The 72,089-nt window shown below is 44.1% G+C and overlaps 1 long non-coding RNA gene across 2 annotated transcripts; it reads right to left on the minus strand.

The window, feature by feature from the left end:
• Positions 1 to 11,432: 11,432 nt before the first annotated feature.
• Positions 11,433 to 34,194, minus strand: LOC121042111 (uncharacterized). 2 transcript variants are annotated; one of them, XR_005795979.1, is made up of 3 exons: positions 34,065 to 34,194; positions 14,670 to 14,855; positions 11,433 to 11,523 (listed from the first exon to the last, which is right to left on the minus strand). It is a non-coding gene; the product is annotated as an uncharacterized LOC121042111 (long non-coding RNA). The 2 variants fall into 2 exon arrangements; XR_005795978.1 differs by lacking the exons at positions 11,433 to 11,523; positions 14,670 to 14,855 and adding an exon at positions 27,663 to 27,815.
• Positions 34,195 to 72,089: the final 37,895 nt, after the last annotated feature.

Below are 72,089 nucleotides of genomic sequence, written 5' to 3' on the forward strand. Positions count from 1 at the left end.
ACAAAGGGCAGCCCAATGTTGTATTAACAGCAGGGACTCCAGAGCCAGATGCTTATGGCTCAATCCAGGCTCCACCACTTGTGAGGTATGTGACCTTGGGCAATTGACTTAACCTTTTTGCTTTAATTTCCTCATCTGAAAAACAGAGGTAATAGAATACCTTTCTCACATAGTTATAGCCAGGGTTAAATGAGATAATATATGTAAAGCACCTAAAACAGTGCCAGGCATATGGTAAGCACTACTATTTAAATATTTCCTAATGCTTAATTTTAATCCAGTTTTGAAACTTTTTATTTTGAAACAAGAGTTCACTTATACCCTTTGCTCTGTTTCCACTAGTATCAACAATACAATGATCAAAACAAGGACATTATGGCTAGTTTCTAGTTAAATACCAGTTAATGTTTAATACAAAACTATTAAATAATTTACAGATCTTATTTGAATTTCACCAGTTTTCCCACTCACCTCCTATTTTCTGGGCAAATCCAGGATCTGGCATTGCAGTTAGTTGACACATCCTCTCAATCTCCTCCAATGTATAGTTCCTCAGGCTTCACATCACCCTGACGAATATTGGCCAATTGTTTTTCACAGCGTCCTTCAATTTGGATTAGTCTGACGACTCCTCAAGATTTAGGCTGAGGTTGTGTATACTTGGCAAAAATACCACAGAAGTAATGTTGGGTCTTTCTCAGCGCATCGTATCAGGAGGTACCGAATGTTGATATGTCTCACAACTGGTGATTTTATTTTTGATCACTAGGAAAAGGTGGTATCCAGATTTATCCACTATAAAGCTATACTTTACCGTTCATAATTAGTTAGTGTCTTATGGGGCGATACTTGGCGATTGTGCAGATATCCTGTTTCTCATAAACTTTTACCCGCTGATTTTAGCAATCACAGATGATTCTTGACAGTAATAACTATTACTGTAGTGTTTGCCTAATGGTAATTTTTAAAATTTTATTCAATTACTTATTTATATCAGTTGTATTCGTATTATTTTATTTTATTATCATTATTGTTTGATATTATTATATTACATTATTATATTTGATTGATATTATTTGATATTTGATTTGGTCCTAGTTTTGGCCATTAGGAGTTCTTTCAAGTTGACTCTGTGTTCTTTAGATATGCAGTCACAGTTTTTTGAAGTGCTTCCATCCTTTATGGTACCATAAGATGTTCTAAGCTCATCTTGCATTTTTCCTGCCCTAGCCTTGGAATCAATCATTTCTCCAAGGAGTCTTGCCTTTTTCTTATTGGAGAATGGTATTTAGAAACCAAGATCTGGATGCTAGGTGTGCTTGTTGTTATTGAGGTGTCATTGCTTCTAGATCTTCTCAGCGGACAGAATTAGGAAATATACACATATATAGTCACATAAAGATATACAAATTTCTTTTAATTTAGTTTTAATTAGTTAAGAAAAACATACATTTTGTTCTCTTCTGAGATATTTTCCAAAGAGACACAGACCATGATCTTGTAATTCTCCATATTTATTTACTGCTTCAGTAGGTACCATAATATGAGAGTGCTGTCTAATGACTCAACAGAATGAATGCTCTTGACTTGAGAAAAAGAAAATGAAAAGGCTTTGCTCCCTCTAGTGGTCAAACTGAGTAACTGGTTTTTATGACCTTGGGACATAAAGAGATAAGAGTTCAATATATAAATGAGATAATGGAGGGATGAGCAATTTGTTAAAGATACTGACCAAAAGGGGAACACATGTGGTCAGATAGAGTTAGTATGTGAATCTCCTGTGGCATGAATGAACATAAAGGGAATAATTTACAGCTAATGGTTGGCTGGGTTGTTTGAAATCATAACATAACCAACATTTCACAAAAGCCATTCACCGTAGATCATCTCACTGGATCCTCACAACAATTATGTGAGGCAGGTAAAGCAGATTTTCATTACCCTCACTTTTCAAATAAGGAACCAGTGTCAAAGAGGTTAAATGGCATGCTTAAAATGATATAACTTGCTTGGAACAGAGCTGGAACTTGGTTTAAACTTGCATAGTAAGGAAGAGTTGGTCTGTTTTTTTCATGGCTAGCCCTCTTCTATTTCTGCTAAGGATTGTAAAATATGTTAAACACTTTGCTGCAAGTGAAAAAAAATACAAAACATGAACCTAAAAATCCAGTTCCATAATTTAGAAAGGGAAGAAAGGAAGGAAGGTAGGAAGGAAGGAAAGAAAAAACATCTTCCACATTTCGACTCTTGCAAACATTTTTAGCAGTTCGTAAAAGTGAGAAAAAGACAATCCTGACTATCAGTGAAGTTCTTTATCAAGTTAACACCTAGTTAAAACAGGTAATGGAAGCTTTATAAATACAAAATCCAGACTCTCAATAAACTTCCTACCACCAGATGTGGACTGAGATACGCACCAGTCTGGGAAGCTGGCCACCATAAACCCTCTGAGAGCCATTGAGGAGTCATATAACCATCTCACTCCACGTGATCACTGGTCTTTGTAGTGTTACCCTTGCTTTGGCTGAAGAGAGATATCATCATAAATCCACCCCTAACTAAAAGGATGCCTTTCCTCGTTTTCATCTATACAGATTTGAAAATAGGGAAGAGATTGATCAATACACTCATCTTTCTGTAATCATCTGAGAGGCCAAAATGGCCTTGAGGATGATATATTGCACACAAGGTGAATCCCTAAAAGCTTCTGGTCTCTGAAGGTTATTATGGAAACAAAGATGAGAAGTAATACAGCCATGCTATCTATTTAAAGTGAGGGACTTCATCTTGTCTCTCCTGGTACTTCCTCTCCCTTCTCTATTCCTAAAATGCTGACTGGACAATATGAAAGGAAGGGAAAGGTACCGACTTCAAACCTTCAGGAAGTCCATTTGGACAGTTGATTCTAGAAAGGTAAAATCTACCAAATAATCCACAAATAGAAGTTGGTGTTAGGTTAGCTTCCAAAATGATGCCAGACTCAAGACTTGGGATGTGTCGTTTTTATCCAAGTAAAAATGCAGGAATGACACAAAAACACTCCCCTCCCTGTCCACCGGGACTAACAGAATTCCAAGCAAAGCTGCATTATTATTGGACCTAAGAGAGCTGGCTGTTTGCATGAAGTTCAATACAACTGTTTATATCACTGATGTACTGTGAAATGTAATTGCTAAATCTGGTTTGGAAAATCAAAATGGGCAAAATGTGCCGTGAAATAGAATTTCCAAGTCTAGTTGGGAAAATAAACAAGAAAAAAAAAAAACCTGTGAAAACATAGGCATCAGATACTCTTTGAGGTCAAGCCTATAAAGGGAACTCACAGGTTCTATAGAATTCTCACTGTCTTTTTCCCCTTGTCCTTAGCTAGCCAGTGAAGAGACAAAGAGCAGGCTCATGTCAACATCTGGCTAGTGTCTAGGCGTGAGCCATAACGCTCTCCTCCCACACACAGGTGCTGCCATATGACGTCTGGCCGCCACATGGCACAGCCTGAGGAAGGGCATGCTGGGAAGAAAGTGGGTATGCCCTGTTTTCTGGTCCATCACGCCCATGGGCACCACCCCGGAGTAACACATGAAATGGAGGAATCCTCATCTCCAGCTAGTTCTACGGAGCAGGGAACAAAAAACACAGAGACCATGACAGTCATCCCTGCCTGCCTGTCCCAAGGAGGGTGTCTTCAGTACATGGTCATCTGGAGCTTGCCGACCAGTCACGGAGAAGTTGTCTTCTGGGACCAGACCATCTAAAATCCAACATAAATGGGATAAGGCAAGCCCCCTACAGGGGTGTAAACATGTTGAAGTGCCACACGGCAGTTCAGACCTTTACTGTGTGGACCGTGCTCACTCCTGCAGCCTTCTTGCCGGCATATGCAGTTATTACTGTGCTGAGACTCTGCTCAGGTGTTTCCCTCCAGGAAGTGTCTGAATTCTCCCCTTATCGGGAGGGCGTCCTCCTTCTTCTCTGTTCCCAGAACTCAGGCAACTGCTGAGCTGTGGCAGCATAGCAAGCTCATCATAGTGACTCCATCCCCCTCATGGGCCAAACCCCTGAAGTCCAGGCCATTCATCCTTGCAGCACCACCCCCCAAGGGGCTTACCAAACCCCAAACAGGGACTTGGTAAGAACAAAATCTGTGCTGACTGCGTGAAAGGATTAATGAGGAAGCAAGAGAATCGTCATGTTTACCAGGACACACCGGGGGCTGAAGTGCAACTGAAGGAATTTCGAGTCCAGCTCCATGGCCCCTCAAGTGCGGCCAGCGGAACGTGAGCCCCTTTGGTGCGTGCTGCTCCCCTTCCCCTGGCAAGAGTAGATATTTAAAGGGGCATTCTCTGACTAAACCCAAATAAGCTCGGGAAACGCTGCACGCTGCATGTCCTTCCTAAAGAAATATATGTTATAGGAGTGTTACATGTTACAAAGGCCCTAGGAAGACCTATGGTTAAGAATCTTTTCACAAGTTGGTTTCATCTGGTGTTGAGCAAACTAATTCTTTTAGATGCCAGGTCTGGCAATTATGCACTGTTTTATGAGCCAACCCTGATGCGCCGATGAAAATTTCAAAGAGAGGAACTTCCATTACAGCGGTGCCTCTCAAAGTGTGGTCCCCAGACCCACAGCAGCAGCAGCTGGGAATGTGCCAGGAATGCAAAGTTCAGGCCTCACCCTAGACCTACTGATTCAGACACTGGGGGCAAGGGTGTAGCACATTGTGTTGTAACAAACCCTCCAGGTGATTCTTGGGGATCCCCCTTATTCATTCAGAAAGGAGGGGCTTGTCCGAGGGGTGAGTCAGGGGAAGGAATGGCTCAGCCTTCTCTGATTCTGGCGTCAGATCTGCTATTTGCAACATGGGTGCATTACGGTCTTCTACCTTGGTAGGCTGTAAGCTCAGTGGGCCAGAAATCTCCTGTGGGGAAGGCCTGTGGTTTTTCAATGCTGCTGGTGACTAGGTGGGTAAACGATCCAGAGATGGAGTTTGAGCAGGGCTTTTGCCCGCAAATCAAAAGCCTCACCTTCCAAAAAAAGGTAACTCTTAACAGAAGATAGCATTTTGATCATTGTTTGCCTGTCTTTTATGTCTTAATTGGCTCTGAGCTTGGGTGGGGAAGAAGGGAAGATTTTGCAGGCCCACCATGTAGCACAGCCCAGAAGTGAGTGTGGATTGTGCTCCTAGGGTAACAGTCTCGGTTATTCTTTAGTCCCATAACACCCCAATGTTGTTGGCTGTGTAGAGTGCTATGTTGAGAAGGATTCTGTGACCAGGACTGGACTCAGTGGGAGGAGTGCTAAGGTTAGTTAATGAAGTCCACATTCATTAGAACATTAATGAATTGGGAACACTGTGCCTGGGCACTCTTTCCCCTCTTCACCAAGCAACCTTCTTTTTTTTTTTTTTTTTTTAATTTTTTTTTAACGTTTATTTATTTTTGAGACAGAGAGAGACAGAGCATGAACGGGGGAGGAGCAGAGAGAGAGGGAGACACAGAATGGGAACCAGGCTCCGGGCTCCCAGAGCCCGACGCGGGGCTCGAACTCATGGACCGTGAGATCGTGACCTGAGCTGAAGTCGGACGCTTAACCGACTGAGCCACCCAGGCGCCCCCACCAAGCAACCTTCTAACACAGAACTTGTTCTTCAAAGTGGACTAGCCTATCAGGAAGGAGTGCCCTGAGCCAAGAGCCAGTTACAGGTAATTCCCTAGATGGTTCTCCCATAGAAAAGCAATACATTGGCCTTTGGCTTTATTTCTAAGTCTCTTGTGTGTTTAGTGATGGGTCCAACCAGAGCCCAAGCACCGCCAGCTGAGACTCCAGGTGCCGGCAAGCTGAACTGGGCTCTGGCCACTGAACCTTGCTTGGGTGTCTTTCATCACAACGGGTGACTGGGCAGGATGGACCTTTTCTCAATTCACGCCTTCCATTTCAAAAGGCAAAGTATTTGGGCAAAGGGGAATGGCGAGGTGGAATTATCTAGGAATTTGATCCTTGTGGTCACTTCACAGATTAAAATGTTCCATCCATCCCTGTTCTTAAGAGCAGGAATTTGGTACCCGTATTATCTAGATCATTACATTACTCCTCTTGGCATTTGAAAAAAAATTGTTTTGTGTGTCTTTGAGAAAGAGATTTAAAGTGTTTACCTTGCTTTGATGCCTGCTTCCTCTCTCAGTTTCTATTTCTACAACCAAGGAAGTCCTTGCATGTAGTTTTGTAATGTGAAGCCCACACAAAAAGCTTTTTTTTTTTTTTTTTTTTTTTTGTGAAACTACTTTTCTAAAATTACTTAAGAGCTGCCAATTCTGAAAAGCAGGCTTTATTGAATTAATTTTGAACAACAACCCCAACTAGTTAAGGGAGAAGAAAATTGAGAGGCATGAGCACTGTCAAAGTTTTCACATCTAATCTCCTACATATCCCTGCAGCCAGAGTTAATCAAGAGACTATTCCTGCCTAGAAGAGTAAATGTTTAGGACGAAATGAGCAAAACTCTTGTGACATTGACAAAGCTTTTAGAAAAAGGTCAGAACATGCCAAAGTCTTCTCAGAACTGGCAGTAAAAATGTAGACCTTTCCTGTCATTTTCCACATCTTGCTATGAGGCGTGGGCAGTCATGTATTTAAAAAAGGTGCTCAAAATGACACCTTCCAGATTTCTAGTGACTTCCAGTGTACCATCACATTTACAGAGCAGGGATTGTGGAGCCAAACTGCCTCCATCTGTGTGTGGGTGCCACTGTTTACTAGCCGTGTGATGCCGGGCAAATCATTTCTCCTTTTGGAGCCTCGGTGAGCTCTTATGTAAAATGGGAGCACAGAGTATCAGTTCACAGCCTTGCAGAGAGAGGAATGAGCTTACTCATGTCAAGGACGTTACATTATAAGCATTTTCCTACATCATTAAAATTCTTCAAGTGAGCATTCCTTGTTGGTCATATAATATTCCATTGAATGGAAGACCTCTATTTTATTTAACCAGACTCTTTGATCTTTCAAGCCTGCTTCTCTGTGTCCAGAAAGAAATTGTTGCAGATTTATGCCAGCTGCCCCAAACACGATGTCAGGCTTTTACACATGCCTGCCCTGGGGGCCTCCGTTCTCAGAAAGACAGAACTGCTGTGTGACTAGAGACAGCAAGACTGCCTGCCCTGCATGTGTGTGGACTGCCTGCTGGAACCCCGCAGCCTCACCTGCCAGGGGAAGGAGGGAGTCTGGCACTTGAGTTGAATGAACGCACCCTTCTCAGGGCAACACAGCTGCTGGGAGAAGGTAGAGACCCCGGGAAAGAGAGGGTGCAGCAAAGGTGAGGAAGGCAAATGGCGGAGGGAGACGGGGAAACGCTGTGCCAGGGCAGCATCCCAGCAGGACTTCTTGGCTTTTGCCCCCAGTGCTCCCAGCACATCCCTGCCTACTTTCTGCTCCTATACATTTCCTTGGGCATGGCTGGCACAGAGCCATCCACATGAAACAGCAGAACAAAAACAAACTCTTCAGCAGATGCTGCAGCCCTAAGAAGCTCTTATATTCAAGACCCCAGACCTTGGCCTCAACTCAGCAAATGCGGGAGCCTGTGTACAGACGTGCAGGAGGACCAGAGCCCAATGCAAACAAAATGCTCCAGAAAGCATTTGCTTCAGATGGACTTTCTGGGCTCTCATAGGATGTGGCAGGCCAGCACAGAATGCAGCTGTCTGGCTCTCTTTAGGATAAAGATGACCAACGCTATGTGATAGAGGAACTGGAATGTTAATTTAAAAAAATTTTGTTTACCTACTTCTGGCACTGATAGACCTGTGAGTGTACTCACATTTTTTGGTCCTTTTTTTTTTTTTTAAATGTTTTATCTTTCTGGAAAAGAAATCTTTTTAGAATCTCACATGCCCACATTTTGACATAAATCAGAAAGCAGCAACTGTTGGGTTTTGCTGACAGGTCTTCATCTTGATTTGATTTCTCTCTGACTGGGGTGGGCAGAACGTTAGACGGAGTCATCATTTCTAATCTTGAATTTGTCACTTATTTGACGTGTGATTCTGAATGAATTATGTGTGCGATTATGAATAAATGGTTTAATTCTTCTGGATCTCAGTTTCCTCAAATGTAACATGAAGCAGTTGAATGATCCAACTGAGAAACCCAAGGCTGATATTTAAAATACTTACCAGCCAGAAGTGCTTGGGTCCCTCCAATCAGTACATACGTTGACCACAGTCCTGTGGTAGAGATCTGGGAGCTCCCTGCCCTGCCTAACATGAACCCTTTCGTTCTGTGCTCAGAGGGAGCTGGGGGGTGAATCTTAGGGAATAGGCCCCATGGCTCAGGCATCCTGCTGAGAGCTCAAGACAGCAACTATTTACTAATAATTATGTCCACAGTAGTATGAGTCACAACAGCCAAAAATGGAAACAAACCAAGTGTCCATCAAATGAAGAATGGCGAAAGAAAACGTGGCATATCCATATGAGGCGACATTATGCAACCATATAAGGGAATGACATTGTGATAAATTCTATAATATGGGAGAGCCTTAAAACTTTATGGTAAGTTTAAAAAGCTAGACACAAAAAAGACACATACTGTATGACTTTGTTTATATGAAACGTCCAGAACAGGAAAATCCATAGAGATTTGGATTACATAATACATAGAATGTACTTTCTAGTACATTCACCATTACCAGGGGCTGGGGAGGGGGCAGGGTGGGTGGGAGACAGTGGTGAAGAACTGCTAATGAGCATGAGATTTCTTTCTGGGATGACAAAAATGTTTTGAATTAGCCAGTGGCAGTGGTAGCACCAGTCTGTGAATGATCACTGAATCATACACATAACAAAGGGTCAATATCATGTTATGTGAATTACATCTCAATAAAAGTGTTCTTTAAAAAGGTATTATGAGATGCTATGCATGCATATATTTTAAACTTTAGTGACACACACAAGTACCCAAGATAACACAAAATGGCAAAATCAGCACCAGAAAAAAAATAAAGAATTTGACTTGACTAGTAAGTATTAAGAGATTAAAATAAGAGTTAAATCTCCCTTCTACCCCAGAAATCCAGGCCCAGATGGTTTTACAGGTAAGTTCTACCAAACTCTCAAGAAACAGTTAATTTTAATCTTAAATAAACTGTATCAGAAAACAGAAACAACAAAAAATTTGTCCTGTTTTTTCTATGAGATCAGTGTATTTTAATTAAAACTCAGATAAAAACAATATGAGCAGGAAATTATAGGCCCATTTCACTTATGAACATAAATGTGAAAATCAAAATAAAAGTTTTAGCTTACCAAATCAGATACTGAATTATTTTTTTAAATGCATCATGATTAAGTAGTTTATGAAAATGGTTTGACACCAAAAATTTTATCAATGTAATTTTCCCCGTTAATAGACTGAACAACAGAAAACACATGATATCTTAAGCTACCAGAAAAAGCAGTGATTCAAGTGTTATTTTTAAAACAATTGCTTAAATCCTAGAGTAGAAAAAGAGCCTTCTTGATTTAATAAAGGTTATCTATGCAAACATACAGCATGTGTTACACTGAATGAAGGAACTTCAGATGCTTTTCTCAGTTTGGGGGCAGAGAGGGGGGCTATTCCTGAAGAAACCCACTGTCCCCTGAGAACCACGGAGACCAGAGATCCCTGTGTCAAAGAAGTCACAGTTTTCCTGCCGTCCTTCCCCACTCTCTCATGCTTTGATCTTACAGGGGCGAAAAACCATGAATTCCCAAGACTGGGAGGGGGCCAAGACCGGGATCAGAGCTCAGGAACTCAAACTCCTAATCTTGGCCTCCACCTTGTTCCAAGCCCAGGCTGTGAACATGCAGAAGCCCAAACTGTGGATGATGTGTAAAGTCTAATTTTTCACTGGATGGAAAATATGAATTATTGAGCTGAGACTACTTTTATTACCTGAAAGAGACCACAAAAACTCCAGAGACTTGTCCTACATTTCATCCAGGAGCAGAGAAGAACTAGTCCCACACAATAAACTTAAAAAAATTAAAGGGCACAAATAGAAAGGCTTTGTCATTACAATCCACGTGCAGTGAGTATCAGAGATAATCATTACATTATTTGTCACCAGTCCTGGGGAGTTGATATTGTTATGAGAATAACATCAAACCCACAGAGGGGAAAACTCTTGCTTGTAGAGGTCAAGGGATTTGAACAGATTCACAGAGCTGCAATGTGGCAGAGCCTGGATTATGTCCTGCATTTCTGACTCTACACAGCATTTGTGAACACAGCATTTGAAGTATAGACTTGAGATAGTGTAAGATCTCCTGACCTACATCAGGATCTTCTCCACACAGAAGTTTCTACGTGAAATACCTGTTTCCTGGTGATCCTCCTGGGTTGGATCTCTTTTTAAATGACCCTAAACAAAACATTCCCATCCCAGTGTGCACCTCTTTCCCCCATCATTCTGTGCCTTATGATGATGGCACAAGACCTGCCACCAGCAGGAAGACAGGTCTCTCCCCATCAGCCTTCTGCTCCCACTTCACCCTGTAGCCACAGACACTAAGCCTCTTGTCTGGAGATCCATCAGCCCTGTGCAGACCCAGTGTAAAGATGCCCCAAACTCCAGAGGATACAAAGTGTAATTTCCAAGAACCACATTGAGGTCCTCTCTGGGCAAGGGATACAAAGGAGCTAGAGCCCTCCCACCCCTCCAAGTCCCTGTAGCAAGATGGGAGCAGCTCTAAGACACCTCCCTTTTATAAGTCCATGCTCCATCTCTGCTCTCTCCACTTGTTTATACTCTTGTTTTAATCTTGTATCCAGTCAACTTGCTGAACTATCTTATTGATTCTAATAGTTTTATTCTGTTGATTATATTGATTTTTCCAGAAATTTTTAAAAAAATGTTTATTCATTTATTTTTGGGAGAGAGAGAGAGAGCACGCGGATGCTCTCACAGTGCACATGAGCAAATGGGGGAGGGGCAGAGAGAGAGAGAGGGTAAGAGGGAAGCCCAAGCAGGCTTCACGCTGTCAGCACAAAGCCTGACATGGGGACTCGATCTCACAAACTGTGAGACCATGGTCTGAGCCAAAATCAAGAGTCGGAAGCTTAACCGACTGAGCCACCCAGGCACCTCAGTTTTTCCAGGAATTTCTATTGTTGTGTAAGCTACCAATAATTTTGACTGGTTCTCAACCTTAAAGGAACATCCAGGCAGTCTTTCTGCACCCAGGGCCCGCCTCACAGGCTGTACATAACCTCCGCAGTCACATAGGGCTCCAGACTTGGTTTAATGGTTTGTCATCGCCATCGTGAAATCAAAATAATTTTGGAACAAGGGGGTCCCCTGTCTAGAGGACAATGGGTGATGGTTATATAACAAAATCTACAACAGTCAAGAGTTAGCAAAGTATAATTTCTACTCAACGGCCTTGTCTTACCTGGCTATCAAAGTGTTCTTTTGTTGACATGACAGCGCTGTGTTGTCACTCTTCTTTCTATTAAAAGTTCTGTATAAAGAAGCTGTTTTATCTGTTAAAAAAAAAAAAAGTAATCAACTTAAGGATGTTTTAAGTGACTTGTGACTGAGCCTAATGCAGAGTGGAGCCATGAGAAATCGGTTGTCCTAATAGGTCAGCAATCAAGTCATTCCAATTTGGATTATTAGAAGAAAACAACCAAATAAAATAGCGAATATAAAAATCATTTTAGGAAACTATTGGCCAGATTCCCTTCTCGAGCCTGAAGACCTTGCTAACATTCGCCAAGGAATTCATTATTTTTCCTTTTTCTGGGAAGCAAATGGGCTCAACCAAGTATGGCTGCTGTCTCAGTCCTCAGAGCCACCACACTAAGGTCTGAGTGCTTTTTCCCTGACCAAGTTTATAAGATTCAATGAAAAGTCACTTCCAGTGCAAGAATTATGCTTGCTTCCTGCCTGGAGAGGCACCGACCCCTTAACTCAATGAGGTAATACAGTATGAAACCCAGGGGAAGGACTGAAAGTGTCAGAACACCCACCACTACCACCACCCATGGTGAACTGATTTCCAGGCCCAGCCTTGAGGCTTGGCTGTGGTGATGGGCCAGTCCCTCTTGGCCCCCACCTTGTCCTAAGGAACTGAGACAGCTGGGGGGTCCACAACTTGCTGCTTGATCAAGAAGTTGACCCCTCCAGTTTCTGGTGGAGGGCTAGAAGCTGGAGCATTGTCTCCAGTGAGTGCTGAGGGAAAACAGAAAACAAACAAAAACTCTGACCAGCTGACAAGACCAATTTAAGGTCTCTCCCAAAGAGGAGAGTGGTCTTTACACCTGGCATTTCTAGAATAAAAACCTTATCCCATTGAGTGGGCTTGAGAAAGGGCACATGCTTAGCCCAGAAACAAATACTCAGGGGACATGAAGGTATCGGGAGATCACACATGTCTGTGGCTTGCCAAGGGCAGGACCAGGGCAAGGGGTTGCCGTGGCAACAAATCAGCTTCTGTTGATTATAGGGAAAACTGTCTATCTGGAACCCACCTTAAGTCCGGCCATTCACATGGTACAACTTCAGAGGGCCTTGGGAGGCCTTTAAACCTTTTTTATTGAAACACAACAAATATTCAGAAAAATATTCCCATAATTGAACAGCTCTATGAAATTTTACACACTCCCCACACTTATGTAGTGACCACAGAGATTGCTACCAGCTCCCCAGAGAGCTCTTCCAGTCAATACCCCCTTTCCAAGGGTGACCATTATGCCAACTTCGAAGGGCATCCACTGTTTCACCTGTTTTGTACTTTATGTAAATGGAATCAGAAATCTGGGTCCTTTTTTGGGCCCAGCTTCTTTGGCTCATCATTGCATTTGTGCGATCCAGCCATGGTTGTGAATGATTCATTCTCATATGTGAATAAAGTATTATTTATATAACAAGTCTACTTGTTTGATGGGCATTTGGGTAGTTTCCGATTTGGGACTATTATAAAGAATGCTGAACATTCTGGTACATGCATTTTGCTGAGCATGTACATACTTATTCCTCTTCAGCAGGAATGGAATTACTGGCCCGGAGAGCATAGATTGTAGTAAATACTGCCACCAGCTTCCAAAATATTTGTATCAATTCACATTCCCTTCAATAGTGCAAGAGAGTAGCAAGGCTTTGTCACCCCTGAAATGTGTTCCCTGTTGGTCCCCTCAGAGACATCTGAGGTGTCGTCATTGGAGGTGACTTCCTGCAGGGAGAGCCCATGCCCTTACTGGTTATCTACACTGTGTGGGAGTTAGTGCTCATTCAGGAAGCTGAGAGACTTTGACAAGAGTCAAGATCAGGGCAGGAGAACCTTGTGCACTTTGTGGCTGGGAAAGTAGATTTGGGGACAGTAGAAACGCTGTGATCCTAAGGTTGTGTCCCTGGCTGTCGGGTCTGTGCCTGGCCTCAGCTGTGCCCATTGAGAACAACAGGTTTGGCACTTGTCTGGCAGAGACCTGGTCCCTCACATTCCCCTGGGAGGAAGAGAAAGCAGTGCTGGTGCCGCCGTGTCCCCCAGCGAAGAGTGGAGCCCCCTAGCTGTGCAGCCCCTCGGTTCTTTCTGCTTCTCTGGCCTGGTCCACAGCCTCATCATCCGTGCCCATCCCCATCACCCCCAGCCTCCTTTTCTACTTTTCTCCAAAACAGGAATTATTTTGCACATTTTCTTTCCAAGTCCAAAAATAGGAAAGAGAAGGGAACAGCTAATCTGGTCCAGCTGCTGGTTTTGCTACTTAACAAAGATTTTTTTTTTTTTTTACAGTAATTCTCTCTCTGGTTTTCCCTCACATCTGCACAACCTCCTGCTTCCCCTTCTCCCCTGACACCCCTTTTTGCAAAACTGCTCTGTCTAGAGTCCAGAAAATGTTTCTTCCTTAGCTTCCCATCATGTATCCACACAACCAAAGGGGGTCCTCCGCAGTAGTGCCGAGCCCCCCACGCTGGGATTTTTACCTCTTGCCATGTACACACTATGGGTGGATCATTGGCTGGTTTCAGTGAGTTTCAGCACATCTCACCCCAAGTCCTGGCCTTCTGGTATCACAATCTCACTTCTTGACAAGTTTGAAGGGTAGGCAGAGGTGATAAGAAGAACCTCCAAATAGGCAGCCTCAGTAGGCAGACCAGATGTAAAGTGAATTGCATTGCTTTGTGAATTACCACGTGCTAAACCAAATTCATGCATTCATTCATTTACCCAACCTGCATTTCCTGAGCGCCTAACTTATGGCAGGCTTGGTGCCAGATGCTGGGGTGGGTGCAGATATGTACTTGCCACATTGCTCACGCTGAGGAAATTCATGCTGAAGACTGGTAGTAAGGGGACTGTAGGACTCTTCTAATAGCAAAAGACACCACTGACAGCTATTGCAGGATAAGAGGCTCAAACTAGAACTATGCTATCCTGGACAAATTCAGACAAATGACACCCTATTAACAGGGTAGGCATTTTGCCCAGAGCTTAGGGCACTGGCTTTAACCAAGGTGGTTTCCAACTAGGTCACAGTGGAAATGGGGGCACTAACTCCCCTAGGGTTCCCAGGGACCCCTTTTCCAGTGTGGTTGCCAACTTGCAGCCAAATTGATAAGCAGAATGGAGTGGATTTCTGGTCCTAACAATGTCCCATCCCAGTTCCTTTAGCAGCCAGCACAGTCTTACCTTCTGTCCCCTCCTCAGGCTTCCCTCCATTGCAGATCTGTAGATGTGGGGCCACCCCTCAGGTTGCAGTCTCCACTGCCTGCTTGCTAAGTGATTTCATTGCCATCTACTGTGCCATCTCAAGTCAAATACAGAAATTTGGAGAAGGTCATAGATATAATCCTTGTCCCCAGATTCTGCATGGGTCTAAGATTTTAAGATATCATATTAGGGTGCTTGGGTGGTTCAGTCGGTTAAGGGTCCAAATCTTGGCTCAGGTCATGATCTCACACACAGATCATGAGATGGAGCCCGTGTCAGGATCTGAGGTCTCAGCATGGAGCCTGTTTGGAATTTTCTCTCTCCCTCTCTCTCTGCCCTTCCCCCCGCTCACTCATGCTTGATATCTCTTTCTCTCTCTCTCTCAAAATAAATAAATAAACATTTTTTAAATGCCGTAATTTGTCTGAGTATGTGGACCTTTTTCCAATATAATTTCTGAAATTTCATTTAACAGGGAGTTGTAAGTCATGCTTGGCTAACCAGTCTTGAGAAGGAGGCACTGTTTCCAGATCCAGGTTACATTTCCTTAGAAAACTTATGGGAAGGGATTTTATTTAACAGCATAGAGACAGACAATCTCATTTTTGGCTGAAGAAAATCTAGGGGACAGGATTTTTCACATTCTTACCAGAGAGACCCCCTATGAAGCTCTCAGTTTTTCCCCCTAGGTTTCTGCTCCAGGACTGAGAGGAGAGAGAAACTCAGAAATAAAAGGAAGTTGAATCCAAGGGGAATTACTAAGGCAGCAAGTATTGAAAGAAGGCAATATGCCTTATCTATTTGGGTATCTCTAACTGACAACATCATGAGCACTCAGTATAAATATGTGTCTAATGAATTCATGAATGGATGAGTGAATGAATGAAAAAATTAGACAACTGTGCTTGGAATTGGAGAAGTAACAAGAACAAATCCCTAAAAAGTCTATTATGAATGACATCACTAAAGCAAATGGGGGACAAAAGTGAGTGCCATGGTTCCTGAGGCTGGTCATTGGCTTGGGGGCCTCCACATGTCTCTACAAACTAGTGGGGCTGGTCAGGGAGGCATGTTGGTGCTGGAATGTGGGTTCAGGACTCTTTGTAGCATATAAGCCAGAGATTCTGAGAAGCTTTCATAGAGGCAGCTATTTTCTTTGCCTGCCCATCATCCACTCCCCTTTCTATTGCTAGATTATCAATTGTCCTTTGGTGGATCCACCTCTTATTTAATCTCAATCCATGTGGTTCAGGTGGGATTTACCACACTTCCCAGATCCAGTGATGACCACATGACTTTAATATGTCTAAAGTTATGATTGATTTAGAGATAGGGCCATGACACAGTCTGGCTCAATAAGGGTCAGTCCCAGTACTTTTGCTGGAACTATTGGGAAACAGGCATGGCTGTTCTGCTATGGTTGCTAATCTGGGAGATGTCAGATGGTAAATATGCTGGCCGCCATATTAGCCACTAAGTGGGAATAGCCTGACATAAGCTAAAAAGTTATTTTTCTGTGTTAAGTTTAGGTTGATTTTTCTGTCTCTTGTAGCTGAGACAGGGCTTTGTTTCTGTGCTCTGAGGCCCTAAAACCACCTGTGGGGGGTCCTCTGGCCCTTGGTCAAGCATTTTTGCCAACTTTCTGTTGTCCATGCTGGGTGATGAGCTAGGAGGCACCTAGTTTGTGAGTTTGGGACCACAGCATTTTCATCAAGCCTGTCCCCTTGTGTTTAGGCTTCCTGAAAGGTTCCAGCTGAGCCTCTTTTGGACTAGAAGATTATCCCTGTGGACAATGCATCAGCATTCTGAGAATGCAGCACACTTTCCATGGTGGGGCTGAATTTCCAGCTTGGTCTCAGCTATTCCAAGGGTCAGTGGCTGGGCTGTATTGCCATGGGGACCCTTGAGGTTCTATCTTCATGCCTGAACAGCTGGCTTAGACCAGGGCTGCTTAAAGCGCCCATCCACAGACTAGTTGTTACTGGTCTATGATGAGATAAGTCACTTGTATCAGAATGTATATCAATGTACTGCTTACTTCATAAGGAAAGTCTTACTACAAAAAACCCCAAAAACCCAAAAGCTAAAAACCAAAAAAATAAACCCTTAAAAATATGATTGTTTCACAATATGATTGTACAACCTTCTTGAGGACCAGTAATAAAAGAATTAGTGAATCGACAGTGGTCTGCAGACCATGCTTTGAGTATCACCTGCCTAGATAGCCCTCACTTCCCGCATTCACACAGGAGAATTGGTCTTGACCACAGTCACTTTCATAGATGTGATCCCCATGAGAGGGAAGCCTTGCCATCTTGTGAGAATGATGGATCTGCTATGATTCTCAACCTTGGTTGCACACTGGGATCTTCTGGGAAGCTCAAAAGATGGATTCCATGTCCCAGACATTTTGATTTGATTGGGCCAGGGAGTGGTCTGAGCATTTGGGATTTTTAGAACTTCTTCAGGTAACTCTCATGTGCAACCAAGGTTGAGAACCACTGCTACAGTTCTAGGTAAGTGGTTGTTCAATGTTAAATGTGTATAGAAATCATTTGGAGAGCTTCTGTGAAATATATTCCTGAACACCAATGCCAAAGACTGATACAGTAGGATCCTGGGAATTGTTCTTTTTTAACAATTCCTTAGTAGCCCAGGAAATTTGATGTAGGTGGTCCATGGACCATGACACCTTGAATAGCAATATTTTGGATTATTGTCTGGATAGGTAAGATCAAGGTAGGCTGGAATAAGCAAAGATTCGAAATGAGTTTTCAATTGTTGAAATCTTGAAGCCTTGCCAGGTGAATTTGTTTCCTTTACTTTTCTGAGGATCTCAGCTATGTGGGACTGTCATAGCAGAGGAATGGAGAGCTATTAATAGCGTCTAATGAAATCCAGGAATCAGTGGGCAACCTTAATTGTCTTGGAGCTTATCAATCACTATATTATTAATGTCATTAATATACTGTCTTATTTCACGTGAATGTCCCTGCCTTGAAGCTCGCAAACCACCTTTCTCTGCTATAGCCTAAAAGGAAATGCTATAACAAGACGTCCAAGACAGCCTAGGCCAGGCTTAGGAGTGGCCAGGTCCAATGAGTAAATCACAATGGCACTGTGATAGCTCAGGCTTCTACCATCAGCTTCTGTACTTGGTGGAAGTATTTTACCTGTTGAAAGCCTTTATAATGGCAACAAGGGGAAAGAGATCTTTTATCAGGATGAGGTTATACATCCATTCAAAAGTTCACATCATGAGCCAGGTTTTGCTCAGTTGGTTCAAGAAGTTAAAAATCAGAAGGAAAGAGCAATCAATCTCAATGGTAAAACACACTGAAGTCAAGGTGATCTTCAAACAGGAAGCACCCACATCCCCCCCCCACCTCCTTCTTATTGATGGACAGCCCCTAGGTCCAGGTAACGCACCTCCAAATTGAGGCCTAGAATGAAGATATTGTTAATGTTTAGAAGGACATAGGCTCTGAGGACCAGTTCTATGGGGGGAAGTCCTATTAATGAACAGTGAACCACTCCTCCTGGTCTAAACATCTAAAGTCTGAATACTTGTTCAGGATTCTCTGAGCAGGAAAAATTGGAAGGTATCAACAAAAGATCTTTTCAGTGATTTCTGAAATGAGTTTTTAATGATCTGGAGATCCTAAATCAACTAAAACTTACTTTAGTGGAGTTAAATTAAATGTACAATTTTCCTCTGTGGGGAGACTTCTTCCTCCTGAAAGCTGGATATGTATAATTTGGAAGATCTAATTATTCTGATTTCCCTTGCATATATTCTGATTACCCAGGACAAACTCATTTTACATCTATTGTCCTTGTATAATAATTAAGATTGTTGGGGCGCCTGGGTGGCTCAGTCGGTTAAGTGTCTGACTTCAGCTCAGGTCACGATCTCGCGGTCCTCGAGTTCGAGCCCCGCGTCGGGCTCTGGGCTGATGGCTCAGAGCCTGGAGCCTGTTTCAGATTCTGTGTCTCCCTCTCTCTGACCCTCCCCCGTTCATGCTCTGTCTCTCTCTGTCTCAAAAATAAATAAACGTTAAAAAAAATACATTATTATAAAAAAAAAAAGATTGTTTCCTTTCAATCACAAGAGTCCCAGTTTGGGTGACAAAATGTATAGAGATTTTTTGTTTTAATTTGTAGGTCAATGAATATAAGTTTTGTCTTTTTTTTTTTAAGTTTGTATTTTTTGAAGTGAGAAGTCAGGTTAGGAAATTGAAGTGGGAAAGATATTTGTTTAAAAACAACTATTGCAACATTTGCAAAGTGATCTAAGATGGATTCAGTAGGAATCCAACAATAATTTTTAAAAATCTCTCAGGCAGTTAAGACTTTTTGATGGAAATTGTTGACTCTTCTCTGCCTCAATGCCCTTTCACTTGAGGAATCCACACTTGTTAAAGGCCATCAGATAAAATTGTAGCTGGATTTAAAAAGGAAAAAAACAATTATTTTTTGAGTCTTACCATGAGCATCTACTCCGCTACCTAAGACAAAATAGCAGAGAATCAAATCCCTTCTTCCAAGGACGATCCTCAGGAAATGAGATATAAACAAAATGTTCTGCCATGAAACTAATGTCCCTTGAGCAGTACTTAATCCAAAAAAAAAAAAAAAAAGCAGAAGAAAAAGAAGAAGAAGAAGAAGAAGAAAAAGAAAGAAAGAAAGAAAGAAAGAAAGAAAGAAAGAAAGAAAGAAAATGTGTATGTCTTTAGCACTGAGTGGATAGACCAACAGAATTGCCAGTACCTGCCACCCAGCCTCATGTCTCTTTCTGGGTCATCCCTAGGCTCAGTTTCAAGCTCATTTCTAGGTCAACCACATTCATTGTAGGGAATAAAGACTATGTCAGCAGCTTTTATATCAGTAGAGCCTTAAACTTCTCTCCTCTGGTGTTCCAGGTGTTCCTGAGAGGTGTGGAAATGTGGCTAGTCCATCACATCATCATTATCAACATGGCTACCACTTATATGAGTGTACATTACATAAGAAGAACTGTTTCAAATGCTCTACATGAAGCAACTCACTCATTCTTAACATCCTTATAAGGAGGTACTATTGTAATCTGCCTGTGGCAGATGAAACTGAGGCACAGATAAGTAAGGTGACTTGCCTAAGTTCCCACAAATAGTAAGATGTGGAGTCAAGATTCAAAATGAGGAAATGTGATTCCTGAGCCTTTGCTCCCAACCTCTTTCTTCATCTCCACTCTAATACAAATGACAATATGTATGGAAAATCTATTTCTCCTGACATCATTTCCCTCTCGAGCTACTTCCCTCCTTCCCTTTACAGCAAAATTCCTCAAATTCCTCAAATAGCACAACTATACTTGCATCCCTTCCAATCTTGCCTCCCTTTCAATCAGGCCTTCACCCCACCACTCCGCTAAAATTGCTCCATCAGAATAACCAATGGCCTCCATGTTGATAGATCCGATGGAAATTCTCAGTTCCATCTTCCTTGATGAGTCAATAATTAACAAGTTGCTCACTCATAACTCCTTGAAAAAAAATCTCTTTTCGGCTACCAGGGCAACACATTTCCTTACCTCACTGGCCATTCTTCTTCAGTCTCTAGAGTTACCACCTCTTGATCTCCTCCAACACCACAATATTGATGTGTCTCTGGGCTCAGTTCCTGGAATTCCTCTTTTGTCTGTCTATACTCTTGATGATCTCACTCTACTTCATAATTTTCAATACCTGTATTATAACATTTTATGTCCAACTTATGTCTCTCTTTTGAAACACATCCACCGTACCCCTCATCCAAGCCTTCATCATCTCTTGCCAGGACCATTGTAATAGCTTCTTCATTTGTCTTCCTGCTTCTACTCTCATCCCCTTTTCAGTCTTTTCTCAATATAGCAACCAGAAAGATACTGGGTTTTTTTTTTTAATTTTTTAACATTTATGCATTTTTGAAAGACAGAGAGAGAAAGAGCATGAGTGGGGGAGGGGCAGAGAAAGGGAGACACAGAATGAGAAGCAGGCTCCAGGCTCTGAGCTGTCAGCACAGAGCATGATACGGGGCTTGAACCCACAAACTGCAAGATCATGACCTGAGCCGAAGTCGAATGTTTAACTGACTGAACCACTCAGGTGCCCCCAGAAAGATCCTGTATAAATTTGATTCGTATCATGTTACTCTGCTCAAAATAATACAATGGTTTTTCATTGTACAGAGTGTGGCAGATTATATTTTTCAAAGATGGCTATACCAGTATTTTCTATCCCACAGGCTCTTCTTATAACATGACTTTAGAGAAATGGGATTTGTATTCTCTCTCTTGAATCTGGATAGGCTTATGACTATGGCAAAAGTCATAAAAGTAACTTTCAAGGCTAGACCAGCCTTTGCATCTTTCCAGATTCTAAGTGCCCCAAACACTGTGGGAAATCATGGAACACAAACAATCCATCCTTATAACGCCCTGTCTGAATTCCTAACCCACACATGCATCATAAAATGATTATTTTATGAAACTACATTTTGAGGTGGTTTGTTACACAACAAAAGGTAACTGGAGCATCGGATAAAAACCAAAGTCCTTACGGTAGCTACAAGGTCTCCCATAATCTGGCTCTTTGTTATGGCCCTGACTGACCTCACCTCCTACCACCCTCCCCCTTCCACTCTAGGCATCCTGGCTTACTTGCTATTCTTTGACTGTAGCAAGCCGGTCCCTGCAACAGAGTCTCTACATTTGTTACTCTCACTGCCTGGAGGTTCTGCCTCCCAGTTATTTTCATACTCAATCTCTCATCTCCTTCCAATTTCTCTTTTCCATCTTCCTTGCTAGGATATCCAGGCTTCAAGATGCCTGGTGCCAATGATAGCTGCCTCCTGGCATCATGCTATGGCATGGTCTCCTCCCACATGGATCATCTACCAATAGAATGTAGCAGAAATGAAAGAATATGACCAGGCTAGGTTGCAAAAGACACATTGGTTTCCATGTTGCCCTCTTGGGTCATTTATTCTGGGGGAAGCCAGTTACCATGTTGAGAGGAGACACAAGCAGCAAGGTGGAGGCCTGTAAGGTGAGGAGCTAAGGTCTGTTTCTTCCAGAGCCAGCAAGTGTCTGAGGCCTCCTGCCAAACCCATGAGAGTAAGGTATATTGCAAGGGGATTTTCCAGTTCCATTCAAGCCTTCAGATGACTGCAGGCCAGCTGACATCTTAATCGCAGCCTTGTTATAGACTCCAACCCAGAACCACCCAGCTAAGCTGCATGTGATTTTATGACCCACAAAAGTTGTGAAATAACAGATGTTGTTTTAAGCCACTCAATTTGGGGATAATTTGCTCCTCAGAAAAAGATAACTGAAACACCTGGCTACCCTATTTAACAATGTAACCCCTCTCTTCCCAACATTCTGTCCCTCTTTCTTGGTATTTCTCTCCACTGCCCTTATTACCACCTAATATACTACATATTTTACTTACTTATCTTAATTACTGACTCCTCTCCTGCTCCCCACTGTAATGTAATCTCTAGAAGGATAGACATTTTTGCCTGTTTTAGTCTCTGCAAATCTGCAGTCCAGGCATATGGCCAGCATTCAGTAAATATGTGTTAAAAGGATAAATCTCCCATGCCACTCTGTGATCAATTGGTTATGGCTACCTGAAACCCCGCGTTAATAGCAAGGATCACCTGAGGTTAGCAGGAAGAATGCTGCCGTCATAGTGATGACTGCTATGGCTATAAGAGCTGCAGTGCCATCACACTTGCCATGCAAATGTCCTCCCCACTCCACCCCTGTATCTTTTCATCAAGCACAATTCCTACCCAAGTTAGCCTATACCAATGATTACAGAGTTTATGTTTTGTCGAGGCCACCAGATTAAGCAACTCATTCCACAGTTCAGCATTCGTAACATTAGTAAAAATATTTCTCTCCTAATTCCCAATATAAATGTCAACATTCAGTTTGTCTGTTGGCTCTTGATTATCTTCTGGAGAGGCAAAGAATAACTGGTCACCATTATTTTTGAACTAACTACTTAAAACACAGAAAATAAACATTAAGAAATGAAAATTATATGGCTTACAGGGGGGGAATTTGAACCTTGAATACTGTCCAACCATAGAAATCAGAGTTTATGTAGGAGTTTGAAAGTAATTTTCAAAATGGATTCAACATTTATGCAGCCCATGAGAATATCACCAGCCCTGATCACAGGATGGAGTGCAGCATGCATGAAAATCAGGTCTGCACCATTGCTCATGGGCCTAGAGATCCTCTTTGAACACATTACTCTTCTCTGTTCATTCAAAAAACATTTTCTGATTGCCTACTGTGTTCTTGACATGGCTTTAAGTACAGGAAATTCAGTAGGGGAGTAAGCAAAGTTCATGCCTCAAACATCTTACATTATTTTCCTGAAATGGCATGATTTTCTATCTGGCTCTGCTCACCCCAGTTAGACAGTCAAACTCATATGTCTAAGAGATTTCTATGTTCAGCACTGTTCTTTGTCCCTTATCACATGGAATTGTAAGATAGCAGAGTAGGACAACCCACATAGTTTTGATTGGCCTGTCAGTTTTTAATTGGTTTTCCTCAAATCCAGAACCCTTATCTTTTATGAAACAAGAGGCAAAAATTTTAATTCCACCTTCCAAGTCCAAGCATTACTTTTACAGGATCTGGGTATCTTCAAGGTAATGATTGCCCAGGTTCCTTCTGGGGAGACTGGAGAAGTCTGTTGTGAGAAAGGCATCCAGCAGCTGAGTGGGCACCAGGTCTATTCAAGACCCATCCGTCAAACTGAAACCTGGATCCATCACAGGCATGTGAAGCAGGTTTGGGTAGGTGTGTGGGTGATGATGTAATGGGTTCAGTTTTCAATTTGTTGGCCATAAGAGAACTTTGGAAAATCCAAGAAGACAGTCCTATTAGTGGGAAATACAATCAATGATCCATTCAACATTCCATCACTGTATTGGTGACAACTGACATGCAGCAACTACATGCAGGAAGAGAGGGTTGAGGGTATATTTCTAGGGCACATCAACATTTCACATACATTAACTCATTTGACCCTCACCATAATCACTATGGCAGGTTGAATGGAGATTATTTTAGTCTTTGTTTTATAGACGAGAGATGAGAAATTCTGAGAAATCAGTTTGCTCAAGGTCTCATGGACCAAAGTCAAGAATAGGCCTGGTATGACCCCTTCTGCAACATTTACTATCCTGCAACATGGCCTTCTAGAGAGAAAGACTGTATCAGTATTATCCAAATTCTGTTGCTTCTGCATTTTTGATAATCACTCTGGAAACTCCTTATACATGGGAAAGGGAGAAAAGGCTCTATCAGCTGGATTTCCTTTATGTGCTGTGGATGGAACATAAAACTAGAGTCTTAGCATCCAAGATCTAAGCATCTTAGATGGCTCCTGTCACCCTGCCTGTAGCTGACTGCCCTCTGGCTCCAAACATACCTCTTTTTTCCTACTAAAATCTGACCCAAAGAAATATAGTTGAAATCCTGACAATTTTGTATTTTTGTAACACAGTGGTCCAGACAGAGATGAAAAGATTCAAGCAAAAATCTTTTTTTTTTTTTTTTTTTTTTTTAGGAGAGCAAGCTAAAAGTAATTTCTTCTTTGCAAATTCCAAGCTTCACCTTTGTGTGCCTTGAAATTCCTTGGCAATGCACTTAATTTTGGGGAATCTGAGTTTATTAGAGTAATGTTGGGAGGAAGAAGGCTACCTGCCCTCCCAGCTCAGTGTTAGATTTAACTGTGAGTGTGTCTGCTTTGGTTTGTTATAACTATAAGACACAGTGATGGTCTGAGTCTCTCCCTCACTACCTGGAATGAAGATAGGGTATTTTCTGGCTCTGTTCCAGACCAATAACCAGGGGATAGACAAGGAGACGCTGAATTACAGTACTTTTTGAGAAGAGGAGTATGAGCTTATCCCATCCTCTCTACATCTGCCAAGTTTCCAGAAACTTCCAAGGGAACAAAATTAGCCTACAGCACCCTTTGGGAAAGTCTGGTGGAGGGCACTGGCACTGGTTTTTCCTTGATAAGGCCTTACTAATGGGAATGTGATTTACAAAAAAGTATACCCCATGGACAGACTAATAAGAACTACCCCTACAGGGGTGCCTGGGTGGCGCAGTCGGTTAAGCGTCCGACTTCAGCCAGGTCACGATCTCGCGGTCTGGGAGTTCGAGCCCTGCGTCAGGCTCTGGGCTGATGGCTCAGAGCCTGGAGCCTGGTTCCGATTCTGTGTCTCCCTCTCTCTCTGCCCCTCCCCCGTTCATGCTCTGTCTCTCTCTGTCCCAAAAAATAAATAAATAAACGTTGAAAAAAAAATTTTTTTTAAAAAAAGAACTACCCCTACCATGTTATCATGCATTTTATCTGGACACTTTAGGAATGTTACTTCCTCACCTCACTTAATATTTGCAAAACACCAGTGAGAAGCATAATTTTCTCCATTTTACAAATGAAAAAACCGAGAGTCAGAGGTATCACATAATTGGCCGAGATTCACAAAGCTGGTAGGAAGCAGAGCAATGAGTGTCTGACTTCAGTGTCCATTTTGCCCAGGTGGGGATTCTGTCCCTGGGTCTGTAGCCCTTTGTTAGGGAGTTCATTTCAAATTCAGCAGGCTGCTTTCCAAGTCAGCCTTCTGTCCTGGATGGGGGGCTCCCATAGCCCCTGATCACACTGCAGTGCAGTGGAGTTGGAGGGCTAGTTAAAAAACAGAAGTGGGGCGCCTGGGTGGCTCAGTCGATTGAGTGTCTGACTTCGGCTCAGGTCATGATCTCACAGTTCCTGAGTTCGAGCCCCGTATCGGGCTCTGTGCTGACAGCTCAGAGGCTGGAACTTGCTTCGGATTCTGTGTCTCCTTCTCTCTCTGCCCCTCCCCTGCTTGTGCTCTGTCTCTGTATCTCAAAAATAAATAAATGTAAAAAAAATTTTTTTTAATTAAAAAAAAACAGAAGCAAGGTTGCCACATGTAGCAAATGAAAATATAAGACACTCACTTAGCTTTAAGTTTGATAAAAAATGAGTAATTTCTTCTAAAAAATGTTTTTAAAGCAGGGTCCATGCCCAACGTGGGGCTTGAATACATGACCCTGAGATCCAGAGTCACATGCTCTACTGACCAAGCCAGCCAGGCGCCCCAAAAGCAAATAATTTCTTAGTACATGCCAGATATCGCATGGAACATACTTATACTAAGATTTGGGGGGTCTGTCTGAAATTCAGTCAAAACTAGGCGTCCCATATGGAGCCTGGCAGCATGAGATTGGAAGGAAGCACAGTCCCAGCCTTCAACCAGCACAGTGCTGGGCTCAGCTCTTCTTCCTGGCTTGGTATTTCAGGCAACCCTTCCCTCTCCCAAATTTCTCAAATCTCCAGAGACTCGGCCTGCTTTCCTCTCCTTTCATGGAGCCACTTCCTAATCCCAATGGAAAATTTTCCTGGAGTCCTCATACTTCCCAGCTTCTTTTCTCTGGCCCTCCAAATAAGTACACATGCTCTCTTGCTTCCTTTTCAGGGTTTTCCCACTAACCATCACAAGAACACCAACAGGGGTGGTAAAAGGAATAATAAGCATGAAGAAACCCAGAAGCTTCCAAAATGATTATATTGGTCTCTTGGTAATTATTTCCCACTTTCTCAGCAACACCCCCACTCCCACCTCCTACCGCTCCACCCCCAGGTCTCTCTTTCTGAGCTGGTTCTAGACTTCTCCTCAGACTGGTGCCAGAGTCCATCAGCCCCACAGGCTTCTCGTTCATCAGTCATCTCTCTCCACTGACCCTTGACCCAAGCAAGGCCAAATGCTGCCTTTGTTACACACTGCTGTGTTGAACGAAGCTATAGCCAGAGGAGGGGTGCCCCCTCCTGCACTGGCAGACCTTCATGCCCGTGTATAAACTATCTCGGAAAACAGACTCCCTTCTTCCTTTACCATGTTCAGGCCTTGTCTTTAAATCCTAAGTCCAGGGCAACTGCAACTATGCTCCTGCCTTTAGACCCCCATTCTTTTGGCACCATCAAGTAAGCCTGGTCCTTCCTACACAGCCAGTATTACAACTGTTTCATTTCTCTTGATCTCCACCAGTCTGGCTCCTCACATTGCTGGGCATCCAAGGAAGAGCTGTCATCACTAGCAGCCCACTGGCTGATTCTGGCCCACAGATTTTGGGCGGAGAAATTGTACAATGCGTTAAAAATTAGCTAACATCAAAAAGGTTCCATTGTAACTTCTGCTTCTGGCTTATCTTTATAAATCAGAAGATCTCAGGCCACCAGGCCCACGTTTCTGCCCATTCCGGGGTGGCTGCACACCCTGGTTCCCCATTTCCTTCCTCCAGTTTCCTGCCAGTCCCGTCAGGACTGACACTCAGCCATTCACTGGAGAATTACAGGACTTTCACACATGACTGGCAGACTAGACATAGACTCCTGATTAACACATTACATAACAGGCTGAAAACCAGGTTAAATTATAGTAATTTTTTTTTAATGGGTAGTTAAAACAGTTCTAAAAGAAATCATTAGGGGCGCCTGGGTGGCTCAGGTGTCTGAGTGTCCGACTTTGGCTCAGGTCATGATCTCATGGTTTGTGAGTTCAAGCCCCATGTCGGGCTCTGTGCTGATGGCTCAGAGCCTGGAGCCTGCTTCAGATTCTTTCTCCCTCTCTCTCTGCCCCTCCCTGGCTTGCATTCTGCATCTCTCTCTCTCTCTCTCAAAAATAAACATTAAAAAATTTAAGAAAAAAAGAAATCATTTATTTTCTCTTATGACTGTATATGCTAATTTGAGGATTATTGAAAAGCATGCATATAGTTATTCTGGTTGTCCTTTACAGGTTTAGAATTAACTGAATCTAGTGCTACAAAATATATAGACATTATAAAATTACATCTCATTAAATTTAAAGGAAAAGTTCGCTGGTAAATAATTGTGGATTTGCTCATTGAATTTATTTCAAAACACTTTTCATGTTACAATCTGCCAAATCATATGGAATAGGAGTCTCTTCATTTTTGCCAACATGGGAATAATAGGCGAAAGCCATGGGCAAGCGGATGGAACGTGGAGTTTCACTCTCCCTCTGCAAAGACTCAGAAGAAAAGAATATGTTTGTCAGCATCTTTATGATAACACCACAAGCAAAGACAATACTGAGTATTTCTTCAGTACTCCCCAAAGCAGAGAAACATCTCGTGATTACTGTTGACAACAGTGTTGTCTGTCCTCAGAGCTCAGGCGCTAGCATCATCTGCTACACTTGATCATCTTACTTACAAAGTTATCCTCCTGAATAATGTAAGAAATACTTCCTGGCAAGTATTTGAGAGCCATTTTGCAAAATAAAGCATCTTGATGGATCAATAACATACATAGATGCTAATTAACATATCCATCATACAATCATTATATTCATCACATTATAAAGTACATCTTAATGGAGAAATGTTTTCTTTCTTATTTTTGTTGGAAAAGTCAGAGAATTTATCCCCGTTTATCCAAATCTGGCCCATATTGTTACAAGAGATCACAAAACTATACAGTCACAGATTTTAAAGATGTCTTGGTATTGGGTGACGCATTTTATCCCTTTTCCATCATCAGAGTTAACTGGAAGAATGCAGGACAGGTTTGGCTCACAGAGAGAGAGCCAAAAGACGACCCCACCTGAGCAGAGTATATGTCCAAATTCTGCTCAAATTTTGCAAATGAAGAAGCTGAGACTAAAGAAGAGGAATTAGCAGGACAAAGCCTCATGGTTGGTACAAGACACAGGAGTCTGGGTTGGTGTGCTACTCTTTCTAGTATTGCCTCCTTAGAAAATGCAAAACGACGTTGAGGATACTCTGTGGAAGAAGTCAGGAGCATGCACTGTACCCTTTAAAAGATTTTCATTAAAATGGTGAAATACACAATGTTTTTACATAAAGGGACAAAAAGATGTCCAGATATGTGACTAGAAGAACATATACCCAATGCTAACACTAGAATATAGGCTCTGATTACTGCTGTCTTCACGGCACTGACAATTTTGGGGCACAGTAGGTGTTTGATAAATAGGGTGACCATATGTGCTGGTTTGCCTAGGATATCCCCATTTATGCCTCTCATCCTGAGGGTGGGCCCCTTAGTGCTCCTTTCCATTCTCCAATATCTCCAATATTAACTAAATATTAATAAGTGCACTTGAATGAATAATTTATGAAGGATGGGATTCATTTTTATTTTTGTTTTGATTTATCTGTATTTTCTAAATTCTGTATTAATAAACATGTATATTTGCATATTAGGAGAAAACATTTTTTAATTAAAAATAAAAAATTTGGGGCGTCTGGGTGGCTCAGTTGGTTAAGTGGCCAACTTCAGCTCAGGTCATGATCTCGCAGTCTGTGGGTTCAAGCCCCGTGTCGGGCTCTGTGCTGACAGCTGGGAGCCTGGAGCCTGTTTCAGATTCTGTGTCTTCCTCTCTCTCTGCTCCTCCCCCGCTTGCACTCTGTCTCTCTCTGTCTCTCAAAAATGAATACACATTAAAAAAATAAAATAAAATAAAATAAAAAATTTGCCTCTTGATCGAATCAGCTTCAGTTCAAATAGTCAATCCTATGAATCATGGAATTTCCTGATGATAATCTAAATATTGCAATAAGCCTCCAGAATTGAATTTTTTTTTAAGTTTTAATTATTATTTTGAGAAAGAGAGAGAGTGCGAGCAGGGGAGGGACATAGAGAGAGGGAGAGATAGGATCCCAAGCAGGCTCCACACTCTCAGCATGGAGCTTGATGTGAGACTTGAACTCATGAACCATGAGATCATGACCTGAGCAGAGACCAAGAGTCGTACATTTAACCAAATGAGCCAGACAGGTACTCCCAACATGGAATTTCTTTTTTAAACCTACAATTTACAAATAGAATGTTAAATTGCTCTAGAACGCTAGAGCAAAACTGAAAATCACAAATATTTTTTTAACTCAGATTACAACATAGTGTGGTTTTCAAATTAAGCCATTTCTATGTTAAATTATTTGGCAACTGGATCTCTATGATAAGTAAAGAGACTCTCTGAATGTGTTCTTTTTGGTTTAAAAAAATAATTAATTTTTTGTTAATTTCTCTCTAGGAGTGTTTTGTGTTAAGAATTCCTACTCGTGGGGCACCTGGGTGGCTTAGTCGGTTGAGTGTCCAACTTCAGCTCAGGTCGTTATCTCACAGTCTGTGAGTTCGAGCCCTGCGTCGCTCTGTGCTGATGGCTCAGAGCCTGGAGCCTGCTTCAGATTCTGTGTCTCCCTCTCTCTGCCCCTCCCCCACTCATACTCTGTCTCTCTCTCTCTCTCTCTCTGTCAAAAATAAATAAACATTAAAAAAAAAAAAGAATTCCTACTCATCCCCATTTTTGTGAAAGGTGGATATTCCTAAAAATTTAATGAAGACCAGGGCGCCTGGGTGGCGCAGTCGGTTAAGCGTCCGACTTCAGCCAGGTCATGATCTCGCGGTCCGTGAGTTCGAGCCCCGCGTCGGGCTCTGGGCTGATGGCTCGGAGCCTGGAGCCTGCTTCCGATTCTGTGTCTCCCTCTCTCTCTGCCCCTCCCCCATTCATGCTCTGTCTCTCTCTGTCCCAAAAATAAATAAACGTTGAAAAAAAATTAAAAAAAAAAAATTTAATGAAGACCTGCCTGCCCATAAACCATGTCAAATCACAACTTTTTCTTATTATATTCAGCTGAGGAAACAGAAATGTTTTTAAACAATGAACTTGATAACACAGAAATACACTTCAAAATTTGGGTGGAGGTACGTAGAGAGACAGGATGGTGAATACATGGGAAAATAAAAGAGGGAAAGAAGGAAAGCCTTGCCCACTGCCTTCCAACAGGGAAATGAATGTAATGGGACAGTGAGAGCTTCAGGGCTTCCAGTAGCAAGAGAGACACCCTTCCCTCCCTGACACTCCCACCTCCCAGCTTCCAAGATGCTGTGCCCTTTGACTTCCCAGCTCTTCACACTTGGCTTCTGCCCTTTTCACCATCCCTGGGGCTCAGTTCTTAGCATTCGGCTGTGGTTCCTTTGCAAGGCTCTTCCTTCACTGTGGTGCTGGTCTCCCACTAATCCATTCTGATATCCAGAAATGTCCATCTCACCCCAAATCACCCTAAGACCAGCACATGTACACAGGCTTTCAGACCACTTTCCTTGAGATGCCCTGCCATCACTGGAACATAAATGAATAAATGTGATCAAGCACCTACTATGTGCAAGCCACCGCAGGGGATGCATTTTAATCTTTTTTCCATCATCAGAGTTAATTGGAGGAAAGGCAGAACAATATTGGCTCACAGAGAGGGAGCTGGAAGTGGACCCCACCTGGGCAGAGCACATGTGCATGGGACCCATTTACTGCTTTCATCACTTGCCTTCGTGGGACTGAGCCACATCTGGATCCCATTACAATTATGAAAGGTGCAGGCTTCATGCTTGCTCCAAAGCCCAGCTCTGATTTCACAACCAGCCTGGAGAAGCAGGAGGCAAGTAAATACTTCCTGTTCCATTTGTAATCAACATGCACTTGACATCAATAAACCAGGATAATTACATTATCATTATCATTACCATCATTATTATTGGCCACAATCGAAGAGACATTAATAGGGGTTTCTGCAGGATCCTCTTGGGACGGATGGGACTAACACTGGAGTAGGAGGGTGGAGGAGGATGCCATTTGTCGCTTTCCTTAGCCAAGCAGATGAGGCAACTCTTAAAATGCTCTCAAAAGACATAAAGATATGGGGCGCCTAGGTGGCGCAGTCGGTTGGGCGTCCGACTTCAGCCAGGTCACGATCTCGCTGTCCGTGAGTTCGGGCCCCGCGTCGGGCTCTGGGCTGATGGCTCAGAGCCTGGAGCCTGCTTCCGATTCTGTGTCTCCCTCTCTCTCTGCCCCTCCCCCGTTCATGCTCTGTCTCTCTCTGTCCCAAAAATAAATAAACGTTGAAAACAAAAATTAAAAAAAAAAAAAAGACATAAAGATTTGATCTCACAGACCAGCAGTTGATTGCCTCCATTGTTTCTTCCACACAAAATGACAAGGTCTCCAGGCCTTGAATATTTTCTGGAACCCCAGAACATTGGAAGAGGAGGGATTTTTAAAGATAGTCAAGACTAGCCTCTTCTTCTCTCTTTCTTTTTTCTTTTATTGTTTTATTTTTGCTGTTGAGGAAATGTAGACCAAGGGACTTGATAGCACATTAGTCTGTAGAACTCAAACTAGAACTTCAGCTTTGGCCTGTCCACTTCCTCCACTGGTTGGGAAGAGCTTAACCGAGCTACCTTCATTCTTATATGTCGGCTTCTTCACCAGAAATTAGACTTTCTAATGGCTCAAGATTCTTCACCGTGGCCCTTAGGCATTCTCTTGTCCATTATCTAATGCAATATAAATATTTGGAAAACAGCCACTTGGCTTCTCCCCTGAAAACAGAACTGCTACAAATGAACTTTACATCAGACTAGCTCTGCTGAAAACCCTCAGGGCAATGTGGCTTGTTAGACGCTGGCAAGAATTGTGGAGAGATTTTTCCTTTTGAAAAATGTCTATGTAGGAGGGGTGTGTGTGTGTGTGTGTATCTTACTTGGATATACTCTTTGTTGGATGGTATCCTATCATCAGATGAAGCCTGAAGGAGTATGGATGATGGTGGAAAGACAAATGGATTATTTTGTGTTATCCATTATTTTGTGTGATATCACATCTATGATCCTGCTGTGTTTTTAGAATTGTTCTTTTGGACAGTGGGTAAGTCACCTTGTCAATGAAACTATCTGGTGGTGACAGATGATAACTAGACTTAACTGTGGTGATCACTTTGCAATGTACACAAATGTCAAGTCACTATGTTGAATACATAAAACTAATTAAATAATGTATGTCAACTATATAGTTCAATAAGAAATTTTTCATTAAATTTTTTTAAATGTTTATTTATTTTTGAGAAAGAGAAAGACAGCGTGACCAGGGAAGGGGCAGAGAGAGACACACACACAGAATCCAAAGCAGGCTCCAGGCTCTGAGTTCTCAACACAAAGCCAGATGCGGAGATCAAACCCATGAACTGTGAGATCATGACCTGAGCTGAAGTCAGACACTTAACCGACTGAGCCACCCAAGTGCCCCAATAAGAAAATTTTTAAATGAAACTACCTGGGACTTTGCAATGTACACAAATGTTGAGTCACTATGTTGTATACATAAAACTAATTGAATACTGTATGTCAATTACACAGTTCAATATAAAATGTTTTTAATGAAACTACCTGGGACATCCATACTCATAAACATGCATGAGCACATGCACACACACACACACATGCACCACCTTTTTTATCTTCATCACTTTCACTATATCATTGGTACAGAAATGTACAAAGAGAAACAAAACCACCCACGCTCATTATACTCATAAGAGTCTCTGGTGTCCTAGTGAATGGGTGGTAATGACTGGATGGAATCGTCCCTGAATGTATCCAAACCCTTGGAGTCTTTGATTAATAAACAAATATTGTTGATTCTAAAGTTATTTTAATTGTGATTAAAAAGAGCAAAATATGATTAATAAACAAGTTTTTACTTACAGCCACCAACTAAGTCACTTCTTTGATGAGCATTTTTAAAAGAAATAAATTATGAGACACCTCTTAGCTTCCATGATCAATCATGTCAAAGTGACCCTTTTCAAGGGCAGCTTTTCTGTTTAGGAAAAGGACAAAGGAGTAGTCCAGGGCGGCTGCTCAAAAGAACTGGCTGGACAAATGCAGAGAGGTGTCCTTTTCCAAATGTGGGCCTCTGGCTCATTTCCTTCAATTTGCTCACCTTTCTTGTATGAAATGACCTGATTTTCCTCAACATCTTGATGATTTATTGTAAATAAGGGTTATTTATAAGAGATCTTCCTGGAGGAATAGCAGAATTATGTAATGGCTTCCCAAGAGGCCAGCTTAGCATTGTAACTCCCCTTCCTCCAATTCAGGGCAGAAACAAGAAAATAAAACCTCATTTAACTGTTTATTCAACCCAAATAAATCTGGCTCCAGGGCCTGCCAAGATTTTACAGTGCCAGAGGCAAGGGGGTGAGAAACCAGAAAGGGAAAGGAGGAAAGAGAATTGTAAGACGTGGGCAAGCGAGGGAAGCAAACAGCTCACACGGCGTGAGCTTCCTGCCTCCACAGACCCTGTTTATGAAATCTGAGCTCCTGCACCCCCGACACATGGAGTCAGGATCCAAAACGGATGGAAAATGAGAAAACTTCAAGCCATTTCCTGACTTCTCTAGTGTGTTCTCACCTTTTACCAGTTGGGCCCCAGACTGGACAGGTGCGAACAACATTTCCTTCACACTGTTCCCCAGTCCTTGTTCCTTGGGGTTCAGAGGGGCTGCATGTTAGAAGGGACCTCAAAAGGTCATCCAGCTGATTCTGCTGCCTCCAGGCAACAATGCCTCACCGCAGTTGAAGATTCCATACTTTGTTTTGGAATATTCCACAACCCCCGTTGTCTGTTTCAAGATTGAACCATCCCATTTTCTTTTCTTTTTGTAATGTTTATTTTTTGAGAGAGAGAGAGAGAGAGAGAGAGAGAGAGAGAGAGAAAGGCAGAAAGAAAGGGAGACACAGAATCTGAAGCAGGCTCCAGGCTCCCGTGCTATCAACACAGAGCCCAACACAGGGCTCAAACTCATGGACCATGAGATCATGACCTGAGCCAAAGTTGGATGCTTAACCGACTGAGCCACCCAGGCGCCCCATGAACCATCCCATTTTCAAAGTGTTTGCTAGTTAGAAGCAAGAGAGAAAGGAGAGCTTTATAAAAAACAAACTTTGGCTTATATTCCTTCCACATGCTTTCCCGTTTATTACCTTCTGTCCTAGGTGACAGGCATGGCAAGTAAGTTATCTTCATTATACTGAGATTGGGGGACAAAACAGTTTGTCTAAAGCACCAAACCTCTTTGCTTCGGTGTCACAGATCACTGATGACTTAGTGGGCCTCATTCCCTTATACCCACTTACAACCAGGTCTGTGGCTCTCAGAAAGATAATCTCTCAGCATCATGAAAGTATTGAGAAAAACATGGAAGGTTGAAATGCAGAAACAGAGAGTGTAGGCAACAAGTTCCAGAATAGCAGCTGTGAAGGAATGCAGATCCTCACAGTAGTTAACAATGTCCAAGAACCAAGACAGGCTCTTTGTTTATTTAATTTTAAGATAGAGGACACCTGACTGTGTTCATGGGGTAAGAGGATGGAGACAGTGAAGAAAGTGAGGTTGAATAAATAAGGGAGAAATGTTTACAAGAAGGAATAAGAGAGCAAAAGCCTGATGGGAATAGGATAGTTTGTGGTACATAACTCGGTTGGAGCAATTAACTGTGGACATCAGAAGGACATCACCTCTTCTGAGATGGATGGGAAAGGGATGAAGGTGTAGGTGCACGAAGACAGAGTGTAGGTAGAAGTGGAGGGGGCTACCTGACAGCAGGGGTCAAAGTCATCTGCTGAGCGAGAGCAGAGGATGTTACTGGGGGGTTGAGAAGTAGTGGGGATTCCTGGTGGCCCTATAGGAAGTGGGAGCATTACCTAGGGGATGAGAAGCTTTGCAGAGCAGCGCGGAAGCCAGTGAAGGAGTGCTGATTTCCACCCAAGGTTGTGTGGGACTTTTGCTAATGTCACTCGGCAGCCTAGGTTTGGGGATGGCGATCTGGGCTGGTTGAGATAACTCAGAGTTGGAGGTTCTCAAGAAGGTGGGCAGAGGAATGAGGTACAGAAGTTAAAGATGCTGGTTAGAAGGATTTGGACTGGAGGAGGCAGAAATAGAGTCAGAGAAGGCTGGGTGACAGCAAAAAAAGCAGGAGGCAGAAAACCAGGTGCCATGAAGGAGTTGAAGAGTCAAAGGACTGGAAGGGAGGATGCTGGGGTCAGACGCTGAGACACTTGGGATTTGAAACCTTAGAAGTGGAGCAGTTCTGGGAGATAACACAGTCTCCACGGTGGCCTCAAAAGTGGGTAGCTAAAGAAGAGTGTAATATGAGACTAACAATATATCCACAGCTTGCTCTTTGGGTAGGGAAACCAGGGCCCTTGCCAGGATCCCACTTGGTGATGGAGGGGTGCACAGTGGCCCACCCCTTATTCTTCTTTTCTGACCATAATTCAAACTCAACATTTCTATCATTAAAGCTATCCCAAAGGTCCTGTGAAAGAAGCTGACAGTTGATACAGCTGCCACAGGTGCTGTGTTCTCAGATCAGCTCTGTCTAGGGAGGTTGACCCAGGCCTCATCCAGCCCTCTTTTCTGACAAAGTCACTGACAAAGATTCTATGCTTGTCCAAACTTTAGTCAGTCTCCTGAACCTTCTCCTAGGCCTATCTGTGCACTTTCTTGTAAAATCCAGTTTTAGCAAGAACTGCTAAAGTCACTTAACCAGGACCCCCTGCCCTGGATATATGATGGGGTTCCACATCCTCCCCTCTCCCCCCAGGGGGTCTGCTCACCCTGGCCTGTCTTCAGCAAGAATCCTGTTAGGTCAGTTGAGTCAGAATCTCTCTATCCCTGATATTTCTTCCCAGCAATTTTCTATCCACTGACTTCCACCCCACTCCTTGGCTATAAATTCCCACTCGCCCATGTCAAATTCAGAATTAAGCCCAGTTCTGTTCCAGGGTCTCTTATCAACCACTGTCATAGTCCTGAATATATATATTCATTTTAGAACTACTTACTGACCAGCTCTGTTTTTAATTTGATAGCACTGAGAGACTTTAAGGAATCTTCTTGATTTCAATCTTGAGAGCTTAGGGGTGTGTATTGAAGAATCATAGCACCTCCTAATAATTCCTTAACTATTACCTGCAAGTTTATCAAAACTCTCTTTAATCCATTTGTGTTTTCAGCATGTACAACACCCCAGGGGTAATGTGTTACATAAATTTATCACTTTCTCTATAAGGTAATTTTTCTTTTACTTGTCCTGAACTTGCCCCTTTCTATCTTTCAAAGATACTGTGTAATTTAAAATTTTGGATTTACACACTTTATAATTTTAGAGATGGTTTCCCCCAGACTTCACCTCTGTAGAGTTGAGCTTTAGTCAGTTTGTCTGTTCACATCCAGTCCCACTACCTTCACATGCCCCTCCTGACAGTGCTGTTAATCAGGTAGTGATGCCTCTTGATTTACATCAGAGCTTTCAAAGCACTCATAACTCATCTTATTTGAGCCCCACTGAAATCCTAAGAGTTAGGAAGAACCTTCTACTCATTGCATAGATCAAAAAGAGGTTGACTTGCCCAAGGACACACTTGACTTTATTCCAAACTCTAGGCTTTCTCCATACCTCAAGCACAACAGCACTACAGTTAGGAGAGTGACTTTTCAGGTTCTAGCTCAAAGCTCCACCCTGTCCTTTTCTATGAACTTAGACAATTTATTCAGTTGCTACAAGTCCAAATAACTTAATCAATAAAACCAGAGTGGATGTTTTTATCCTGAAAGTCTGTTATGTGAATTGAATGAGATTATATCTATGAGTGCTAAGAACAAAATTCCTTGTCCTTTTGCTGAATTATAAGAGACCTTGACATTCATAACTTACAAATATAGTTTGGAAAATTCTTCCATGACTGCGCTACTTAATAGTTTGCCAGGCTTAAGCTCATTTGTATGTTTTCTGTCTGCTCGCATGTCATTGAAACAGCCCAACAACAGCAGAATACACGTTATTTTTAAGTGCACATAGAACATTTACCAAGATAGACTGTATTCTAAGTCATTAATCAAATTTCAATAAATTTAAAAGGATTAGCATCCTACAAAGCTTGTGCTCTGCCTGACCACAGTGAAATTAATGAGAAATAACAAATATCTGGAAAACCCCATATTTGGAAACTAACACATTTCTGAATAAGCCATGGGGTCCACAGATCAAAGAAGAAATTAAGGGGGAAATTAGAAATTAGAAAGTGTTTTGAGCTAAATTAAAATGAAAGCACAGCATATAAAACTTAGCAATATAAATATTGCTAACTCAATATTTAGAAGGAAATATATATGGCAATATTATAAGCTAATAAATATGCTATATCAGAAGGAAGATCTTGAACAAATGACCTAAACTTCCATATGAAGAAACTAGGAGAAAGGGAGCAATGATAATAAAGATAAGAGGAGAAATAAGTGAAACAAAAAAAGAGAAAAACCACAGAGAAAATCAATAAAGACAGAACTTGATTCTTTAATAAAATCAATAAAGTTAATAAATATCTGCCTTGATTGATTAAAAAAATTATAACAAAAATTAAGAATATCAGGAATGAAGGAGGTATCATTGCTGCAGGTCTTAAAGGCACTGAAATGAACAAAAGGAAGATAATCTGAACACATTTATGCCAATATATTTGACAACTTGGATGAAATGGACAAATTCCTTGAAGAACACCAACAACCAAAACTCACTCAAGAAGAAATAGAGAACCTGAAAATCCTTATATATATGCTAAAGAGACAAAGTCTAGAGATATGAACCTTCCCATTGCAGAAACAAAGACCTCAAGGCCCAGATGGATTTACTGCTGATTCTATGAAACATTTAAGGCAGAAATAATATAAATTCTATATAAATTTTTCAAGACAATTGAAGAGAAGGGAAAGGGAACATTTTCCCATTCAGTCTATGAGGCCAGCACTATTCTAATATGAAAACTAGAAAGAAACATTACAAAATTATAAACCAATCTCATGAACATAGATGTAACACCCATAATAAAATTCTAACAGATCAAATCCAAGAATACATAAAAAAAGATAATATACCATTAAAAATGGGGCTTATTCCAGAAATGCAACTTGGTCTAAAATTCAAAAATCAATGCAATTAACCATGTTAACAGAGAAAAAAAGAAAAACTATATAATCACCTCAATGCAAAAAAGAAAAGAAAAGAAGATGCTACTCCATTTCTGATTAACAACAACTCCCAGGACAGTAGGAATAGAAAGTAACTTCCTCCACTTGATAAAGGCCATTTATGACAAAACTAACAGCTAATATCTTAATGGTGAGTGACAGAATGCTTTCCCCTATGATTAGGAACAAGGTGTGTACGTCTGCTTTCAGCACTCCTATTCAAATTGTACTGGAGGTACAATAAAGGAAAAAAATAAATAAAAGGCGTCCAGATAGGAAACTATATTTTAAGAAGACATGATCATTTATTTACAAGATGCTAAGGAAAATTTTTTTAAGTCACGAGAACTAATAAATGAGTTTAGAATATCACTGAAATACATGAAATATTTATGTATAAATCTTACAAAATATGTGTAATATCTGTACGACAAACATACAAAAAACTACAAAACACTGATGGGAAAAATCAAAGGATCTAAATAAATGATGAAATGATAATACCATGTTCATGGATTAGAAAATTCAGCATCATTAAGATGTTAATTCACTCCAAATAGATCTATAGGTTCATTGCAATTCCAATCAAAAGCTATCTCAGCGAAATCTTCTTGTGGAAATCTACAAGTTCATTAAAAATTTTTAATGGAAAGCTGAAGGAACTAGAATAGTCAAAGCAATTAAAAAAAAAGTTGGACGGGGAACTCAACTTTTCCCTGGATGGGTGGCTCAGTCAGTTAAACATCCAACTCTTGGTTTTAGCTCAGGTCATTATCTCACAGTTCATGAATTCAAGCCCTGTGCCAGGCTTTGTTCTATCTGTGCTTGGGATTCTTTGTTTCCCTCTCTATCTGCCCCTTTCTCTCCCCTCAAAAATAAAAAAAATTAAAAAAAAGAATAAAATTGGATACTCACACCACCCAATTTCAAGACTTTCCATAAGCTTCAGTAATCAGTACAGTATGGTATTGATGGAAGAATAGACATGTAATAAACCAATGTAATGGAATAGAGAAACCATATATAGACCCATACATTTACCTCAATTGATTTCTGTCAAAGGTGCAGAGCCAATTCAATGTTTTCAATAAATGGTATTGGACCAAACAGATGACCATATGGAAAAAAATAAAGTTAAATACATACCTGTAACATATACAAAACTTAATTCAAAATTGGTGAGATATAAATACAACACCTAAAACTATAAAACTTTCAGAAGAAAACTTAGAAGAAAATCTTTGCTAACTTTCATTTCCTTGAAACACCACTAAAAAGCATGATTTGCCTAAGAAAACATTGGTAAACTGGACTTCATCGAAATCAAGAACCTTTGCTTTTGACAGTCAAGAAAATGAAAATACAAGTCAAAATTGGGAGAAAATATTTGTAAATCACATATTTGATAAAGGACTTGAATCCACATGTATAAAGAACCCTAAAAAGTTAGTAAGAAACAAAATTTTAAAGTTGGGGGAAATATTTAAACAGATGTTTCACCAACAAAGAAACGTAAGTGACAAAAAGCATGAAAAGATGCTCCACATTGTAAATCATTAGGGAAATGTTCATTAAAACCACAATGTGTTAACATTACCCACCTTTTAAAGAGGATAATAAAACAACAGCACCAACAAAACCCCCTAAGTATTAAGAATGAAATTCCTATACATTTCTTGTAGGAATGCAAAATGGTACAGCCACTTTGAAAACCATTGGACAATTTCTTAATGTTAAACATATACTTATGCTACATAGCAATCCTTCTCCTAGACATATACCTAGATATCTACCCAAGTGAAATAAGAGCTAATATTCACACAGTACTTGTACATGAATGTTTACAGTAGCCTTACACATAACTGGCAAAAATTGGAACCAAATGTCTTCCAAACTTGGGTAAACAAACTGCGGTATATGTATATAAAGGAACACTATGCAGCATTGAAAAAGGAATATGCTGGGGCGCCTGGGTGGTGCAGTCAGTTAAGCGTCTGACTTCAGCCAGGTCACAATCTCGCGGCCCGTGAGTTCCAGCCCCGCATCAAGCTCTGGGCTGATGGCTCAGAGCCTGGAGCCTGTTTCCGATTCTGTGTCTCCCTCTCTCTCTGCTCCTCCCCCGTTCATGCTCTGTCTCTCTCTGTCCCAAAAATAAATAAACGTTGAAAAAAAAAAAGAAAAAAAAAAAAAAGAAAAAGGAATATGCTACTAATGCACAGAACAACATGAATGAATCTTGGGTGTATTAAACTAAGCCAGAGTCAAATGCTACCTTGTATGAATCCACTTAAATGGCATTCTTAAAAAAGCTAACTGTAAGGACAGGAAACAGATTAGTGGTTGCCAGGAGTTTTGGAGGGAGGGATGATGGAACTATTCTAGATCTAAATTGTGGTGGTAGTTATCCTGCTGTATCTATCAGAACTTACAGAACTATACATTAAAGATGGTTAATTGACTATATGTGTATGTGTACTATATCTTACTTTTTTTAATGAAAACACACACACACACACACACACACACACATAAGATTCAGAGATTAAGTTCACTGAGATCCAGAATTAGTGAGTGGTAAAACTGGGATGTGAATTCAGCTCTGACTCCAAAGCTTGTGTCCTTATCCACTATGGCAGAGGTGCCACAAGATCCCAACACAAAACAGTGGAAACTCTGTCAGCCTGGGAATGACTATGTGAAATATAAACTTCTGCATGCTAAGCCACAGGTTTTGGCGCTGTTTGTTACTATAGCGTAATGTAACCTGTTCTGACTGATACATGCAACCACTATGCTGCACTCCCCAGTAGCTTCCTTTTGCAAGACCTGAGGATCTGTGTAAGAGTTTCAGATTATAACCTGGAACAGCAAAGAAGAGAAAGCTGCTGAGGGTCTTGAATCCCAGACTTAGAAGTACAGACGCCACTGGCTAGGTGACTGGGACTTCCACAGAGCTGGACATCCTGGATTCAATCTATGAAAGAACTATGAGAGGTAGTGGCCCAGTTGCAAAACTCTACACTCTGCGACTGAGCTCCCTCTGGCTCTACCCAGGAGCCATTTTCCTTGGTTTTCAGAAGCTAAGTCTCTCACTGGCAATCTCTCCAAAGGCCAGGCCCTTTGGGCACCAAAAGTATCCAAAGCCTTCCTATTTGGAATCTAGTGCCCTGTCTGGCTCCTGCAGTCTCAGGCTATGTTTTCCTGTGCAGGTTACAATGTTCTATGGAAAATGTGAAGCAGAAATTGTTGTGATAAGCCCGGAGCTGAGGCGCCTCTGGGGAGCAGCCCTGGTGAGCTGGGTCACCTCATTTCGTGAGGGCCAGCCCTCGGGGAGGCTCCACAAGCTTAATTAAAGCCAGCAGGGGTCTGTTTGAAGCAAGAGGAGCAAAAGAGTGAGGGCAGCAAAGAGCAGGCTAAACCAAACCCACCTCCTCTTGCTAGAGCCCAACCTGGGGAGTCCCAGAGGCTGGAGCCCAGTCAAAACCAAAGCACAGGATGAATGAGGGACAACACAGGGAGCACTGAGGGCACCAGGGGAGCAGCAGACGGGGCCTGGGCAGGAAGGCAAGGTGGCTGACTTGGGGGGAAATCACAGCTCTTCTTTGGGGAACTAGTTCCTAGGGCAGAGATGCTGGTGATCACCAGGATAACCAGCTGGGGGTGTAGGAGTTGAGGAACACAGAAATACCAGACAAATGTGTTCATGAAACGTACACAGAAACATGTTATAGCCAGACATTGCTACTCTACCTTCTTTTGGTCCCAGCCCAGAGAATCCTCTTTCTCCTGCAGATAGTCTCCTTTTCTGCACTGCTCATTCACCCTTGCATGGGTACGTGTGGGGGCAGCAGGGGCTCCACCTTCTGCCCCCATGTATCCCTAACTGTAGCAGCCCTGGGCCCCATCTACATACCTGGAAGATGCTGACTCTGGTTTCCGGGGCTACCAGCCCCATACCATGCTTTGGGTTGGAGAGAAACAGACATCTTTTCCTGCCATGGCCATGAGCTTTGGGAATGCCTTTGGGAGGACTTGACTTCTGGACCAGGAGAGGTGATGAAGGGGTTGACGCCAGGCCTGAGTATGAATTTGTACATTTGTACCTCAATTTAGAGTTTGCAAAATCTTTCCACATATCTTGTCTCATTTTCCCCAATTAACTATGAGATCAGAAGAGCAGTTCTTATTCCCATGTTACAGATAGAGGCCCAAGCAAAATGAAATGACTCCCCAAAGTCACAGGGATAGACTCAAGAGCCTTTCCTGCTGCTTCAATCAGGGCAAGTTTTTCTGTTTTTGTCCCAACACTGATAAGAGATTTCTCCTGCTAAAAAATAAAATTGTTTAAAATAGCCACAAAATGTCTGAAGATCAATACCGTCATTTTTCTGTTGAGTAAAAAAATGAAATGATTTGTCCAAGTTCATGCTGAATAAGCATCCAAGGTGGGGCCAGACCCATTTTTTCCTGCTTCCAGGCCAGTTTTCTTCTTTACGCAAAATATGGTCCTGGGCCAGAACCGAGCAGTGTCTTTACTCCTGGGTAACTCCGGGCATCGCTGTTCTTTCTTGCCAGGGTCCAGGCAGAATCTCAAAATTGAGGGCAGGAAGGAAAATGAGTCCTAGTCCAAGGAACAGGGTTTTACACTTCACCAAAGAGGGCACCAACGCCAGGAAGAAGTGACTTTTCCCATATCACACAGTAAGAGGCAGAAACTGGATAAACCTGGGCGTTCCCAGGTCTTCAGGGCAGGGCTCTTCCATCGCACTGGAGCCTGCCCCTTCCCCTGCCCCTTGAACTGTCCGGCCAGGTCGCCTTCCCCCAACCTACGGCCTGACTACCCACCTCCGGAAATTCCTGACTCTTGCCCCTCTGACAGCCAATCGCCTCCTCCCTTGGCCTCAGACAGCCCGCCCCTCAGAACGAGTCCGCACGCTTTCCTCGCTTTCCTCGAGCAGCTCTTACAACAGCGGTTCTCCCCCTCTAGCCCCGCCCTAGCGCTGGGTTCCCGGCAACACAGTTAAGATTCCTTGTGCCCAGGAGGTAAAGGGTCACAATCTAGTACAGGGTGGAAATGCTGGAGGTGATGGGGTGAAATGTCCTTCTGTGCAGTTCCCTGATCCTGGAAAACTTTTCATGGCTTCTTCCTTGAGAGCCCTTAATGTCACCACACTGCGACGCCTGGCTGAGAAGCAGCCTCCATGGGGGAGTTCCAGCTCAACCGTTAAGGGAGGGTTTTGGTGGGTCCATGCTCTTCTCCCGCCTTAGACTTGAATGACTCCCAGCCCCACCCACCCTGTTTCTGAGGGGCTCATTCAGCTTTGCGTTCCCAACACATATACACATCACCAGCAACGGGTGCTCTGCACATTGCACCAGATATTTGCTTAATATTTATGATACGTTATTCTATTATATTATCATACTATTTTTACTATAATATTTATGTTCTATTTATTTATATGATTATTTACATATTCTATATACTTAATGACATTATTATACATATATACTATATAAAATAATGTATATATAATATATACTATCATTATCCCATATAATAATACATGATGATACATGACATATAATACATTATAATATGTAACTTAAAATATTATAATTAATGTTAATTTATTAGTTCATAATTACTGTATCCCCATATACTTGTGCAGGACCAAACCCCAAGGGAGATAGAGAAAGCTCCTGAGCCATGTAGTTCACGAGTTATAAGGAGGAGAACCAAATCCCAAATATATTGCCCCAAATGCTTTTCTTAGGCGTTTCCAATATCTTTAAAGGCTCCTTAGAACCCTGTTCTCATTAGTTTCCATCTCCTGAATTCCTAGTTTTCTGAGATTGAAGTGTACTAGCTTCACTGACGCTCCTGACACACTGTAAAATTACTTAATGGTTATCAACAGGACGCTGCGTCCTGGCCAAAGCAAACAGCCGCCTGGTCTGATGGTCCAGGGCGAGCTGGAAGCATGCAATCTGTCAGTTCTGTGAGAGTTCTGGGTTTGGAAAATGCCCACAAGCGTCTGAGGGTCAGGAGGATGGATCAGTGGTTGGTTTCTACCTCGCATGTCACCCCTCCCATGAGCCTCAGTTTACTCACCTGCAGCAGGGTTGAGTGAGGGAGAGGGAATAATGATCTCTCATGGTAGGGCTGTGAGAAATAATTAGAGAAACATGGCAAAGTGTTTGAATGAACAAATTCATCTGAAAAACCATTTGAATGGGTCTCTGGGGAACAACAAACAGACTTTTACAAGTTCACAGTTACTTAGCTAAGATCAGGTGATGATATTTTATTTCAGGAAAAAGAAAACACCATGTGCTAGCAGAAGTTGCTCATGCTTGGGCCGAGGGAAGGACATCTGGGAGGAGGGGGGGGGGGGGCGGGCTGCCCTGGTTCGGCCCCAGTCCTGGGAGAAGGCTTCACCCTTTCCGGTCACAGGCTGGCAACATCTCCATCAACACCCTGGGTCCTGCCACCTCCCTGCCCAGATGTTTGGCTTCTCCTGACACCCCTACCATGGCACACTTTCAGCTTCATGTTTTCTTCCTGGGTTTTCATTTTCTCTGCTTTTGTCTTCTTGTAGAATATTATCAAATGAAAATGTCCCATTACAGTTCAATATTTAGTTCTGACATATGGTAGGAGCTGGCCAAAAGCTTCTTTACCTCTCCATTTTCCAGACTATTCATCAGGAATAAGAGGGTCGTAAGTCCTATGTGACAAATATATTTTTATGTTTTTGCTTTTCTTTCTTTTTCTTTTTTTCTTTTTCTTTCTTTCTTTCTTTCTTTCTTCCTTCTTTCCTTCCTCCCTCCCTCCCTTCCTTCTTTCCTTCCTTTCTCTCTCTCTCTCTCTCTCTCTCTCTCTCTCTCTCTCTCAATGATTTCCAGGATTGCTATCTCTGGGGAGAAGGGAGCTCAGCGTGTAGCTACAGAGATGGCATAAGCAGTCCCAGCAGCTCAGAGGGAAATACTGATGATGCTTTATCCCCAAAGTCATAGAAACTGCTCTGCTCTAGACCTGGAAAGGCATACTTTCATGCCTCTGGGAAACCAGAGGGGCCTTCTGGGCCTCAGGTCCCATGTCAAGTACCTGCAGCTGTAAGATTCTGGGAGGATGAAGATAGGCGAATCTGTGTCCAGCAGCCTCGCCCTTGCTGTGGCCCTGCCCCTCCTCCTCGGAGGTTCATTTAAGAGGGAAATTAGCTGAAGGTGGGAGACCCGGCATAGGACCGGCTGTGCAGTTACAGCTATATTATCTTGGCTCACCACATAACTCCTCTGGGCCCCAGTTTATCCATAAATAAGGAAGAGAGGCTTGGACTAAATCCGTGGATTTCAAATTTTTACTTCTTAAATTTTTTCAGCAGTGGCATCCTTTTCTCAAAATCCTTCACAGGACCTCATGACAGGAAACACATAAAGGTGGAGCCACCCTGCTTGAAGGTGGGTGGGAGGGCTTGCTCACTGGCTCCAGGGCCCGGGCTGGGCACGGTGGTGACGGGGATGCCTGCTCTGGTCCCGTCCAGCTCCCATAGTCTATGATTCAGGAGCCATAGCCCCTACTCCACATTGAGGATGCAGGAAAGGAAGGAACCAGAGCACCATCTTCTTGCCCTATGGTCCCAGCATCCCTGCCTGCCTTCTCTACTCCAAAGCAACTGGTGGAAAGTAGGACCCTCCGTTTCCGGTATGGCGTTATGTAAGAGCGGCCAGCCGGCCCCCCGTCATGGCCTGCTGTCGCTGTCTTCCTCAGCCTCCCAGTTTCTGAGGCCCTGCAGATGTGAAGGCTGACCTGGGACCTGGGAGAAGTCCTGGGGGAGTGTTGGGGGGGGGAGCTGGTGACCTCACAGGGGAGGAGATCAAAGGAGGCTGAGCTCATCTGACCCAGGCCACAGACACAGGGCCGGGGACAGCTGTGAGAACAGAGGGAGGGCACCCAGCGCTCCAGGCGGGAGGAAGGAGGCTCCCACTCCCCCTCAGACTTCCAGGTGGTACCTGCTTTCCCGCATCACAGGCATTTTTGTGGTGGACAGTCGGAGAGCGAGGGAGGGCTGATAGAATTCCTGGGTTGTTTTGTTTCTTTTCACTAATTCCTCATCCTGGGCTTCTCTCCCACCTCCTCAGACTTTATAGGAATTTTTGGTTATTCAACACACCCTCTTTCCTGTCAGACCATATTTCATTTCTCACATTCCACCCTGGGGCCTAGGTTAGCAGAGCCCGGCTGCCCTGGTTAACCTAGGTGAGATATTAAACTCCACCCGCCCCGGGAGGCACCCATGGCCATCCCCCGAGCCGCGGGTTCTCTCCCTGGTGAAACGGAGGTGATAACAGTTCTCATGGCATTGTTCAATTAAAAATTCCTGAAATGTTTCCAACATCAGCCAGCCAGCAAGGAGGGTGATAGGGAACAAATGGTGACAAGGAGAGAAAGAAAGAGAGAGGGAGAGAAGGGGATGGGGTGGGGGAGGGGAACGACCATGTGAGGGGCCAGGAATCCACAAGGGAGAGCCCCGGAGACCAGGAGCCAGGAAATGCAGGGCCAGAAAGAGAAGCTGCCAGAAGAAAGATGGAGGAAGGGGGGCAGATCAAGCTGCTGAAGTAGACTGGGAGGCCCGAGAGGGCAGAACCCGCACATGGAAAAATCGAAACAGCCAAAAGATAGAGAGCTTTGGCTAGAAGTCAAAAAAGTGTTAACATGAGTGAGCTGGCACCTACTTGGCATTCGTTAGCCAGCTTTCCTGTATTGTCCTTAATCATTCTCCCTTCGTTATTCTTTATCACAGTCTTCATTCTGGTCACTGGAGGGCCCATCCCCAAAACGTACCTGAAGCCACAGAGAAGGGAGTAACAGAGATCTCAACCTTATAGGAAAGGAGGACACTTTTATCCCAAAGGTCTTTGTGGGCTTTCAAGAAATCACAGAGAATGAAGCCCAGCCGTGGCCTCCTAGGCAGGTGCTTGGCAAATCCATTTTGTTGGAACCGATGTGGTCACCCATCCCGTCAGGGAGGGAGGTCCACGGGCAAAGATAAACAGAAGAGAGACGGGGAAGGGCCGTTATGTAACGTTCCCAAACACACCACTTCAGAGAGCATGCGGAGGAGGAAATGAGAACCAGTCATTTCAAAGGCAAAAAAGCAAATGGAAACCCCCACAGGCACCCACTTCTACACAAAGCTGTGCGGGGGAGGGAAGTCCCTGGAACAACAGGCCCCGCCACCACCAGGAAGCTGCTTGTGGAGCTGTCTTGAGGAAATAGCCACATAAACGGTTTCCTCCAAAGAGTGTGGGATCCTCCTCCGGTGCCCCCCAGCCTAGGCCACCATGTCACCCACAACCCAGGTTGTTCCTGTCAGAAACCCTGGAACAGTCTACTTGGCCTCTTCCTCCAGGTTCATCGGCATGTTCTGGGAGCACTTCCTCCCTCCGCGTCCTCTGTGACGGCCTGGCTCAGGCCACCACCCACTCTCACCTGGGGTATGTTCTGGTAGTAGTTTCCCGATGGCCTCCCTGCAGCCACTCCTGTTCCCCCTAATCCATTGCCCACTCCATAGCCAGAGGATCTAAAAATGTAACTCTCAGGTGCCTGGGTGGCTCAGTCAGTTAAGCTTCCAACTCTTGATCTCGGCTCAGGTCACGATCTCTCAGTTTTGTGAATTCCAGCCCTGTGTCGGCCTCTGCACTGACAGCGCAGAGCCTGCTTGAGATTCTCCCTCTTTCTCTGCCCCTCCTCCGATCTCATTCTCTCTCTCTCAAAATAAATAAATGAACTTAAAAAAAAAAATGTAACTCCTATGGCATTTGTCCTATGGTGAGAGCCTGCCCATGGCTTCTCATTGTCCTCAAATCAAGTCCAACGGAGTGAGCATGGCCCACAAAGCTGCTGGGATCGGCCCCTGATCCAGCCCCAACTTGCAGCTCTCCTACCCAGGGCTACTGGATGCCAGGCCTGCTTCCTATCCTATCAACACCCCAAATTCCTTCCTGCCGTGTGGCTTTAGCATCTGAAACTGGCATATCAGGGTGTCTCCTTTGGAACCAGATTCACACTCAGAACCTACTGAGGAAAGGGAAACATCAAAGGAGGGGGGGCCATATGATCTCCATGGCTTGCAGGGTCCTCTGCTGGTCTGTAGTCTTTGCGGTACATCCTGACACAAGGTCCTACCAGGAAATGGTGTGTTCTTGGAAACCCTCCAGTAGCTTCCATGTCTTCTTACCTCCAACATCACCACATCTGTTCCCACTGACAGACCACATGCTGACTCCAGACTAGTTACAAGCCATTGTTTTCCTGAAGGTTTAAGAGAGCATCCTCAAACCATACCCAGTGGGAGTCCATAAGTTCTGATTTAGGCTAACTTGTCTTTTGGGCTGGCCTCACACCAGTCTTTGAGTAGTAGATCCTGCCCCTACTCCTCCATTCTTGCTATCTCCTAAAACACCTTTGTTCCTGTTTGGGGGCTCCTTGAAAGTCGCATATCCAAAGCTGTTATGAATATTTGTCACCCCCCAAATTCCTATGTTGATATCCTAACCTCTAATGTGATGGCAGTAGGAGGTGGGGTTTGGGGGTGATTAGATCTAGATGCAGTCGTGAGGGTGGGGTCCTCATAAGGAGATTAGTGCCCTTATCGGAAGAGGAAGAGACACTGGAGCTCCCTCCCCATGTTCACGCACTGTGGACAGGCCATGTGAGAAGGCGGCTGTCTGTAACCCAGGAAGAGGGCCCTCACCAGACACTGAATCTGCCAGCACCTTGATTTTGGACTTCTAGCCCCCAGAACTGTGAACAATAAATGTCTGCTATATAAGCCACTCAGTCTATGGCATTTTATCACAGTGGCCCAAGCTGAGACAAAAAGCCAGTCGGCATTCCTCAGGATTCTCACACTCCCCATGGGAAGTCAGAGCCCCATCCTGTCCACCATGCCCCTGGCTCGGTGCTGGCAGATGCTAATGGGCCATTCCTCTTCCCAGGCTTCTCCCTGCTCAGAGGTACAGAGTGACAATGACCGCTTCTTTTGCAGTTTGGTCTTTATCCGTGGGGGACGTTCATCCCTGGCTTTTCCTGGAATCACCTGGGTCTTTGCCGCTGTGCAAATGAGTATTTTTTCCTAGGATGCCGCATTGTGGTCTATGATAAAGCCTATTTTTTTCTATTTACGTGAATTTGATTTTGTGAAAAAGCTCTGGTCTTTTTATGTTGTATGCACATTTGATTTCTTCCTGAACTGTGTTCATTACAAAGAGTTCTCACTTCAGTTCCCACCCCCACATTAGCCGAAATTGTACTTCTCTGCCTCCATTCGGGGTGGTGGGCACCGTCTTCCTATCATTTCTCTGTGATGCCCCCTGTTTCTCTCTGGCAAGTAAGGGAGGGTCTATTTCAGTTCTTCTCTATGGGCATGGTTTTCCCTCAGACTAGAATATTCCTTCTTCCCCAGTTCCTTTCTCCAGCTGGTTTCTGTTTGTCTTCTACATCTCAGCTCAAAGTTCCCCCAGGGAGTTCATTCATTCATTCATTCATTCCTTACACTATACCATTTCCTGGGCCAGATATTGGAAATATAATAATGAGCCAAGACAAGCATGTCCCTTGTGGGCCTCACTGTCTTATAGGAGCAGCTAGTCAAGTTGGTGGATATAGGAGTGCAGCTGTGATGAGCTCCAGGATGCATTACTTGGGAACTGGACCTAGTTAAAGAGGTCGGGGAAGCTGTATGAGACAGCAGGAGAGACATGGACATTCCAGGCGGAGGAACAACCCATGGAAAGGTCATTTGTCAAGAGGCACAGCACATACCAGAGCCTGAACGAGGGCTGGGGTGGCTGGGCCAGAGAGTGCAACTGTGTGCATGATGAGTCTGGGGAGGGAGGGCAGGGCAGAAGATGCAGGGCTTTGTGGAATATGCTTTGGAGCTTGTTTTGATTCTAAGAGCAAAGACACATTGGGGTTGTACTTGTGGGATGGGGGTGGGATTAGAAGGGTAAAGGATGAGAGGTAAGGGATGGGGTGGCATAATTAGGTTTTCCTTTCAGACTATCTACCCTGTGTAGGGTAGATAGCAGGAGCCCCGTGGTGGGAAGGTAGATCTGGTGGGCGGGACTACAATGGTGCCTGCAAAAGGTGATGATTCTGCTGGAGACCAGGGCAGTGGAGGTGGAGATACATAGGGAACAAAATCAGGAGGGTCTGGCAAGGGATTGGTCATGGGGAGTGTGGGATTTGAGGATGACTCCTGGGTTATTGGCTCCCACACGGTGGGTGGGGGTGCTCTCTGAGATGGGTAGGACCCCAACAGGACCTGGTGTGGGAGGCCAGATCATAAGTTCTTCCTGTAAAACCCACCCGGCACTTAGCACTGTTGTAATTAATCATTATCTGGGTAGTGATGTGTTCATTGTATGAATTTTCTGGAAATTATTATCTCCATGAGGGTGGGACTTGAATTGGTCTTATTCACCAGGAAATCCACAAGGCCTGACTTGCTGGCATTAAGCAAATGTTTGCTGAATAAATTAGTGACCATCTGCCTCACTCTATCAGCCCATGGGAAATCACCGTTTGAAACATTCACCGTTTCTGTAGCCTCCATGCATCCCAAACAGAGTTTGTTACTAACTTCACATGTTGGAGTTGAAAAGCACTGGGCTGAGAGTCAAAAGATCTGGGTTGGAGTCCCACTAGTTATGTGCTGTGCTAGCAAAAGGTCTATAGACAACTCAGAAATATTCAGAAATATGTTTCCTCTGGGGTAGAGGAACCTGGAAGCCAGGCCAGTCAGAGTATCAACACGGTGAACCAAGAAGCAAAGATTATTGTTCTGAAGGTGTTAGCTCTAACACGTCCTTCAAGGGCTCATTTTATTTCATTTCATCCTTTATTACTTTTCAATTGTGGGATCCTAGAGGAAGCTGGGAATGGATCAGGGATCTCCCAGAAGGGGGTAAGTTTTCCCTCAGCAGTGGGGCTGCCCCAGAAGGAATTTCTCTAGGAGACATTTCCCCAAGAGACATTTACGTCTCATCATTCTTTCTTTGGGAAGAAGTCGGATGTCAGAGGGTTCAGGGTGTGAGCGTTGAGTCATGGGGGGAGGGGAGGAGCATTGACCCAGCCTCAGGCGTTCTGGCTGCAGACCCGACCTGCCCTATGACTAAGGACATGCAACCCCTGTCCCAGCAGGGCCTGAGTTTCTGCACATAGAGAATGAAGAATTTGCAGTACTTTAATGCTCATTCCCAGGGTGAAGCTGTATTTGAGGGCGTTGTCGCAGAAGCAAGAAGAGATGGTAGTTTACAAGATCAAAGTCAAGGTGGGATGAGGCTGTTGACCTGAGACATTAGGAGGCATCCGTTCAAATTTCCAGTTGCGTGTTAGCTCATCAAGAAGATGCCCCCTGAACCAGTGTAAAGTAGGTCCCCCATTATTTCTTGTCATAGTGCCCTACTTTAGGAATAAACCATAAAAATTACACAATTTTAAATGAAGTATTATTTGTTTGATTATGTTTTAAACATGTCTCTTATGTTTTAAACAGGGTATAAGTTTTATGAAATGCCTGTTCTATATGAACAGACTTTAGCACAGGGCCTGCCAGGCATGGGTTAAGTGGAGGTCTGTTGGGTGGGTGGATGGATGGATGGATGGATGGATAGATGGATAAGTGAGCATGGAAACAGTTCCCAAGCCTCAGCATGCCCTATTGTGCTGGGACATCTGCCTTCTCCTTCTTGATGAGTTGACTCCCTCTTCCCCCAAAACTGCTCTCCCTCCCTGAGGGAGAAAGACTCAGAGCTCCTCAGCTTGCTTCCCAGACTTGGCAACCAGACTCTTTTTACTGAATATGTGGCTGCCATCCTGACAGTCTTTGCTTTTATTATTAGAGGGTTAGAAATTAGGCCAATCCTGAAGATTATTTCAGGGGGACCGGCTGGCCCCCGATTTCTTGTCCGCCAGAAGTTTGCCAAGACCTCCGAGACTGTGGTTCTGACAGTGACAGCGGGCCCATTATTTGCGTCCTTAGGTGTCAGGCCCGTGCTGAGCATTGCCATCCATTCTCCCAAGCCACCCTGTGACGTAGATGCCATCCTTGCCTTCGTTTCCCGTATGTGAGAGCACTGAGGGGAACTTGCCCAGGTCACGCAGAGAGCAATGGGCTGAGCTAAATTTGGATCCAGGCAGTCTCGGTATAGACACCACTCCCTTACCCATTAAAATAGATTTCTTCTTGTCCTAAAAGTGTGTTCCTTTCAGTTGAGTTGGGCTCCAGCTGTGAGATTTCTATTCTAGGGTTCATATTGGGTCTCTAAGTAATGCCCGATTGCACAGTGAGCGGGTGTGGAGAGGGCTGCTGTGTCCCAGGGAGAGGAAATATTTTGATTTCTGAGTGTCAATGGTGCATACAAGTTCTGCAGATTGTCCTCCAGGGGTGACAGGCTGTGCTTTCAGGAAAGGCTCAAGTGTCCGCTCTGGATGCAATCAGCCCAGGAAGGAGGGGCAGGTGCCCAGCCCCCGAATGCCCGGTTTGGGCCTGGGCAGCTGTGGCTCCCACACCGTGGCTTCTCTGACAGAAGGCCTGATGCTGAAGGTGTGCTGCAGCCGAGGTCACCTCTTTCTCAGTGCATGTATTTCAATGTTTAAAAACAAGGATAAAAAAGGAGCAAATTCAGGAGTTAAGTTCAAAAGTGTGCCAAACAGCAAACTATAGCATGCAGAGGATTGATGAGTTTTTCATACAGCACCATCTTAAAGTAACAGAAACGCTCCCAAATTAGTGCTTTTAACCCTTTTTAAAAAATTGCTTGGATTAAGATCAAATCTTAAACAAGCCTGGAACCAATATGCTGTTGTTTCTTCTGTTTGTATCAATCTTACAGCTGTTGCTTTGCTAGGATTAATTTGTCTCTGAGGGGTTTCAACACTATCCTCCCTGGTGTATTTTCAGAGCCCATAATGTCATGTAATCGGGACCGTGTTATTTTTGTCTGAATCTCTAGGAGTGATGTAAGAGGAAAGAGGAAACTAGCTAACTCCCAACCATTTGACCAAAGGTTAAATTAGTCTTGGCCTTTCCCCAGCTGGACAGAATGCTGCTCAGTCAAACATTTCTTCCACCCAGCAGAATGGAATTTCTCTTCCTTTCTCCCTGAATTGTTTTCCTTAGGTATCCCTCCCCCATAGTGCCCCCAAGTAATACGGCAACATTCTCATGCCCCTCCCCTTCCCCACCATCTTCTTTTTGCACATTATGGGTCATTAGCACTGGGGTAAACTGTGTTAGAAAAGTCAGACCAGGTGGAAACAGATCCTGACGTCAGAACTGGAAATAAGCTTTTCCTTAAGAAAGGCTTCAAGCCATTAAGTGGATGTGAGGAGGATTCCCCTGCTTGCCCCTTGGCCTCATCACTTGTGCAGACACCCAGTTTTGCCGGGATCTCAGAAACACCCTGATGACTCTGATTGTAGCTCCTTCTGAAGCTGCCACGCAGGGCAAGTCAAACACCCCACCCAAGCCTGGTAGTTGATCTTCTTGTAAGACACATAGACATGTTGACTTTCATTCTATCAAACTTACTCTTCCTGCAGTTACAGGAAGCTCTCTTGGGGCCTGAGGGTGGGTCTTGAAAAATTAACATCTCTCCATTGACACTGTCTGTTTTGTGCTTGGAGACACTTCCCGGCAGGAGTTGTGGCTCTTGAGTGATATGCCAGGCCCAGGGAAATAGTCCTGTTTCTTTTTGGTATTTTTCTTCAGCTGGCAAGCAGAAATCCATCCAGTGGCAGACTTCAGCTTTCTGAAAAAGTGTCTTCTCTTCCAGGAGTAGGGACACTGTGGTAGAGGAGAGCTGAGGCAGAGAGTCTCTGGTGCTACAACAACTGTAAAAGCAAGAGCTGACACTTATTAGGACTTCACTAGGTCTGGGCCAAGGGCTTTCTGTGCATTGCTTCCTGGAGCCTGTGCAGTGATCCCAGGAGGCAGGTCCTTTTGTGGTCCCCATCTTCAGAGAAGGAAACTGAGACTTAGAGCTTGTGTCATGGGTCTAACATCACAGAGGCAGTAGGAGACCAGTCTGGGATCGCTGGGACAGGCTTCTAGGCTGCTCCACACAACTTCCCCAAGAGTGGTCTGTGCACTGAGCCTCAGTTTCTTTCTCCCTGAAATGGGAACAGTAACATTTGTCTGTCCTACAAGGGTGCTTATAAGACTGGAGTGAGGCACAGCGGAGAAAAGAACAGCACTGCGAAGCAGCATGCGAATGTTTTTGCTTTTATTTTTATGGCTGAGAAATGATGAGCACCAGGGACCCACTGCCTCACAAGCTTCTGTTTGTGGCCTGAGCTTTTATAATTTGCAGGATAGTTTTTGGTGATGGGGGCCCATGTGATGGTGGTGGTGATATTTTAATTCTTAATGGATGAGTGTAAAAAAGTAGCAACAAGAAAACAGAAAAGGGATCGAGGAAAACAAGGGCCGCGGGGTGGCCAGGAGAGAGGAGACAAGAGGTTTAAGAATCAACCCTTGATCAGTTATTTTCCCTCTCACCTCCTAGCTTGAAGTCCATTTGGTCATCCACATCCAATCAAATTCTGTCAAGTGCATTCTCCAAAGAGCTCTTAGATCTGATTTCTCTCCTTCCTTTCTGTCACTGTTTTGGTTCTGGTGCCCATCACTACTCACCTTGACTTTTCTTACCTTTTTACCTGCTCTCCATGCATCCAATCTTATTTTCTTCCTCCATTCTGCCATCAGAAATCTTACCCTTCAAGGGCCACACCATCTATCTCCTTAAAAAATAAAATCTAAATTCTGAGCATGAGTCCCTACCCTACCCTTAATGCCCTTATGACACAGACCCTGCTAGGACCTGCAGACTCAGGCAAATGACACCTTAGTCCTGTATTCCAGCCACACTGAACCCCTGGCCACTGCCCGTGCATGACATTTACTCTATGCTTTTAAGATTCAGAAAGTGGGAAGGATGTCCTTCCCTTCCTTATCCAGCAAACTCCTATGCATCTTGCAAATTCCAACTCACGAATTGTCCTTCTGTGTATTCTGATGGCACTGTGTTTGAATTATCCAATAGTATCGTAATTATTTAACACTTGTCATTCTTCCTGAGGGTTTCTTAGCTGTGGGAGCTATTTATTAGTCTCTATCAATCCCCTGTCTTAGAGATAGAAGGTACTTGGTAGAAGCTGTCTGAAAGGTGAAGGAACCTCTAATATTGGGGTTGGGTTTGTGCAAGATGGTTGGTTCTTCCTCTTGTCTTTACTCAGTTCACTGGCCGTGTTCTCCTACAAACTTTATGATTTTTCCAATGACTGTAGAGAATGTATTCATGCCTCGTGATGTGGTATGGCTATTTCTGATTCTTCCTGAGTTGGGGAGGTGGGTGGTATGTAAAATATCTTAAAGCATGCAAGCAAAAAATGCTTTCTCAAAATGTGATGTTTATGCCCAAACAAACACTTTTATTGAACTCTGAAGAGTCTTGGAAAAGAGTTTGGTTCAGCGCAAGGTTTGAACAAAATCTCTGCCAGCAAATTAATCCAGGGAAATGAGCCCCCACACCTCCCTTATTCTGCCCTTCTCATTGGTTTAACAAAAAGGAATGGAATGTCGTTGACAACACTGTGTTATCCCAAGGAGCGAGATTCAGAGCTATTCTTTCCATCAAAAAGAAACAATATAAACTCTGCAAGCTGAGGCATATTTCTGTTATTTTTTCATGAAAACCTATTCCAGTTCAGTGGGTTAACCACAGGTATTTTGGAGATACGCTGCATTAAGTGCACAGCCCCAAAGCCAAAATGTCACAGACGTTTTAATATTTTAATTGTTCTAGTTGATATTCATTGATATATATATATATCTCTATATATATATATCTCTATATATATACATATATACACACATATACATATGTATATATGTATCTGAATTTTCTCCACCAACCAGCATATATAATCATCTGAAAATAGAAATAGATTTAACTTCTAATTTTTACTAGTCTGACTACAAATGGGAATTAAGTCGTGTGTGGTTAAAAGCAACAGTGACAACTTGAGCCAAGTTAAAATGAATAACTTCCACAGAAAGCTTCTCCTTAGAAATATCTCTTGGGCTTATCCAGAATTCTAGGTAAAACCAATTTATTTTCTGGGAAGTTACTATACTAAGAATAGTTATCTGGTTCAGTGATTCCCAAACCCTAAATCCAGGATTAGCACAGGGTAGTGGACGTTTGAATCTCAAAAGGAGATTTTCACAAATTCCCAGACCCCACCCAGATCCATACTGATTTGATGTGTCTGGGGAGAGTCTGGAAAGCTGTATTTTGCAAAGCCCCAACTGATTTTGACGCAAAGCTGGGTCTGGGGTCCACCCTCACCCCTCCCTTACCTTGCACAGATATAACTTAAGGTCGCACCTTCGTAATTCTTTAAGTGGCAGCTGTGTCATTGACCCAGAATGTGTGTGGCAATACCCTGCATGTTGGGGTTCCATAGCAAGAGCCACAGACTCAATGAAAATGTGTTTGTCATTCAGAGAGCTGGAGTTTGGTGTTCATGGTTCAGTCAACAGCCTCTTCATATGTAAGTGATTTGTCACAGACTACTCTGGAGTTATTCTGTTGTGCAAGAGAAATGGAATGGCCAAAGTAAAACCACTCCTCAGCAGCCTCTGCTCTCACGAATCCTGAAGTTTTTCTCAGATCAGAGCGGGAAGGATCGAGGCTTTCAAGCTAGACTCTTCTCTTCATCTGGTACAGATCTGGCCCATGCATCTAAATGCAAGGGCCTATTCTACAAGGCCAGCAGAAACCAGAGACCTCAGCCCATTCTCCATGCTGCAGGACAGAGCCTGCCTGATGGATAAACTCACTTGGGAAGCTCCTCAGGGGTGAATGGGGGTACAGTAACTGTAGAACACCCAGTAAGGGCTGGACCCTTTTATACTGAAAGCTGGATGAAGTAGAAACATAGCAAGTTACTGGAGGATGGCTCAAGTCCAGGGCAGCAGGTGACCACTGGACATCAAATCATGTCCTTCACTATGAATCATGGAGCATTTTAGAAGTCCTTCTTTGTCATCAGATATGCATAACAGATTTTAAAGAATACTTTAAATATTTAAATTATCCATACCAAAAAAAATGGAGAAAAAAAATGTTTTTAAAAAAATCATTCTGACTGAATGTACTATTCCCGTCTAGGCAGAGAAAGTAATCTAATTTTGGAAAAAGATAGCTTAATCTTTATCTTCATCTTTCTTTCAGAGATAAGTTGGAATGGGTAGACAGAGATTTGTGTTTTTGTTTTGAAATTTTTTTAAATGTTTCTTTCTATTTGAGAGAGAAAGGAGCATGAGTGGGGGAGGGGCAGAGAGGGTGGGAGACACAGAATCTGAAGCAGGCTCCAGGCTCCAAGCTTCCAGCGCAGAGCCCGATGCGGGGCTCGAACTCACATATTTGGAGATCATGACCTGAGCTGAAGTCAGAGGCTTGAGTGACTGAGCCCCCCAGGGGCCCCTATTACTACTTTTTAATAGCCCCTTGATTTCTTATTATGAAATGCATTTCTCCAGAGGAAAGACAATTATAGAACTTGAAGTAGCACGAATCCAAGTGTTCAGCAGACTTACTCTAGTAGCAGAGACCATTACAAAACCTCAACAAATTTTACAAGCTTCCCCCTTGACCCAGGTATTTATTATATCTAGAGTTGTTTAGACACAAATCTGAGAAGCATTGGTCTTCAAGGTGAAATGAACCTCAGCAAGGCCCTTATCCAGTCTGAACCTCAGACGAGGTACCAGAGCCCCGAGTGGCTGTGTCCCGTCTCACGCCACAGAGGTGCTGGTGGCCGTCTGGCTCTGAAGTCTGGGATCATGATAACGCGCTCATTGCATGGCCCTTCCTTTTCAACCGTGAACAGTTAGCCCTGCAGTGACAGCTTAAGACCCTTCTACCAAAGGAAACAATTGTGCTGCTTACATGTGTTTCCTTAATGCTGACAATGAACTCTGTCGTTGTATACTCTAGTTTCAGGATCTCCTGTTTCTGCCCAGTCTCGAGAAATCGGCAATTTTTAAAAGAAGCCCTTTTCCTGTACCATGTTTAAGGCAAAGGAAGTATCTGAACGGCCAGCACATGCTCCATCTTTCTGTTCGGTAGATGTCAAGAACAGTGCCTGCGGGCATTCACCCCCTTTATCTGGTCACCACCTTGTTCTCCGCTTGTCCTTCAGATCGGAGAGCAGCTCAGAGTACTATCTTTTCACTCTGAGGAGACCCCATGGGCTCCCGCCCCGAGCAGCTGTCATGGAGTGTAGGCAGTCACTGTCTTTCTTGTTTCCCTCTCCCTTCCTTCCTACTCTTTCCCTCTTTCTTTCTGAGAGTTTGCCCCACCCCCACCCCCTGGGCCAGATATCTGCAGCCTAAGGTGTATTGAGTGAATCCCACACCATGTGTGGGCGGCTGGAGGCTCCCCTCACACTTCTCCCCACTTCACCTCATATTGGGGACATTTGCAGTACAGCCTGCCACCAACGGGTAGCTCTTGCCATCTGAGTTTCCTTTCGCTGCTAATTTGGTATGCATTCTGCTAACAGCGCATTTCCTGTTTTTTAAAGAACTTAGTCTCTTTCGGTGGCTGCATTAGTACAATTTTCCTCAAGGCTGTGGTACTATCTTCTTTCCTTTTCCTCCTTAGCAGTTTTTCTGTGACGGTTGCTCTGATGGGCCGATGCCCTGGCTCCGGGGTCCAAGCCGAGACAACCACCCCATCCCCAAAGGGAACTCACTTCACGAACAAGCTTTCGAAACAGGAGTTCTTGTCGGTGGCACTCACTGGTTATTGTTACAAATGTGTCTGAGTTCTTTTTTAGGGTGGAGAATTTCAAAAACCTTTTTGCATACAAAGAGCTATTCCCTGACATCCACTGGCCTCACCAACAAGCCCCGAGTTAGGGGAGAGATGCTGAAAGTAAATCCCGTGTACCGATGCGATGCGTGTGCTCAACCACTGCTGGAGGCGCTCAGACGCTGCCAAGAGGAATATATGTCCAACCACACTCTCCCATCCGCGTTTGAAATATGGTAGATCTGACCCGGAAACACAAAAATGCTCAGATGCTATTGTGAGAATCTGGTCGCCCAAAGTCCTCCAGGAGGCAGTGGGCTTCTGAGAGCTGGCTGCGTGGAGAGGTCAGGGCTCCATCTATCACCTTCACGGCAGCATCCTGAGCCGGGGTGCTTCCCGGGTCGGGGGTGGGCTCCGCTGGGCAAACAGGCATCCCATTTGCATTTCTTTGTTGCGCTGTTTGCATTTTGCACTTTACCACCTGTCTACCTAAAGGTAGAAGTTCATTAAAATGTCCTCCAGCCTGCGCAGTCCTCCTTCCCAGGACATAGGGTTTCCCTTTTCCCACAGGAATCTCCTCCCGGGCTCAGTCCTTACTTCAGGGAAGCCCAGGCAGCTCTTTTTCTTCCAGAAAGCAGAACTTTCCACTCAGAAGCTTCTCCTTTGTTTTCTGAGCCCCTTCTCCTTCTTCTCATTTATATCAGTAGTTTATGTCTCCCTGGACATGCCTATCCCCACTCGGAGAAGCCTCCCTTGATAAACTTTGTGGATTAGATTTAAGCTCTTGGCTCTATTCATATAAACTCTTGGATGGGCAGTGGGTCTGACTGGATGCACAGCCAACACATCTCTACATTTGAAAGCTGAGCATCTTTGTTTCCAGAGACTTCTACCTGGAGGCAATGCACACTAACTCCCATAGAGAGGAGTACTTTCTTCTGTGTCCTCTCCAGATGCTTCTGGACCTGTCTACAGATGACACCCTGTGAAGGGGAGCCCCTCACATAGTTCACCCTGTGTCTGGATGAGCTTTTGAAACTTTTCTTAAAAGTTTACTTGGTGGTCTGTATCAAGTTATATCTATCTGCCACCCCAAACTAGTATAAAGGTGTAACAGTTAGAAACAATGATCACTGTTTCATAATGATACTTTGGACCTTTAATATATCTTGAGTGGAAACATTTTTCTATAGGAATGGTAACTGGGGTGCCTGGGTGGCTCAATCGGTTGAGTGTCCAACTTTGTCTCAGGTCATGGTCTTATGGTTCGTGGGTTCAAGCCCTGCATCGGGCTCTGTGCCGACAGCTCAGAGCCTAGAACCTGCTTCTGATTCTGTGTCTCCCTCTCTCTCTGCCCCTCCCCCACTTGTGCTCTGTCTCTTTGTCTCTCCTTCATTCTCTCGATCTCAAAAATAAAAAAAATTAGAAAAAAGGAATGGTAACTATTTTTTGAAAAATAACAATAACAAAAACAGCATTCCAAACTTTTTCATTGTTTTTGGGATGCCTGGATGGCCCACTTGGTTAAGTGTCTGGCTATTTGTTTTGGCTCAGGTCATGATCTCATGGTTTTGTGAGTTTGAGCGCCACACTGGGCTCTGCTCTAATAGCACAGAGCCTGCTTGGGATTCTCTGTCTCCCTCTTTCTCTGCCCCTCTCCTGCTCACCCTATCTCTGTCTCTCTCAAAATAAATAAATAAACTCAAAAAAATTTTTTCTTTTTTTTTTTTTGAAGTTAATTTTAAAGTTGCCATTTAATTTAGTAGAAAGTTAAGTCCTCTCTAAAACTCTCAGGCATACTACTTAAACTCTGAGTCTCAGCTTCTCCCTCTGTAATTTGGGGATAATGACACCTGCCTCACAGAGTCTTGGGGACTAAATAAGATAATAAGTGAAAGTGCTCTGAAATGCAAATGTTGGTCGTGAGTGATTTATTTCCTTTGACCGGGAGCAAGAAGATCCCCATAATCACCATTTGCCTCTGCCCACAAGCAAAGTATTCATGCCATGAGTCAAGCTTTTACTGGAGTTGTACTTTTCCTGAGGAAGTCTGGTGATACGTATGTAAAGAAAGAGACATTCACATTTTACAGGCACAGAAACGAGGCTGAGTCTGAGTGTTTTTATGCCTTGGAGAATTTGATTTTGTATTCTTAGAGCACTAAGTCTTGGGAACCAATGGAAAGCTCACTAACTGTGTTGCTTGGACAAGCCATTGAATCTCTCTGGTCTTAGTTTCCTTACCTGTAGAAAGACTTTGGGCTAAATGTGGACCTTCCCAACTCCACTATAGGTTGACTTTTGCTGACCCGTTATGGGAAGGAGGGTAATAACAGTAAAAGCTACATTACTGACCCTTTCCGCATGCCATTCTGTCGGCTCATCTATCCGCACAACATTCTCACAATAACTACTATTAGGTTTGTATCAAGGATAAGGAAACTAAGGCAAGACAGGTTATGTGACTTGGCTCAATCCACACCGAGAAAGCCATGGAGCCGGGGTATGTACCCAGGCTGTGTGCGTTTTCACCAGGAGTCTCAACCACACTCTATGCCGAGATAAATTTTATCTATGTTAAATTTGTATTCATTTAACTTACCCATTTAAACAAATCTATGGACACGTTCTTAAAAGAAATGAAAACTTTCCTGATAAAGCTTGAGTGCCATTTGACAACCCCACGCCTATGCCAACCTCTTCTCCATAGGTAACCAGTGATAGACATTTGGCGTGAGTCTACGTCTTTTTCTATACGTTTAACACAATGCGTGTGCACTATGCACATATATGGCATGTTGGTGCGTGTGCCTTAATCTACATGGCGTTGTGCTTCATGTATTGTTTTTGAATAGCTTTCTTCACTTAACATTATGTTTAAGAACGTAGTGTTTCCCCTCTTCCTGGTACATGGAAAGGAGCCAGTAGGTGTGGTTTATTCTCCGCAGAGCTACACAAAAGTCTATTTAACTAGTATTGATGGCATCATGTCATTGTGAGTCTGCACTGTCATGATTACTAGTGAGCATGGGGATCTTTTCGTATACAATTCTTCTGTGAATTACTATTCATATTATTTGTCCAGTTTTCTATTGGCTTGCTTTTTTCTTACTGAGTTCTAGGAGCTCTCTATATATTCTGGATGCTGATGCCTTGTCACATATATTGCAAATATTGTCTCCTAGTCTTCTGGATGAATATATTTTTTAAATCCCATCTATTAAAACGCTTACCATGTTCTAGGCTTTGACGTGCATTGACCATAATCCTTGTAATGCTGCAGATTATTTGTTACTCTCCCGAAGGTTCAGAGAACAACACGAGCTGCGAAAGATAAGCATCTTGCCACAAGTCACACATAAATGGCAACACCAGTATTTGAGGCCTGCCTGTCTGAGTCCAGACCCAGTCTTACTACCACTCTTGATTTTATCTATTCAAACAGTTTCATGTGGCCAAACACAAGGATCATTTTTAAAATTTTTTTTTAATGTTTATTTTTTTGAGATAGAGACAGAGCATGGACGGGGGAGGGTCAGAGAGAGGGAGACACAGAATCTGAAACAGGCTGCAGGCTCTGAGCTGTCAGCACAGAGCCCGACGCGGGGCTCGAACTCACGGACCACGAGATCATGACCTGAGCTGAAGTCGGACGCTTAACCGACTGAGCCACCCAGGTGCCCCAGGGATCATTTTTTAAATATCAGGTCATTCTTAGAACACAACGAATTTAAACTTCTAAATTCAACTTGTAAGTTCCCCTATTGTCCGTTAAGGTCATTTGGTGCGGCAATATGCAAGCAGGCCCCGGAAGTATAAATGCAACCACGAAAGCTTTGCAGGTTGAAGCCAAGTCTTACTCATACGGTGCTATTGCTGCAGTGCCTGGCTTGCAGGGGCTCTCGATGAAATGAAAGGTTCTGACCACAGCAGGCAGAATTCTGCCTGCCTGGTGTTGCCGCCGTGGAGGGACTTGCGTTCTTCTGTGTCCCTGGGAACGTGTTTCCACCCTGGATCCTGGGCTGAGATCTGTGGGTGGAGACCCACCTGCAGGGAGCTTCCTCTTCTGTTCCACTCGCTGCTCCTCCTGCATTCCAGAAGAGCAGCTTGTGGCTTTCAGTCCACTCGCCAGCCTGGCACCCTTGAGAAGCCTTGATCAAAACCAGTGTATCAGGGTCACAGAGCAATGGACAAGTAGACTGCTGTACTGAGTTTCTCTTTAAGAGCCTCTCTCCCAAAACATGCCCCACCTTCCTCCTCACAAGGTCCATTAGCATTTCAGAGGAGAGTAGGGTAGCCATCATTTTTATTGGCTGTCGTCATGCCTGGCCACCTTTCCCTGCTTTTCCAAATCAGTCTTCGAGGCTCTACAGGCACGTTCTGCTTTGCTTATATACACTTTGGATCTACCCTTGCCTGATGGACAGATGTTTTCCTCTTGAGGCTGATCCCGGGTACTCTGGGTTTTCTCTTCTTGCTTATATCTGCACTTTGTTTTTTTTTTTTTTTTTTCCTAGAAGCTACTGTGCTAGAAGGAGTGTGTATGAGGCTAAGTAAGATTCTGGGCTCTGGACATACCTCTGAATGCTCTGCGAGCCATGTAGCAAGTAAAAAAAAAAAAAAAAAAGCCTGATATGTAGATGGCTACATAATAAAATCAGAATGTTCTCACTCTCTGGTCCCTGCCCTTTATTCACCCTTCTAAAATCCTCTGTGGAAGCAGGGAGGTATTTAAAAAACTCCAATGTCACCTACTCTATAAAATTCTCCCCACCGCCCTCCCCCCAAACTCAGTCTAGCTCCTGCTCACCTATCAAAATTGACCACCTCCCTCCTCTGCCTTCTCACTGCAGTTTTTCTTCTTCCTGGTACAGCACTTATCCTATGACATTAGTGTGAGTGATTTATTTCTCTGTCTTCCACCTTAGAAGGTGGGCTTCAGAGGACCAGCGCCTCCCACACTCTAGGTGTTCCCAGAACCTAGTACAGTGCCTAGCTCACAGGCAAGGAGCGGTCATCCTGCTGAAAGTATCAAGGAAGGACAGAAGGAAAAGGGAAGTCGGGGAAGCGGGGCTGAGTTCAGGCAGAGGGAGCAGGTGCCAGAGGAGCTAGGAACAATAGCCGTCGGGTCAGCCAGGGCTAGTGGAGGAGACAGTGGAGGGAGGACAGCGGTAATGGAGATGTGTGGCTGGGCAGAGGCCGGCAGGTGAGGGTCCCGACAGACACTCTACCTGCTCGCCTGGAAGGAGACTGGTCCCCGGATCCTGTGCTGCCACTTGTGATTTCTTCTCCAATCTCAACGCCATCAACAAAACAGGGTTGGCCAAGTCCCTCATAGCGGGTAGTGCTGGGACTGAAGTGGAGCGTTGCCGATAAGGAGGCCGGCCGGCCGAGGGCAGGGCGCCAGCACACGGCCGAGACCCGAGCCCGGGTGCCTGGCCTACGAGTCAGGGCCCTCCAGCCTCAGAGGGCTGCCCCTCGGGCTCCAGAGCAGGAACCATGACCTCAGGACCTCAGAAGATTCCACACATATGCTCGCACACAAAGCCGGACTCACGGCCAGCTACGAGGCAGGCCAACTGAATTGGATGCTGAGAAACAGGAAACAACCAAGCCATGAAGTAAGCTGATCCGAGTGTTGAAAAGATAATTTGTCCAGAAACAGACCCCTGGTGAAGCTTCCCTGTGTTATTTATTAGCTAAGGGCAGAAGGCTGTGGAAGTGACGGTTGCTGGGACCATTACTGGGAGATCTTTAAGGCCATTACTGACTCAAGTATCAGTAACGAAGACGCTTTCGTCTCTAGAATTTCCAGCTCCTTTCCTGGGACGGTTTTTCAGATCTGAAATCGGTCAGCTTTGGGAAAAACAATCCCTACACGTAAATTTGGGGTGCCACAAAGGATGGGAAGAGGAGGGAAAGAGGCAGGACCCACAGCAGAGCTCGAGTCTTCCTGGGTGCTGGGGAGAGGCAGGTTTTACTTGTCAAGTTTCCCTCCGGGGCAGCGCCGGGATCCCCACAGTCTTCTCCCAGCACCCCTGAAACCATGGCCGGGAGTTGGGCCTCTAGTGCAGGAGAAGCCCTTCCTGGCCTGGCTCCATGCTCGGGGAGAACTCAGCTCTCCTGTCCACCCAAGACGCACCAGAGCCCTCCCGTCCCTGACAGCAGTGGCCGTGAGCAAGACAAGGACACCAGCAAAGGCCAAGCATGGAAGTAAGAGCACCGTGTACGAGAGCCTGTCATTGCCCTACTGCTCTGTGAGGCGTGATGTTTTACTGTGTCTAAGCCTCAGTTCCCTCATCTGCAGGGTAAGGAGGCTCTGGAGTAGACCCCTGTCCCCCCAATGCCTGTCTCGAGACGAGCTGCGCCACAGTCACTTGGGCCACATGTTAACAATGTCCATGGCATCTCGGGAAAGATACCAAGAAACCGATAAGGGGTGTGCTTCTGGAAAGAGGGCTGGGGACTACCAGGACAAGGCTTTGGAAGGAAATCTTCCCATACACAAATCCTCTTTCTTTTTCGTGTGTGATTAACGTTTGAGCTTTAAACCGAACACATGCAAACAGCTGTTCAGTAATAACCTGAAGCGATTCACGTTTAAAGCAAGACAAACCACACATACAGATTTCCAGGCCAAACCTCAGCCCCACTGAATCAAAATAGCCACAGAGGAAATGGAGCAGTGTTTTTAACCAATTCTACAAAGTGAGTCTGATGCCAGGTTCAAGGACCCCTGCCTCTCCCCACCCACGACCCGTAATTTACAGATAGAAAACCAAGCTCTCAGAGGGGCCAGGATGGGGCCAAGTCATACTGCTGCTCAGAAGCAGAAACAGCAAGAAAATCAGATCTCCACACCATGACACCCTCACCCTCACCCTGCTGCGGCCCCCGGTGTGTTTCCCTGGTGTGTTTCCCTCTTCATTCTACTTCTCTATGCCAGAAAGACCTTCCTCATCTCAGCTCCCTCGCCCTTCAAACCCTGCTTTCTTTAAGCTGATCTGGGAAACTGAGTGATGATGTGTTTAGTGGGTACTAATGGGCTAATGTGTTCTATTAAAAGACTCTGCTTGAACCCTTCTGGAAACATTTGCAATTAATGGCTATGTTTTACTTCTGTAAAGTAAGATTGGGGATTCAGTATAACAAGTTTGCAAAAATTCTATCCCAGGTGGTAGAGGAGAAAAAGCATCGGACTGAAGTTCTGGGCTGAAAGGTTTATTTACCGTGTGGAAGTCATTTCTCTCTTTGGCTCATTTTCTACATCTGTCAAATGAAGGTATTAGACTGGATAATCTCAAAGGTCCCCTTTAACTGTTAAAATCCCATTACATAACCCTGTCTAAATCTTCCCTTTCTGGCTAAATCTGTATCTTCAGTGATAGGCACTAGAAAATACAACTTCCCCTTTGGAAAACAGTTGCCAGTGACCAGATTTTAATGAGGGTGGGAGGACCATATGTGGCAGGTTGGGGCATTGAGGACCAACTGCATACTTCAGGTTTTTTCACAGGCTTTCCTTGGATGAATCCTCTGCCCTCAGCCCTTCAGATCTGTTCACACCTTGGCATCCACCCACCAGTGAACCTTCCCTAGTGAGTATGTCCAACACCCCCGGGCTCTCCTTCCTGACCATGGAGAGCCCTGGCCCTGCACAGTTTGGTGGCTGCGGGGACCTTCCTGTCTTCCTCAGCTGAGGACATGGATGTGTGACTCAAACTCACGTATAAGCACATCTTCCAGAGTCTTAACGACCTTCAAAATAGGAAAGAATTTAATTGGAGGGTATGGGAACTTCTCTCCTAGAGTAGGGCTTTAAAGGTTACCAAAACATTTCTGAACAATGTGTTGAATAGACAAGACTAAAACTGTGGTTTAGTTTCCTGAAAAGAATTCCTGACAAGCTAATTTGTTACAAAGTCCTTGATATCGCTGAGGGTAAGTGGAAAAACATAAAGGACAAGTGTTTCCAATATGTATGTGGCTTTGCGCATTAGTTTATTTGTTATCTTTGAGCGAGAAATGAAAAAAAAAGAAAAAAAAAGTCAAATCAGAATCCTGGGTCACCATGGCCCTTGGGATTGAGTGAATTTCCAGGGTGGTTTTATTTTCCTTAAGTTTTTTAAGGTTATCTATTCTTCTTGTGGGCAAGCCTTGTAACTAGTTTGGAAGAATAACAGTTTCTTGTGGGAATGAAACAGACAAACAGAAGAAAGTGTTCTGGGCAGTTTTCAGTTTTGTTTTCTGCGGTCCTTTAGGCTTAGCTGATTGTACCAAGGCCTCTGCTTGGGAGAGCGTTCTTGTTTTCAACATCTGGGCCAAAGCAGCCCCCGCTCCTCTGAAAGGGCCTAGAATTTCAGAGTCACATTTTGTAGCTCTGGGGAGAGGTGAGGCCTTCCCACAGTTATTGCCCTTCCAGAGGTGTTACCATCGCCTTCCTGAGAACCTGGGCTTCAGTTTAAATGTTCAAACAGGCAGGTGACTCCCTCTAGCACACCTAGGCAGAACCCCTACCCCAATGTTATCGGAAGCAAAGATAACAACAAAAATAATGTTGTAATAATAACCTCAACATAGCAAACACTTAGCACAAGGCAGCAAAAGCCTCTTCTGAGTTAGTAATTGCCTCCTTCACCAACATGGCCCCACTTGCCACCTGTTCTTTTAAACAAAGGGGAACTGGAATCACATCTTCTGTGGGACACAATCTCTAGATCTTGGTGACAGGGCATGCAGAATAGAACTGACTGGTCACAGACATGTGATTTTAAATGATTCTATCCTGCCATCCTTCCAGCATTCACCAGAGTTCCTGGTTCCAATGCCACTATTTAAGGCCACCAGAGTGCAGGTGTCCTCCTGCCTGGCTTCTGCATGGGAGCCCAAAGCCATGCATGTGCTAGACTGAACCTAAGGGACTGTGAAATTTATGACCTCTATGGGACTAGAGCTCTCCTGACTATGGATTTGTTTATTCATCGCTGCCATTTTTTTGAGCCCTTAGAGTGGACCTCAGTAAGCATTTTACACACATCTCTTATTCCACTCTCATGACAACTGTGTGAGGTAGGTAATTTTATTACCCCCATTTTCCAGGTGAGGAAACTGAGAGCTTGGATAGTTAACAAATTTTCCAAAGCACACAGCTAGTGAGCGGTGGAACACTCTAGAATTTTGCTGCTTTGCCCGCTGGGAATCTCTTTATGTGACTAGCATAACTGTTACTAACAGTTACTAACTCCAATTCCTGGAATCAGAGTGTGTCAGATCTGAACTTAAAAGAGTAGTCATGTGGTGGGTGGATATCATGTACACACACACACACACACACACACACCCGTGGTCCCCAGCCTTTGTCTGACAAGCTCCTGTCCCCACCTCTCTTTGGCAAGGCACACACAATTAGGGGCTGGGAGTGGACATTGCAGCAGCCTCCGAGAGTGTTTGTGGCCATCACACCTCCCTCAGGGCCACTAGGGAACATGAGCTAATTGTATTCACAAGTGGCATCTGGAATTTATCCAATTTTACTCGAATTCTGTGTTGTTTATGAATGAACCTAACTTGGGAAATGGAGACTGAGATCTCAGCTGTTTAACCAACAAAACTTCCCTTGGGTTTGCCAAACTCTGGCAAACTTAAGAAGCACTATGGGTGCTTGTTCATTGCTGCTTGGCTCTCATGGGAATCTCTGAAAGTTCTCCCTCTAGGTCACCAACCAAGAGGAACTGGGAAACGTTCTACATTATCCTTCCATAAATTGGATGTATCTGCTTGGAATTAGAAGAGGTCTTCCCAGAGCCCTGGAATCACTGCGTTTGGCTCCAGATGGGATGGCGCCTGGAGGAGTCTATTCTTTGCAGCTCACGAGTGCTTGGGCTTAGAGTACTTTTTATTCTGCTCATAACATAAAATAGGAAGCCTATGGCACATCTCTGAAGCAGACTGGGGAAACCGCTTCATAAAAGAAATTCGGCAACTTGAGCCCACTTGATAATAACATCTATTTTGGGAGAAGGAGAGGAGGGACAGGGACCTGCTCTTGAGAAACAAACCAAAAAAGCAAGGCTCAAAGACCCTGAAACCATGAAGAGGCGCTCATGCTCCAGCAGGAAGGGGGCCCAGGCTGGGCTGGTTTCAGGTTCCTCCTTGCTACATAGATAAATGGCCAAAGGAAACATTATCTAAGCAGTTTCACATCAAAGGCTACATGGCAAGCCGATCTTCCTGTTAATCTGGCCAATAACCAAGTGAGAATTAGACCATGTACGTGTTTAGGAAGAGGGCTCATGCCGTTCTGGACTGGACTTTCCCATGCTCTCACTCCCAGCCAGCACCACTGAGGAGCAGTTGTTGTGTGAGACATTCGGGGAGGCACCGGCAGTCCGGCCAGAGCCTGCAGGCCTCATCATCACCCCACGCGGCGTCTGAACAATGTGTCGAATACACAGGACCGAAATCTGGGGAACGGCCGGAGCTACGTGCATCCCCCTCGGTCCTAGCTGGCTTGAGGGCTGCACGTGTGGCCCAACTCCAGGCAAGGTGGCCTCCCCGGAGACCCGAGGAATCCCACTCTAGAGAGTCAGGGTCTGGGTGGTGGCCTTAAAGCTGAGTGAGAAATGACAAATTCTGGTGTCCTACGGATTGACCAGCAAAGCAACAGGGTCACTTTGTTATTACTTTTTGTAGCTTAGAGCTGTGTGTGCGCATGACGCTTCGGAGCAACCGAAGAAACTGACCATTCATGATGTTTCATCCCCGCACGGCATGGTGCAAGGCCCACCTAAGTGAAGGGACTTCCCCAAACACACACACAACTTCCTGTAAAGGGACTACAAGGGAGGGCTGCTGATCACTTTTCTGACCTTCTCATGCAACGTGCTTTTCCCCACGTCGCGTTGCTAGTTGGCTGTCACTCTGGATTACCAACAAGACGATGTGAGAAAGGGTCTGTGTGATCCTTCCATAAACTGGATGTATGTGCCCGGCAAGGAGTTACAGTGAGAGAGCAAAGCAGACGTCCCACAGTTATGGTTATCCTGTCAGACTGGAAGCTTCACAAGGTAGGAGCTGTGCCTGGCTGGCTTTGCGCCCCAGCATCCATGCCAACGCCTGGCGTCATAAACATTTGTGGAGGGAAGGTGGAGGACAGGGGAGTGGTTTCTTAGGGTCAGTGGTCTGCAGTGTTAGCTCTTTCCTGTTCGGGTTAACAGCGACCCCTACAAACAGTGAGAGCACCTTGCAGAATGTGTTATTTTCCAGCCTCTTTCTGGCTGCACTTGGTTTCCCACTGTTGTTTTCTTTTCATCCCATTTTTAATTCATGTGATTTTATAATTGTTTCTATTATTCCTAGTGTATTTCAAGCACTGTGATCGACTTTAAATATCTTGGGGATATTTGTCAACAGCCCTCTCCCAAAAAATACCCTAGAAAAACTAATAATTACATAAATACACGTGAGGAGACTCCACTGTGAGGAGACTTTCCCCAACAGTCCCGCTATGCCTCCTCTCTAGGTCTTCCCCAGCCCTACCCACTTTTGGACACTTGTTCCGAGGCCATTCTCCCCCTCCTGACCTCAGCCAGCTAATCCAGCTCTAGTTTCTTCTAATCAAAGGGGGCAAGTATCGAATGGGAGCTCACATCCTCTGTTTCCAGGGGGCTCCAGGGAGGACAAGAGCGCGGAGCAGGATGGAGCAGAGCAGGGCAGGGCAGACGTAGACAGACGCTGGCTGCTTGGTTACGAACCCGCACCACGGCTCAGGAGAGGCGGGGGCTCTGCTGGCTGCTGAGCACCGTGGAACTCTGAGAGGCCTCCCGGCTCACGGCATGAAGCGTGTGCATGGCAGTGGCTGCTTATCACCTCTCTCGACTGACGGCCACCACCAGCCTCCACTTTGTAAATGAAGAGATCAATTCAGAATCCCTTAACGTGGGGCTCCTCAAACCGTCAGGCTCTCAAGCTTTTGGCTGCCTGCCCTCCTTGAACTCTCTCTCCCCTGGGCTTCTGGGGACGACATGGTTTCCTCCCAGTTCTCTGACTGCTGCCTCCATTTTTTTTTCACTCGGCTCCTCCTTGGCCCTGGTTGTTTCTATTCTTGAATTCTCAGAACCATCGCTTTCATAGTCATGCCCCAGTTCAGTCTCCCGGGCCAGGTTCCAATCTCTTATCTCCACCTGCCTGCTCCTCTGGCTGGATATTCCTTCATCACCTTCAAAATTACATGTCCAAAGCCTGATGTCAAGATCTTTCCCTAAAACTTTGTTCCATGTTTCAACTTCTGCACTGATGGCACTGCCATTTCCTTGTCATCCGGGCTTGAAGATGTACTCATTTACTTTTCATTCTTTCCTATTCATTCACTGAGTTCTCGTGACTTCCCCACTGATTTGTTTCCTTCCTTTCCATCCCCTGACCAAGCTGGGATAACACCACACTCATCCTGTAACCAGTCTGTTTCTCTGCCATCCTCTCTGCTCCAGACCAGCACGCTCTAACCACCGCTCC

This window comes from Herpailurus yagouaroundi, unplaced genomic scaffold (assembly GCF_014898765.1).
Source record: "Herpailurus yagouaroundi ecotype Mexico unplaced genomic scaffold, PumYag 184, whole genome shotgun sequence".
Lineage (NCBI taxonomy): Eukaryota > Metazoa > Chordata > Mammalia > Carnivora > Felidae > Herpailurus > Herpailurus yagouaroundi.